General features: G+C 40.7%; 2 protein-coding genes across 2 annotated transcripts in view; both read left to right on the top strand.

The window, feature by feature from the left end:
- Positions 1 to 2106, top strand: part of FABP7 (fatty acid binding protein 7) — a 5547-nt gene extending 3441 nt beyond the window's left edge. Inside the window, exons 3-4 of the mRNA XM_042447061.1 lie at positions 207 to 308; positions 1847 to 2106. Of these exons, the coding sequence (XP_042302995.1) occupies positions 207 to 308; positions 1847 to 1897 (153 nt within the window). The 3' untranslated portion in view covers positions 1898 to 2106. The remainder of the gene's footprint in view (positions 1 to 206; positions 309 to 1846) is intronic.
- Positions 2107 to 15819: 13713 nt separating this feature from the next.
- Positions 15820 to 49557, top strand: SMPDL3A (sphingomyelin phosphodiesterase acid like 3A). Its single transcript, XM_042480145.1, has 8 exons — positions 15820 to 16070; positions 25955 to 26168; positions 27126 to 27270; positions 39228 to 39324; positions 41370 to 41548; positions 43506 to 43686; positions 44898 to 45022; positions 48153 to 49557. Exons 1-8 carry the CDS (start codon positions 15947 to 15949, stop codon positions 48450 to 48452), a joined length of 1365 nt encoding a protein of 454 aa, XP_042336079.1. The 5' UTR covers positions 15820 to 15946; the 3' UTR covers positions 48453 to 49557.
- Positions 49558 to 72089: the final 22532 nt, after the last annotated feature.

Here is a 72089-nt window from a genome sequence, read left to right as displayed (position 1 = left end):
ACAATTCTTTTATTTCAAATTAGTAGTCCAAACATTTCATATTCCAGAAACTGAAATATATTCTTAAGGATCTTTTTGATAATAGAGGGACTTTAGAAGCGTTTAACTATTGGCTGGATTGTGCTCAGAATCATTTGTGTAATCTTCATTGCCATGTCTTACAATCTGATGTGAAATCTCTGGTGTGTGTGCTTTTGTGCTCACAGTCTGTGGTGACCATGGATGGAGACAAATTAGTTCACGTGCAGAAATGGGATGGCAAAGAAACAAACTTTGTTAGAGAAATTAAAGATGGCAAAATGGTCATGGTAAGTAAACAAAAGCTTCTTTTTAACAGTTACAGATCCTCAAATCCTCAATTTATTATGACTCGAACATTTTGACTCATTTTTCCCGTCTGCACTGAGGATTTACAATTTCTAAAGAGCATTTTCCACAGCAATAAAATTCACACCCAATTGCTAATCACAGTCATTCTTTGAATCAACGGATTTAGCCAAGTAGTATCAAGTTCCCATTGATTCAGTCAGTCTGCTCAAATTGGAGTTTACAACTTGATTTAGACCAATAACTTTTAACTAGTGAATTACAGTACAAAATCTGGTGCATATCCATCTTAACTGGGAATTAAGCTTATTAAGAAGAATGCTTTAATGCAGTTTCCCTTCTAACAATCTCTAACTGGCCAAAAAAAAATCTTATTGTTAAAGAACAAAATTATCTCTTTCTCTTGTTTGGGCATCAAAATGGGATTTCGCAAAATATCCCTGAAGAAGCTTTTCATTCCTTAATTTTCCTTAAAACTTGTACTTTTTTCACTGTCTTCTATATCAGATCTGAAAGCAGCATTGAATTGTGTCATAATCTGGTATACTGATAATACAGTAGACTATGACAGGCGTTCCTCTCTTGGTTTACACCTTTTGTTAGCCTCTTATTTTAATACGGGCTGATTATTTATCAGTGTACAGTGTGGACCTTTATCATGGCACTTGACATTCATTCATGATTACAGGACACAGTTTGTCCACTTGTTCCAAAAAATGCATAATTTTACACTGTATATTTTACTTAACATTAAAATTCATTACTATTTTTTTAAAATCATATTGGTTGTGTGGGTGGGAAGGCAACAGAAGTAATAGGTAAGAATGAGGTTTGCCTTGTCCATGGATAACATACTAAAATTCCAACCTATTCCACAAGCAAGCTGTAAAAAATTCCAATTGCTTGATCAGAATTATTATGCAAAATGTGGGGAATTTTTTAAAATTTATATAAGGGAAAAGAGTAATGAAAAATCAACTTGCTGCTGTTACAAATTCATCTATTTTTTTTGTTCTGGGACAAACTTTGAAAACCCAATTTTGATGTTTTACAGTACAGTTTAAATTAAGGAAAAGGTATTTGTTGAGTGTTCATATTGGCCAGCAATAGTGATGACAACAAAACATCTCTACCAGTTTTCCAAGCATTTTGCAAGGCTTTTTTTAATCTGCAATTTTATAAGAGTACTGATAATAATGGTACATTTGTCTCCATTCTCCTTCTGGCTTTTTAGATTTATCAGGCTAGATATACAGATTCCAACTTGTTATATGACAACAAATACTAAAGACTGCAGAACAGGACATAGTAGATACTGGGTATATTTTCAACTGAAAGTGCTTGCTATGTTGGCAGTCATTCCCCAGTGGAGTGATACTGTGTAGGTTTTGTGACCAGTTTCATTTTCCCCCAACAAATTCTTAGTTCTGCAACAGTGTTAGACACTCATAAAGATGACAGAATCCTTCACATTCGATGGCACATTGCCTAATTGTTCCACTTTTTGATCCATTTGCAGACCCTCACTTTTGGTGATATTGTTTCTGTTCGCCAGTATGAAAAAGCATAGAAATTGTCGATCTCTTGAGATTTTTTTATACTTCTGGATGAAATGAAGAACTGTCTTCAGTTGACTACATATGAAATGAATGTTGCTGACATGAAAAGAAAACCAAGTGCTAATTTGTGTTTTGACTTTTGACTGATGCTACCAAATTTGCAAATTCTTGCTCTGTAAATTGTTGCAAGTAAAACTTTTCAATAAATACCTGAAATTCGTGCTTGTCTACCTTTACTTGTCCATAATATTATCAATATTATTTGTTATTTGTAATAGGCATTTTAATAAATGTAAACCAAACCAGAACTAAGGTATTCTGGCTTCATACCAATGGTGTAGTGGTTTAGTGAAAATTATTTCTCTAGAATATTCGTTATTCAATACTGAGTAACAGCTAGGAATAAATTACATGCTATGCATACTTCCCTACCTGGTATATCACCTTTTCTCCATTTCTGTTGCTCATGCCATCCCTTCTCTCACATATATATGTACATATTAAGCCTTCCAAACAAGTGTTCCACATCTGTCCTGTATTTCTCATTCTGACATGTGTATTTGTCTCCTTCCTTTAACATCTGGCTTAACTGGTTGATAGTAGATATAGTGGAGATGTGTATCACCTCTCCAGAGTCATCTTGCCTGGAGTTTCCAGTAAGCCATCAGATGGGCATATTGTTTATTGATTAGCCCTTAGGCCATATCAAAATAACATAAAGCAGATAAAACACACTATAAAATTCTATACAAGGTCTATAGAAATTTAAAAAGCTAAATATAATAATAATTTAAAAAGCTAAATATAATAAATCTAAAGTATGAATAAAATACCATACAGATACCATCTGAACGCCATACAAGTACAAAACCCATAAATGAAACAAAATTATAAAACTTCATTATAAAAATCTATATAAGAGATTCAAAGTACAAAAATGAGTAAAATGGGGGGGGGGGAATACAGCTTTAAAATGATAGTACATAAAACAGAAAGATTGAACATCACTTACACATCAAAATTCCTCATCACCTCTACAGTTGACCCCAATTGTCCCCACATATCTAGCTCTCAGCTGTATTGCTTTACATAGAAACTACGCTGTGGTAATAGATATTTTTGAATCTTGACCATTCATGAAGTAAGAAGTTCTAACATGGGTATCTCAGAACATTGATCGTTTGATATAGGGACCAAGATACTGGTCTATTTCCTGTTGGTACAAATCACACTTGAATAGAATATGAGCTAAATCTTCAGTCTCTCTGGCGGGTTACAGACCGCCCTCAAGTGGCCGTTCTCCCACCGCCACCATTCGCTGCAGAGGGAAGCCCCAGCGGCCAGACCACGAGGCTTCCCGGCGCAGCGAAAAAGGAGCGCCGAAATGGCGCTCCTTTTCAAAATGTGGAAGTGGCGCCGCGAGGGGCGAAGCGCGTCCTCGCGGCGTCACTTCCGCTGTGACATGTCTGGACACTATGTGTCCAAGACGTCAAAATGGCGGCACCCATGTGGATGGTGCGCTGCCATTTATGACGCGCTCCGCGCGTACTACGGAGAAGGGCCGTGAGGAAGATAAGACCCTTCCTAACCCTAATACGGCCCTTCCTAACCCTAGTACGCATGGAGCACGTACTTTATGATGGTCTGTAACCCGCCTCAGATGGGAAGTTCGCCATCAGATGGGAAAACATTTGAAGTTTGTGTCACATTGTTTGAGCCCTGCCTACATGGAGACAACTTACCCAGAATCATCCTGCCAGACAACAATGGGAGAAAAAATCTGAGTGGGCCAGCTCAGCATAGGTGTCCTTAACTGATGGAAATCCAACCAATCCCAGTCCTTAGAACAAAATGCCTTGTGTATCTTGGCTGATGGGACATTTCTCAGTACCAAACCAACAACTTCTCCCAGCAGGCTCCCAGCTAATGTTTCTTCTTGCACAGATGTCCCTCATCATATGAGGGAAAAGTACACATAAAGTCCTCACTCATAGTTGTTGGGGGGACTTAAGGAGCTATTTTTGACCCCTTACTAATTTTTGCAGGAATAAGGAGCTTGTCCTAGTCCTTACTTCCCCCGTCTGAGAGCCTGCACTTGGACCCATTCACTTAGAAAAAGAGTTTATTCAGTTTGTTCTTTTCAAACGTCAGAAAATGGCATCCTCTCTCACTGCATCCTCAGATACTGAATACTCATCAAGATCTTAATTAGACAAAACGCCTGACGATTACATAAAATTATTTTTCTTTAATCTTTACCAAACATTTATATGGCGAAGCTCATTTATATTTATAAAATGTGTTTATATTGATCATGGCTTATAGCTCATATTTTGATTTGTTGTCAACTGCTGTTCAACTGATGGTGACCACGTGAACAAGTTACCTCCCACTCAACCTATCACCAGCAGCCCTGCTCATGTCTTGCAGGCTCAGGGCCATGGCTTCTTGCATTGAATCTATCCATGTGGAATGCAGACTTCCTCTTTTCCTACTGCCTTTCACCTTCCCAAGCATTATTGTCTTTTCTAGGGAGTTATGAATTCTCATGATACACACTCAAAGTACAATAGTTTAGTCATCTTGCTTGCACAAGGTTAAAATAATCCACAGTTCTGGAAAAATGCAAGGACTTAATGCTCTGGAACCTGCTACTCCATGTGATTTTTTAAAAAAATACAGTATATATAAGGGAAGGGCACCCAGTGGATCCATTGTTATGGGGCAGTGAATCCATATTCGGCTTAACAGCTACAACTCCTACAGCTGCTTTGAGTAGAAGGGATGCTCTCCTAGTGCTTGATCCTATCCCAAGAAAGGCTTGGCAATGGGAGAATTCCCATACAACTTTGAGCAGCTGTAGGATGAGTGGCTCTAAAACTCAAAGTGGAAACACATCCATCAGGTACCTCTATACAAAGGCTGCTGTGAACAACAAGAAATAATGACACTCTTTGTGATGGTGACTACTGCAAAATATGTAGCTATGATCACAAAGTTGGCTGCTGGTTCTACACATGTACAAGCTGGTCCATACTAGCCTTCCTCCACTTGATCACCTATGAATTGTAAGGAGGTGGTGGTGGTGATCAACTGGTTATTTCTGAGGTGTACAGAACATCCATATCATGGATGCTGACAGGATCCCATAGTAGATATATTAGCTCAATTTGCTATGCTTACTGTGTTAGGAAGCAAAGTTACAGCACACATCATCTTGAGTCTGGAGCACAATCTTGGTTTGGAAAGTACATAGCTGTTAATCTCCCCACAGATTTATTATGGGGAAATTTTCTATAGCCTGAGACCTAATGATTAGTTCCCACTAAAGTAGTTACAACTAAAATAGTCAACTGTTGAATCAATGAGACTTCTTCTCTGGTTTGGAGTATTAAAAGAGAATTCAAGACTTTTTTGACAACATCAGATAAAATGTTATTTAAATGTATTAGGCTCTCTAACTTTTGCCATTAGTCTTATTTTTTTTGGTGGGGGGTGGGGGTAACTTAACAGATTTTAACTAAATCATCCCCCTATTAAAAACTTAAAATTGTAAAGGCATCTACTACAATCCTCCTCCTCCTGGAACCTATTTGTCTGGCATTTGACAATCTTCACCACTCAGCGTGGATGAAGACTGCAGGCACAGTGGCCACTTCTGAAAAGCCTTTAAAACTTCAGAAAAATAGGTCCAAAAGTTTCCATGCTGAGGAACCTATAGATTATCCTATTATTTCTTAGATTGTACACCATAGGCAGGTTTACCCTTTTATATTTATTGTTTTTATGTACAGTGCTGTGCAAATCTACAACGCTATATAAATAATAATAATAATAATAATAATAATAATAATAATAATAATAATAATTGGAGGAGGGGATTGACAAAGATTTGCTTCCTTCCTCCCACTTTTAAAAAATGTTCACTTAGTGTAAAAGTCCAAAAACAGTGGTGAGTTAAATTACCCCTCAAAATAAAAATAAGACTAGAGGCAAAAGTTAGAGAACTTGATAAATTTAAATTACATTTTGGGGGAGGTGGAGGGAAAAAAAGAGAAGTCTAACACATACATAAAATGAAACAGGGACACAGTGTGATACTACATTGTAACTCACAGATACACATGACAGTGAACTTCATTCTAGGGCCAGAATGGAGTGGGGCAGGGCGGGTGTGACTTGCATAGTCAACAAGCACTCCAGGCAGATGAACTGCTGGCAAAGGCCCAGCTGCTTTGTTCTGATGCCTTGATATAATACCCTCCCCAACCCAATTGAAGAGGCTTGGAAAAATTTCCTCTGCCCAGTGTTTTCCTCTTATGGTGACCTTGTGTGTGTAGTAGGGGTAGGAGGACACAGTATTTATTTATTTATTTGATATCCCTCGTTTCTACCAAAATGAGACTAAGGCAGCTTACAATAATTTTTTAAAAGCCCAGCTAAAACATTAAAATACTCTTAGAACCATCTAAGAGCCAGGCATTGAAGAAATAGGCTGCTCTAAAGACAGACAGCCTCTGGTTGGAGGTGCATGCCAGGTGGGTACCTCCTTTCTGGCTAGCAAATGCACTGGCACTGGGTGTTTAGGATCAGCCCCTGCCATGTGTTTCTACTGACATTATTGTTCTATTTGCACAGGGGTGAGGGTCTTTAATACCTTTCTGAACAAGCATTGAAACTGTGAAACCATTTGAAAAACAGTCTTTTCCCTGAATTGTTTGATGCTATAAGATCCTTGTCCAGGAGTGCAGGGTGTACAAGAAAAGGGTTAGCCAGAATGAACCAATGACATTTTACAAGCAGGTCTTCTAAGTCAATACAACCCCACCCACCCACAACTGAACCAGTCAGGACTGAGTCCAATCCACGTTCAGGCATAGTGCCCAGAGTGCTATAAATAGATAAATGCAGTCTCATTGTAAGATCCTATGATGAAGACTTTGTCACAGTCATCTCTCCCTGAAGAGGCATCAAGCTAGCTGTTTCTGTGCTGTTCATAGGCGCTTTTAGGCAAAAGTTTGACTGTGTGTAGACATTCTGAATCATTCATGGAATTTTACATAAAGCCCAAATATTGCTGCCTTACCTCCTGGTTGTGTTCTCTCACAACTGATATATAAAGGAATGGTGTTCCTGATACTGTAGGCAAAGTATAGCCATAATGACTAGCAGACTAGTGCCGCTTGGCAATGAATATGTAGAAGACATTAGCTGGAATTGATTATGGGACTTGCATTTACGTAAGTGGACTTCCGTCTGCAAGAAATAAACTCAAGCAGTTTCACAACATCTGTCTTCAGCAAGCGGCTGCTGTGACACTACTACATAGGGAAGCAAAAGAAGTGAACATTGTGCATTGGGACTGCTGTGTAATGGGTGCTATGACAGAGTCACTTGGTATACTTGGTTTCCTGACAGCCAATTTGGTTCAGACTGACTGTGAGGGAGGGGCTGCCAAGGAAGGAATAGATATAAAAAGGAAGAATGAGTGACTGTGCAGTCAGTCCAGGGGAGTTCTGTTTAGGAGAGTTCAGTGCAGTTGAGTTGAGTGCAGTAGAGAGTGTCAGGTGCTGGGGAAGACTAAGGTCTGGTACAGATGGGCCTTTTGTGACACCCTCGTCACGTGCTAAGGTTGCATGGGGACAGAGCCACTGGCGCATTCGTTATGCTGCCGCCATGGGGTAAAAAGAACCCGCTTTTTGCGGGTTCTTTTTCCTCGACAGGGAAGGTGCATGGTTTGGCGCCTGCGGCTTCCCTGTGGAGGAAAAGCAGGCGCTGGCAGGCCTCCCTTTTGACAGGTGAAGACATTTTTATTTTGGCAAGCTTTTGAATTTTAATTATGGCGCTGTGGTGGTTGTATGTAAAGTGGTGTGCTATGTGTATGCGTATGCATAATCTTTTAATGAAATTATGTTATAAATATAATTTAAATCAATTAAATATAAATTAAAATGGAGTGTGGTGTAGTGGTTTGAGTGTTCATAGAATCATAGAATCATAGAATCATAGAGTTGGAAGAGACCGCAAGGGCCATCCAGTCCAACCCCCTGCCATGCAGGAAATCCAGATCAAAGCATCGTCGACAGATGGCCATCCAGCCTCTGTTTGAAGACCTCCAAGGAGGGAGACTCCACTACACTCCGAGGAAGTGTGTTCCACTGTCGAACAGCCCTTAGTGTCAGGAAGTTCCTCCTAATGTTGAGGTGGAATCTCTTTTCCTGCAGCTTGCATCCATTGCTCCGGGTCCTAGTCTCTGGAGCAGCAGAAAACAAGTTTGCTCCCTCCTCAATATGACATCCCTTCAAGTATTTAAATAGGGCTATCATATCACCTCTTAACCTTCTCTTCTCCAGGCTAAACATCCCCAGCTCCCTGAGTCGTTCCTCATAGGGCAAGGTTTCCAGACCTTTCACCATTTTAGTCGCCCTCCTTTGGACACGCTCCAGTTTCTCAATGTCCTTTTTGAATTGTGGCGCCCAGAACTGGACACAATATTCCAGGTGGGGCCTGACCAGAGCAGAATATAATGGCACTATTACTTCCCTTGATCTAGATACGATACTTCTATTGATGCAGCCTAAAATCGCATTGGCCTTGTTAGCTGCCGCATCACACTGTTCACTCATGTTCAACTTGTGGTCTACTTGGACTCCTAGATCCCTTTCACATGTTGTCTCCTTAAGCCAGGTGTCTCCCATCCTATATCTGGGCATTTCATTTTTTCGCCCTAAGTGCAGTACCTTACATTTCTCCCTGTTGAAGTTCATTCTGTTAGCTCTGGCCCAGCTTTCTAGTCTATTCAGGTCATTTTGAATTTTGATCCTGTCCTCTGGAGTATTAGCTATTCCTCCTACTTTAGTGTCATCTGCAAATTTGATAAGTATTCCCCCAATTTTTTCCTCCAAGTCATTGATAAAGATGTTGAACAGTACTGGGCCAAGGACAGAGCCCTGTGGGACTCCACTGGTTACTTCTCTCCAGGATGAAAAGGTGCCATTGTTGAGCACCCTTTGGGTTCGTCCGGTCAACCAGTTACAAATCCACTTAACAGTTGCCTTGTCTAGCCCACATTTTACAAGCTTGTTTGCAAGAATGTCATGGGGAACTTTGTCAAAGGCCTTACTGAAATCAAGATATACTATATCCACAGCATTCCCTTCATCTACCAAGCTGGTAATTTTTTCAAAGAAAGAGATTAGATTTGTCTGGCATGACTTGTTTCTCTGAAACCCATGTTGACTTTTTGTGATCAGTTCCCTGCTCAACCATAAAAACCCACTGGATGACCTTGAGCAAGTCACACTCTCTCAGCCTCAGAGGATGGCAACAGCAACACCCACTCTGAAGAAACTTAGTCAGGACTAAGTTAGGCTTGCCATAAGTAAAAAAAATGACTTGGAGGCACACAACGACAACAAAAAATAAAAAAGATATTCCATCTAAATATTAGGAAGAACTTAGGGATCTTATTATCTGCTGTTCCAGAGACTAGGACAGAGAGCAATGGATTAAAACTAAAGGAAAAGAGAATTCACCTAAACATTAGTAAAATTTCTAGATGGTAATTGCTATTCGACAATGGAACACACAGTGGAATCTGCTACCTTAAAGTATGGTGGAGTCTCATTTGGAGGCTGGATGGTAATCTGTCAGGAATGCTTTGAGTATATATTCCTGCATGGCAGGGGGTCAGATTGGATGGCCCTTGTGGTCTCTTCCAGCTCTATGATTCTATGAAATATCTTTTAAGAGTTTTTAGTGTTTGAGTTATCTCATGTTTTTGGCAATACTGATAGTTAATTTCATTTTAGATGGTTCTAAGAGCCATGGCATTGTGGTACTCTCAAGTGGATTTTACTGCAGGAGTGGTTTGCCAACAGTGATAATGCCATGCACAGTACCAAACATACAACTCCTCATTAATACACCAGTGGGTATTTCTACTCTGCTGGTGTTGACTAGGATCTTGACCCAATTTCTACCTCTTGTTGTGGCTGAGTAGTCAAGGGACTGCCTTGTGGAAGTTACAGTATGGCATTGAGTCTTGGGGAGATTCCTCTATTTTGCTACTGAGATTACTGCTATAGTTTTATTTTTAGCTGGTCATGTATGGGAAAAGCAAGGGGAGCTGATTACATCTCTGTTGATGTAAAACTTCTCTCTTTCTCTCTCTCTCTCTCTCTCCTGCTTTCAACTACGTGCCCCAAGACACTGAAAATCCCTGCTGTCAGTTGTATGTCTAGCTCTCTTTCTTCAAATGTCCCAATCCCTCTCTTTGATTATCCCAGTGGATCTTTCCTTCCCAGTGGATCTTGAAGCTTTATCCAAGCAGTCTGTGTGTGACCTGTGCAACCCTCTGCATTGAGGTTAGCATTGCTATATAATATAGACTCCTCTTCCTGGCCTTTCTGCAGAGGCTTTTATGTCAGTGGAACGTGCTCTTGGGAAGCAAACCGGGCTCTCAGTACAGCATCCCACCGAGTTACATGGAGCGTTTCAGAGTTCACCAAGGCATCAGCTCAGAAGCAGAGATAGTCTAGTCTGGTCCAAGTCATCCACAGTTCAGTACACAGTCCAGACAGGAAATCAAAAGGGAAGTCCAGTAGAGTTTTCAGGAGTCTAAGCAGAGTTCAAGCAAGCAGGCAAACAGTTGCAGAACAGGCAAACAGTTGTCAGCAGCACTTATTCAGGGAGGTGCTGGCTCATTTATAAGCTGCCTGGGTCTCATAGATGCTCCCTAATTATGGCTGCTTCCTAGATAAGCGTTCTCCTGTGACTGCTGGGAACTCTGATCAGGAGATCAGTGCTTTCATTCTCTGACTCAAGAGTCTATTCCAGGGTCCTGGAGGCAGGGTATGATACCAAAATGCACTCACAAGATGCTGAACCTTTGTGGTCAGTGGTTCTCAACCTTTCATCTTCCAGATGTTTTGGGCTTCAGAGTTCTTGAGCATTGGCCACACTGGCTTTGACTTCTGAGAGATGATTCCAAACCATGTGGAGGATCAGCGCAGTGATTTCGGAGGGATAAAGTTGAAAAGTAGTGTTTCAGAGGGATAAGGTTTAGTGTTTTTGCACTTGGACAAATTCACTGCCACATTGATAAAGAAGTCAGCAGCTATCACTGCACTGTAATAAAAAGAATGGAGTTCACGCTGCAGTGTACCACGTGCACGAGCCCCATTATTTTCAACAGGGCTCGAGCATACATGCTTTTTGCCTTATGTGGGGGTGTGTGTGTGTGCATTCTGGAACAGATCCCACGCATAAGGGAAGGGCCTACTGTAGTTGGTTTGAACCCTGCCTAGAAGAAAAACTAGTGGCCAGCAGATTTGTTGTGGCTTGCCACTATATGTGCTGTGGCATCCTTTTGTGCACTGGGCACAATGCTGTGATGCAGGATAATGTACTTGGGGCAAATTACAGATGTCACAAGTTTATTGGCTTCCTCTGTGTGGGTGGTATGTAGGTTTTGTCAATCACAATCTGATTAAAGACTTTGGTGGTGTTTCCAGTGATACTGGCAGTGTATCTGCTGCTTTTAGGCATTTTGGATATACTGGGTCATTTCCTTCCCCTCTATGAAGCAGTACTTTGTGAATTATGATTCAGGAGTTCCTGTTTGAAATCTCTTATGCATTTCTTTTGTGGTTGAAGTCAAGACACTGACTTTCAGTTATAGTTCCACATCTACAATATGAGGTTAATAATTACAGACTTGACTTTGCAGGTTGTTGTAAAGACTACTGAGATAATGTACCTGAAGCACTTCCAACATTCTGAAATGATACATAAATGCTAAATATTCATCCATTGCAGTACACAGTGAAGAAGACTCCTAAAGTCCTGAATATTACATCTGGAGGGGGAAAATTCTGTATGGACACAGGATATAATTCAACATATACATTCAATCAATATAAATTTACTCAGCCTGCTCCTCTACCCCACTGTACATAATATTTAATGTTGGATTTTACAGCGGGAGATGGCATTGCTGGCAGTGCTGGAAAGTATTCATGGAGTTGACATTGGAGTGCCCATAATACTAGCATTTAATCTAGAAACAGCATACAACTGTGCTTCAGGAAACTCTGCCAGGACTAGTATAAATGTGGAATCATGATGTATGTGTGTGAATCTTTGCAAGACTGTAGCCTATTTGTGTAAGTGCATAATACTCTTCTACATAGCCTGCAATGTTTTGTGACGGCAGTATGGTAATACACATTGTGTCCGTAATCCATTAATACAGCTCACATCACTGCTGTCTGGTTTGTGGGCTCAAAGCAGATGACTGCCTTTCCCATGCCTCCTACTCAGAGATGTGAGAACAAGATTGTTGACTTCATCTCCATGGAAAAAGCTATCATTCGAATGGAGTTAATTTCCATGGCAACTGATTTATGGTGGTACCAAATGAAAGAAAAGACAGTTAGGGTTCCAGGTGGGAAGGAGAAAAGTAATGGCTTAAATGTGTACTGGGTTTCAATGATAAATATTTGAAATGCACTCATTTCTTCTGTTGTGTGATATTCATTGACATTCCAAACATATGTAAAATGAATTTTTCCTTTCCCTTTCCTACACACATACTTCATTTTATGCATAGCAACAAATGAAATAAAACTTTATTGACTTACTACCTCAGATGCAAGCAATACGAGTGAACATCAAGTACTAAAAAGATTGCTATTTCCAAAATCTTTCAGAATGTTTTAAGTGAGAACAAAGCACTGATTGTTTTTTTTTAAAGATGCAAAACAGTTTAAAACACAGATAAGGGAAGTTGCAACTATTTCATGGACATTTCAGCAAAGATACAAGGACATATATGAGGTGTAGTTAGGGTTGCCATAATTGTACACTTTTACCAGGGACAAAATGTAGGACAGAATCGAGACCAAACTGTAGGACAACTGCAGGACAAAACTCAGCCCAAAATGTAGGACATTTAAGGTCCACCATTTTTCTTCAATGCCTTTCATAACTTATGAAAGGCAATTACTGATTGAGGTGAACCTCCAAATATCACCCTCTGTATCACAGTTGTTGTTCCTCCATTCGCCAAACTGTCAGTCCTTCTTTTTATAAGCTACATACACCACTAGAAATTGAGGTAAAGGTTTTCCAAATATGCAGATGACCTACTAGAAAAATCTTAAATTTCTGACATGCAAGACTCAGCTTGTACCAACTGAAGTAAACTGAGGGTGAAAGGTGAAAGTGAGTAAACTATGAGGATCCATTCACACTACGGAAATAACCCAGTGTGAAACTGGGTTATTTCTGCGATGTTCACACTGGCCCCTAATGCACCCGGTTTGCGCGGGGGGGGGGAGTGAAAAGCCCACTTAACCTGGTGCATTTTGCACTGGGTACCTCTTTGGGGGGGGCTGGAGTGATCCGCACTTTCGTTAGTGTGAATGCACTACCAAATTGAACCGATCTCTGGGATTGTTCCCAGCCATGCGATGCTGCCATGCTGATGCTAAGCAGTACCATGTGAATGCCACATCGGGTTAAAATGCCTTGGAGAGATTTGTTTGCGGGAAATGTAGTGGGAACATCAATTTGGCATTGCATCACTGTGGAGATCTGCATCACCTTGGTACAAAAAAGTAAGTGTAAGTGCCCCCTGAGAGTAAAAGTGTAGGAGGAGAAAGAAACTGTGGCATTTTAAAAGCAGCTCAACAATGGGAAGACAGAGGATTAAACTTTGCCAAATCAAGACAATTATAGGGTATGAAATCATCATTTGTTTACTTTACCTCATCCCCAAACTTGCTTTAATCCTTGGTATATAGCTAAATGACAGTGGTTCGGTTCCATATCTCATAAATACAGTATATTTCTTTTTATGGACATTATGCATCTACATACATAATTCTTTTTTGTTTACTAAGCATGAAGATGATTACATTTTGAAGTATAGGGTATATACTTCAAAATGTGATCATCTCCAAGCTTAGTAAACAAAAAAGAATTATGTATGTAGATATTAATAGTATGTAATTATGGATGTAGATTGTATTAATTTTAACAATTTCTATACTTAATTAGTGAAATAATGTGAAAACAGCCTACTTTGAACAATTGTTTTAGAGCAAATAAATTCTGGACACTCAAAATTCCTCAAAGCTACAGACATAACACCAGTTTATCAGGAAAAGTAACTGACTCTTTTAGTGTAAAATCCCCAATACAAATTATGGTAGCCATTTCACCCAGAAATACTTATTGAAACAGTTATAAGATTCTAACCTCTTTGTATTGTTTCACCACCTGTATTCTTAAATACATCAGATGGCTAAAGTATTGGGCAGTAAAATCACACGGACGAGAGCCAAGGCTTAACTTGAGTCAAAGTCAGCCAAAATAGCTGTTAGGAATATTGTTGCTTAGACCATGAGAGGTAATGAAGACAATGGTTTCTAGTTTGAAGAGAGCCAGCATGGCCTTGTGTTTGAGCATTGGACTATGAATCTGGAGACCAGGGTTCAAATGCCCACTTAACCATGAAGCCCACTGGAGGATCTTGGGCAAATCACACTTTCTCAACCTCAGGGGAAGGCAACGGCAAGCCTCCTGTGATGAAATTTTGCCAAGAAAAATCTCATGATAGGTTGCCATAAGTAGGAAACGACTTGAAAGGACACAACAGCTGAGAATACATTTATTTCCCATGTGAACACTGATTAAACAGAGTATCACCCCAAATACCTGACTTGGGTAGTAGAAGGTTTATCCTCAATAGGTAAAAATAAAATAAAATAGACAAAAGATTAAGGTGCATTATAAATAACCTTATCATGGATCACCCCTTACCATTTATGCCATGGCCCATACCACACTTTCATCTTCACAGACTGATTAAGGAAGAATAGCCCAGCTTCCGCCTTTTTCATTTCTTAACAGTTCTTCTGCCTTTCTAGCTGCACATATCAATAAACACTTTTCCTGTATTTCTATTGATCTGAACAGCTTTTACAAGTCTCAGGATCTCTATCCACACCTCCATCCAACTGTCAGAAATCAGAAATTATTTTTCCTTCTTTCTTTGTCCTGTATGATTTTTTAAACACCTTTGCCTGATGAAGAAACCAGTGGAGCTTCGAAATCTTGCAACGTGTGTAATGTGTATTTTGGTTGGTATCACTGTTTGGTGGGTTTGGGATGATACTGTACTATGATATAGGGCCAACACGGCTACCCCTGGATATATATTCTGAATTAAGTCATTAATTAACTAATTAATGCAAGTTTGACATTGTCCAACCTTCCCTCCTTCTCTCCCCATGTAGGACTTACAGGCAAACCCTTACATTTTCCCGTGCCTTGTCCTCCTTTCTGGTTAGGACATCTGGTCATACTGATCCAGGTTGACACCACTTAACTGCCATGGCTCCATGCTATGGAATCCTGGGATGTGCAGTTTTGTGAGACATTTAGCCTTCTGTCAGAGAACTCTGGGACCACATTAAACCACAACTCCCAGGATTCCCTAGCATGCTGTAATGCAAGGGAATCCTGGGAAGTGTAGTTTTGTGAGATGTTTAGCCTTCCTTGTCAGAAAGATTTCTGGTGCCACACAACAAACTACAACTCCCAGGGTGCCCTAACAAGCACTGATCCAGGGCAGTCACCTCAGACTGGATTATTTCTGCAATGCGTTTTGGCCCTTAGATACGCGGAAGCTGTGGCACATTTTCACCAGTCCTGGTGTGTGAAACGTGGAAGAAGAAAGCTGTAATGCTGGGGAATCCTGGGAAGTGTAGTTCTGTGAGACATTTAGCCCTCTCTGTCTGGTGCCACAACAAACTGCAATTCCCAGGGTTCCCTAACAGCACTGAGCCAGGGCAGGTAAAGCGGTCTCAAAGTGGATCATCATTCCTGCAGTGTGTTTTGCTGCAACCAAGGTTTCCCTTTCACTCTGAGTGGGAGAGAGAGCTTTGTGGTTGTGGAAGGGAAGTGTGTGTGTGTACTTTCTCCTCCTCCTCCTCCTCCTCCTCCTTAATGCTGAGGGAAGGAAGGGAAGGAGGGTCACAAGAGAGAGAGCCATGGCGAGGCCTTCCCAGCCCACCCGCTTCGCCCTGGCGCTTGCGGGGCTCCTGCTTTGCCTCCTGGGGAGGAACCAGCACTACGGCGCCCACGCTAGGCCTCAGGCGGCGGCCTCGAGTGTGGGTGAGTCCGTCTTCCTCGCTCCCTCCCTCTGCCTCAGAGCCAAGAACAACACGCTGCAGAAACAATCCATTTTTGAGGGCCCTTTAACTGCCTTCAGGGCTCAGTGCTATGAGGGAATGCTGGGAGTTGTAGTTTGCTTTGGCCCCAGAGCTCTTTCTGAGAGGGAAGGCTACACGCCTCACAAAACTACACTTCCCAGCATCCCCTCGCATTACAGCGTTCTCCTTCCGCATTCTTCCACTATCTACACCAGGAGGACTGATGATGGAAATATGCCACAGCTTCCACGTTTCTAAGGCCCAAAACGCATTGCAGAAATACAGTAGTCCATTTTGAGATAACTGCCCTGGATCAGTGCTGTCAGGGGATGCTGGGAGTTGTAGTCTCTTGGGCCCCAGAGCTCGCTCTTTCTTTTTTTAAAAATAATTTTTAATACATTTTAAAAATAAATTTAATAAATTTTAATAAATACATAATAAATTTAATTATTATTATTATTATTATTAAAACAAACTCATATCAGACATGCAAACATGTACAAGGCACACACAAATATACATATTTCTATTAACATTAAGGGCAATAAACAAAATGAAGAAAACGTAGGTTTGCCATACATATTGTTATCACTCCAGTTACTTTAAAGAATGTTTCATTTTAACTTCTACCCAAGTATTAATGCAATTAACATAATAATAATAATATTTATTTTCAGCCTGCATCTCCCTGTGGATCGTGGCGGGTTACAGTAAAAAGTAGAAAAATAATAGACAATACAGTAAATCATAAAACCCCACAATCCCCCTGTGAGTGACGCACACTACTCCTTCACCTTATGGCAGTCCTATGGGGTTTTCTAATCCCACCCCACTGCCATCAATTCATGTAACGAACCCCTTTCTTATGTAGCAGGTTCACAGTATTATATAATATAGTCTCTCTCTGGCTTTGCTTCACGAACAAAGATTCAGGAAGGACTCATCCCGCGCTTTCTACAAGCGCGTTGGTGACTAAAAAGGCCAATTCGGGATAAACAGGTCCGGTTGCAGAAAGCACAGCAGAAAGTCTCCTTGGGTGATGTTTCCAGGTCGCGGTTCTTTCTGCGTTGTCGTTTCTCTTCGAGGCTCATTCAGCGTGAGCTTTCGAAGAAGGCTGCAGCATCATGGATAGTGCGTCTCCATGCCTCCCGATGCAAGGCCAGGGCGGACCATTGTTGGTGATCAATTTGGCCAAGCCTGAGATGTTGTTTCAGGGAGTCCTTGTATCTCTTCTTTGGGGTGCCCCTCTTACGCTGACCCATGGTGAGTTCACTGTAGAATACTATTTTGGGGAGGTGATGGTCCTTCATCCTAGAAACATGTCCTGCCCAGCACAGCTGAGTCCTCAATAGCATGGCCTCAATGCTTGTGATCCCTGCTTGCTCGAGGACAGCAACATTTGTCACATAGTCAGTCCAGTGTATATTTAGAATTGTGCGTAAACAGCGCTGATGAAAGCATTCAAGGAGTCATAGGTGTTGGCAATAGGTGACCCATGTTTCAGACCCATAGAGGAGAATAGACAGTACAATGGCTCTATACACACTGATTTTTGTGCTTTGCCTCAAGTGTTTGTTACTCCAGACTCTTTTGTGAAGCCTTCCGAATGCACTATATGCCTTTGCTAATCTGTGATCAATCTCTTTATCAATCTTGGCATCTGAGGAGATGATGCTTCCCAGATAGGTGAAGTGCTGGACGGACTTAAGCACAGATGTGCCTACAGTGATGTGGGGATGGTAGTGTTCTTCCTGTGGTGCAGGCTGGTAGAGAACTTCCGTTTTCTTCAGACTGACTTCCAGCCCAAAGAGCTCTGCAGCTGTTGCAAAACAAGATGTGAAGCGCTGCAGAGCTGCTCCCATATGGGCAACGAGGGCAGCATCGTCAGCAAAAAGCAGCTCACGGACTAGATAGTTTAGAGTCTTAGTGCGGGCCCTCAGGCAGCTTAAGTTAAACAGGCTACCATCAGTACGGTAGCGTATATAAATGCTGTCTTCTTCTTTGAGATCTGCCGTAGCCCTTTGGAGCATCATGCTGAAGAAGATTGTAAATAAAGTTGGAGCAAGAACACAACCTTGTTTTAAACCATTAGTTATTAGAAAGGGCTCCGAGAGAGCATTGCCATATCTGACTTGACCTTGCTGGCCTTCATGTAGCAGGATGATCATTTGGAGGAGTTTGGTAGAGGGGCATCCTAGTCGTTCCAGGATCTGCCACAGACCTTTTCTACTCACAGTGTCGAAGGCTTTGGTGAGGTCGACAAATGTTACATAGGCGGGTTACAGACGGGCAAAAAGGGGTGTATTCATGACGTCATGAAGGTAGAGCCTTCAGACGGGCCTTACCTGAATGCCGTCATGAACACGCCCCCCACACACCCCAAGCGGGAAGAAGCGGCATCAAAAAGGTGCTGCTTTTTTCCGCTTCTTTTTGATTTGCGGCGTATGTGCGCAGCTCCGTCTGTAAGCTGCTGCACCGGTACGCCAGAATTGCTACGCCGCAAATATAAGTTGCCCATTTAAAAGCTCTGTGTCAGCTGCGTCGCATAATGGGTCGGGGTCCGGGACATGCGTGGTTTGCAGTCAAGCTTTAATTGCAACGTCCGCTGCCATGCAGCTGTGGAAGCTGCGGCACAGCTGCGGCGCATTTTAAGTCTCGTAACCCTAACCCTAGAGCCACTTGTGCACATGCGTTGCTAGAATCGTGGGAAGTTGTAAGTTTTGCCGGCGGATGTTTTGGTTGTAGAAAGTGATAAGGGAAAGTTTGGACTTTAAAGTGACCCCCTACACACATTCCTGCGCCATTTTCACCTGGGAACGGGCACAGTTCGGCTGCTCCTGGCACAGCTGTGTGGCGGCTCCCCTTTGCCACCAGGCAGGATGGCTCAGCCATCCACCAGCACCCTGAAAAAAGGCAAGGGGACGTCTTGGTCTCATACTGAGACAGCTGACCTCATAGCTATATGGTCCCAGCCAAACATTTTGCAGAAACTGGAGCAGTCCTACCTGAATGCTGACACATATCGAGAAGTGGAAGAAGCCATGAGAGCTGCTGCACCGGTACACCAGAATTGCTACGCCGCTAATTTAAGTTGCCCATTTAAAAGCTCCGTGTCTGCTGCGTCGCATAATGAGTTGGGGTCTTGGAACATGCACAGTTTGCAGTCAGGCTTTAATTGCAGCGTCAGCTGCCATGCAGGTGTGGAAGCTGCAGCACAGCTGCAGTGCATTTTAAGACTCGTAACCCTAACCCCAACCCTAACCCTAACCCTAACCCTAGAGCAACATGTACGCATGCACTGCTTGGAAAGTTTGGACTTTAAAGTGAACCCCTACACACATTCCTGTGCCATTTTCACCTAACAATAAAAAACTCTAAAACTGTAAATATTTACATATGTACAAGGGAGGTGATGGGGGATGGCAGGGGGACAGCGGTGGCAGCGGAGACAGCTGTGGCTGCGCATTGCAGATTCAGCAGGAGCGCAGGGACCAAAGGAGAGGAGGCATCTATGATGCTGGTGACACTGGCAAAGTGCAAGCGGACAAGGATGCCAACACCAGCTGATCACCAGCTGGCAGGAGACCACCTTTGTTCTTGGGCAGAGCGGAGGGGAAAGTTTTAAAGGGGCTTGGGCACTTTAAATGTGCCCATAGGCTTTCTGCCGCCGCTGCTGAGCGCTGCAGCTGCGCAGCTGCGCATCCGCCAGCCGGCAAAGGAAAAAAAAGTCGCGGTTTGGGCCGCCTGTGAGGAAGCTGCCTCTCTTTTTGCAGCGTCCTCCAAGGCAGCGGTATGGAAGCTACGGGTCTGAAACGGACCCAGGTGAGGCGTCTTCACTGCCCCCCATGTGGAAGCTCCAACACCTGAAGCACGCCCCCGGGACGGGCCGTCTGGAGGCTCCGTATTCAGCTGAATACACCTCCAAGACGTCCTCCCCTGCCCATCTGTAACCCGCCATAGAGTCCTTTGTTCTGCTCTCTACATTTCTCTTGCAGTTCTCTGAGGGCAAATACCATGTCTGCAGTACTCCTATTAGCTCCTATTAGCTCTGAAGCTTCCATTCTGGACCGATGGGCTGAACACTTCCAAAGCCTCTTTAGTGCCAACCAAGTAGTCCAAGATTCAGCTATTCAACAGATGACACAACAACCGAAGAAGAAAGAATTGGACATAGCTCCCACTTTGGAAGAAACCGTTAAGGCCATACAGCACATGAAGAATGGCAAGGCTGCTGGGATTGATGGAATTCCACCTGAAGCTTGCAAACATGGAGGTCATGTACTCCATGCTAAACTCCACGAGCTCCTTGTGAGTTGCTGGGAAAAAGACAAACTGCCATCAGATCTCCGAGATGCAGTCATCATCACCCTGTACAAGAAAAAAGGAGCAAAATCGGATTGCTCGAACTACCGAGGTATAACACTGCTCTCCATTGCTGGAAAAATCCTCGCAAGGATACTGCTGAACAGATTAGTCCCTGCCAATGTGGCTTCAGAGATAATATAGTAGTGTGGATATAATATATATGGCTGACAAGCCTTTAGATAAAACAAAATATGAACTTTATTGAACAAAGGGTTTGAACAGATATGACTTGAACTGAATGGCATTAAACAGCTGTTAGTTCAGGCACATGTTACTTCGTTACATTTGTACTCTTTACTTTGTTACTAATATTCTTCTTTTCCCAGATACACTTTAACTACCACAGGTCCTCCCTGTCCCTCTGTAGGCAATTCTTTCTACTAACTCAGCCACCAAGGCTATAGTAACTTTTAAGAAATTATGTAACCCTTCTTTTAGAGTCTGGCTACACTGAGTCTCTCGTTTCTAGACTCCCAAACTAATACTGTCCCTCTCTGGACCAATCAGACCCTTTCTTGGTCTCTGACCAACACCCCCTCTAACAAACTACTGTCCCCTCAGGAACTATCGGAACACAGTCCTCTCTTGGATTCTACTGTTCCCCAACTGAACACCAGCTTCAACCTTTGACATTCTAAACCTGGGGTAGGCAACCTGTGGCCCGCGGGCCGAATGCAGCCCGGTGAGGCCTTGGGACTGGCCCCAGCCCGGTCCTGCCGCCGATTGCCGCCGGGGCCTTTGGCCTCTCTTGCGCAGGGGCAAGGGGGGCAATTGTCTATAGACGCCTCAGAAACATGCATTTATATTAACATTTTTTAAAAAATCAGCAATTTTTTTTGCGTGTCCTCCACTTTTTTTAAAAAAAGTGTCCACCATTTGAAAATGTTGTCCTACATTTGTCCCGGTTTATTTATTTATTTATTTTAAATTATTTAATTATTTATTTTTTGGCTTCGGCCCCCCAGTTGTCTGAGGGACAGCAACCCGGCCCCCAGCTCAAAAAGGTTGCCTACCCCTGTTCTAAACCCTAACTGACTCCCAACTGTCAACATTCCAACTGCCAAAACCAACGGACGCATGGAATGTTCAAAGGTCACAGCCTACATTCTATTGGCTGGACCTCAGCTGCCTTCTGATTGGTCAGCTGGGTGTTCTCTGCATCACACCCCACAACCCACCACCAACATAAAACATAAGATTTAGTCACAATTCAAAAACATTAAAGTTACAAGTTCAGGTTAAAATTAGTTAAAACATCTATTTTCGTCAACTCTTATTATTTCCCCAATATTTTTCTTATATACCATCTTCCTGCTAGATCTCATAACTTCCTATTAAATATCTTCTAATCAATTTCTATACCTTCATTCTTTCCCTTCTTACCTTCCTTCTACCCTCCTTTCTTCCTTCTTTACCATCTTATCCTTCCTTCTTTTCACTATACTATCCTTAATCTATCTTTCTTTTTTCCCCTCCTCCTCTTTCCTCCCAATCCTACTCTCTCTCTCTCTCTCCATCCTTCATTTCCAGATTTCTCATCCCTTGGCCCCAGAGCTCTTTCTGACAGGGAAGGCTAAATGCCTCACAAAAATACACTTCCCAGGATTCCCTAATAAGACTGAGCCAGGGCATTTCAAGCAGCCCCCTCGAAACTGGAAAATTGTTCCTGCAGTGTGATTTGGGACCCTTGACATCTTTCCTGGGGTCCCCAGGCTTTTTGGTCTGCCAAGGGTTTGGGACTTCAGTTCCCAGAATCCCTGAACCTCAGACAAAATTGCTGGGGAGTATGGGAGATGAAGTCCACAACATACCTGCAGGACCAAAGTTTGGAAAGCACTGTCTCTGTAGTTTGTTGTGGCACCAGAGCTCTCTCTGGAGTGTTATCATACAGGACAAATCCCATGCAGAAACTAAATTTAAACTGAAAACAACCCTTGGCACCTTCCTTTCTGTGAACTTGCTACCTTTCCTGTGAATCCGTCTCTGGGCAGTCTATTGTGCAATCCGAATCGATGGATCGATTCAGCATCGGATTGTGGTTTACACTACACTTGCCCTGATTGTATTTTCTGGCATCAAAATAACCAACTTGTGGTTCACATTCACAAATGAATTGATTCAAAATGATTTGGCTCCAGCCGGCCGAAGGGCAAATTTGAATCGATTCCAGTCTGCTTCTGGTTCACACTTGCGTTGAATCGATTTGGTGAAAAAGACATGGAAAAAAATCAGTGTCAAAAGACCTGGTTAAATGGGTATGGCCCCCTTCACGTAATTGCTTCAGCAAATCGATTTAAGTGGGAACCAGGTTCGTCTGAACTCCAAAATGACAGGGATGGTTATCATATTTGGGTTCATTGGTTATAACTGGTTAATTGTTCCTGGAAAGCTACCACAAACTGGTAGCTGATGGGCAGGCACTAATCCATGAACCCCCACTTTTAATGTACCACCATTTGCTTTAGACCAAGTTCCAACATGGTTGATCTGCTGACAGAACTGTTAAATTTGTGGTAGCAAAGTGTTATTTCTATTTCCATCCTAAAGAGGAGTATTTAGTATTCTTTCTCAGTACACGGATTTTGAATAGATGGCTTTCATGTCTCTTTAAGCAATTCTATGGTTGTATTATTTTGTATTCTTTAGTAGCTCTAACTATCAGGTCCACTGCACCTATACAATTACAGTGGTTCCCAAATTTTGGTCCTCCAAATGTTTTGGACTCAGCTCCCAGAATTCCTGATTGTTGGCCAAATTGGCTAAGGCTTCTGGGAGGTGAAGTCCAAAACACCTGGAGGTCCAAAATCTGGGAATCGCTGAACATGTCTGTGTCTCTTCAAGTCACTTGTTGACATAGGGCTACCCTAGCTGCATCTGCACTGCAGAAATAATCCAATTTGACACCAGTTAAACTGCCATGGCTCAATACTATGGAATTCTGGGAGCTGTAGTTTGTTGTGGCACTGGAGCTCTCTGACAGAGAAGGCTAAATGTCTCACAAAACTACCGTTCATAGAATTCCATAGCATTGAGCCATGGCAGTTAAAGTGGTGCCAATCTGGATTATTTCTTCAGCATGGATGCAGCCCCCATGGATTCCATAGGGTTTTCATAGGTAAGGAATATTCAGAGGTGGTTTTGTCAGAAATACAGCAAATAACTACTGAGAGCAAAATAAAGCAGGTAGAGATACCTTTGAATTACCTGTGCTGTTGAAGGTATGCAGGATTTGGCTCTTTCCCTCAGTATTATGTTATATTATGATCCCTTCCTTCATGTCATTCATTTGCTAAAGAGTTTTATTATGTCCCGCTCTTTCTTTCCTTTTCCATCAGAGCCTATAACCATTTTATCCACCTACCTTCCAATATGTAATGATCACAAGGTGGAATGTGTGTTCACCATATACACTAGAGAGTTAATTTTGCCTTGGCTCCCAAAATGCACAAGATGAACTCTTGGAGCCTCATCGTCTACTCTTTCCTGTTGCAGCCTCCTGTGCCTCCCCAAAAGTAATTTTTGCTTAGGGTCTAGAACAGCCCCATTGAATCAGTGAGAACTTGGACAGCACTTCTGGAAGTTTCATTGATTCAGCGAACCTCATCACTGAAATTGACAAATGCACTTAGGTCTCAGAGTCAGTATGGCAGGGTGGGAATTTGGCAGAAATGAGCAGCTCTAGATGAATGGAGGTGCTTTTGCTAATCCAACTATCTTTGGGAACAAGCTTGTTTAATTCAATGCAGAAATTAATTCTTCTGTAAACAAAGGGAGTCCTCTGTTTCCTCTGATTGTTGTGTTGCTCAAATCCATACAGCTGAGAAAATATTGGTAAATATACAGGCACATGAATATGTGTGTGGTAACCAGGCTTTAAAAAATGTATTGATTGCACCTAAAAAAGAATGATAACACTCAAAATGTGCTAGATATTAGTTCTGGCTTTGATCAATGCTCAAGTTTTTTTTATTTTCTATAATGGTTTCTGAAGAAGAAAAATTGTTATTAGCAGCACATCTTTTAAATGTTCTTTGAGATAAATTTAGATCTTAGATCTGGTTTATATTGCTTGTTTTGGCATACACTATTTGAGCAAGTCGCAACACTAATATGTTTCAGAACTAATGAACCAAGAGGTGCACTGAGATTTTTTGAGGGAAGAAAGGAAAGGTATATTATACACTGAATGAAACAGTAAAGAATACTGTAGTTTGATTCTACAATAGTAGTTAAAAGTTCCCCGCTTTTCTCGTTAAGAACTCAGAGGTGGGCTTTATTGTTATAATAATATCTATGCACATGAATATAACGTATATAAGTGTGTGATATATCTGTAATTTATTTAAAGGAGAAACTCCCCATTCCAGCCGCCTACACATATTTATTTGCTATATTATATACACTGTTGTTTCTAAACCCTCATTTTAGGATTTCAGTTTTTGTACTCAAATCTGCCTACTCTCTGCCTAAAACTTGAAATTTTATTATCTGTCTTGAACTGCTGCCACACTGCAGAATTATGGTAATGCAGTTTGACATTGTGTTAACTGTCATGGCTCCATGCACTAAATTGTTCCAGGTTTTTAGAATTGTTTTTCACAAAAATGGCAAGAACCAGCCACATCTTTTATTACTGAGTAGAGGAAATACAAAATGATTGCTGTCACCATCTGGGATTTGAAGAACAGCTAGTAGTTTCACACAGTCAAATGGGCTTTGGGCTTCTGTTCCTCATGTAGCAGCATCCCTGTCCTTTTCACATTGCAAGTATGATTGAAGATAAGTAGTTTATAAAATGTTTTGTGACCGGGTTTTCACAGACGTAGGGGGAAATAAAAACCTCTTTGGGCATATCCTACCTTTAGGATGCTTCCAAGTTAGCTCTTAAAAATCCTACTCAGTATTTAGTTCACTCAGTAGTTGTAATGGGTGTTGTTAGGAATTTAAGAGGTATATAACTGTTTTCCAGCTGTAGAGGAAAAATAATAAACCTGGAGTTGCTTTCAGAGTTATAAACTAGTTCATGTATTTCGGAAGTTTTGGTAAATCCAGATATCTGTTAGCAACAGAAATGTGAACTACAACATTTTGGAGTTAATAACATTGTGGCGTAGTGGTTTGAGTGCTGGATTATGACTCTGGAGACCAGGGTTTAATTCTCTGCTCAACCACAAAGCCCAGTGGGTGACCATGGGCACATCACATGCTCTCAGCTTCAGAGGAAGTCAGTGGCAAATCTCCTCTGAATAAATCTTGCCAAGAAAACTCCATAATAGGTGGTTCGCCTTAGAGAGGCTATAAGTCAGAAACAACTTGAAGACACACACCAGAAGCAACAACTACAAATATTGTAGCCTTTTAACTTGCTGCAGGCATGTTGATCTAACGAATACTGTATATTCAAGGTGATGACTGACGCTTTCCTCCTATTTAAATAGGAAACATCTACATTTAACTTCCATTATAATTTTCCAAAAACAGGCCAGTTCTGGCATATCACTGATTTACACTTGGACCCCTCCTACCACATCACAACTAATCGCACTGGGGTTTGTGCCTCTTCCAAAGGAATGAACACCTCCAACCCTGGCCTGTTTGGAGATTTTATGTGTGATTCTCCATATCGACTTATTTTATCAGCTTTGCAATACATAAAAGATTCTGGTCAACAGGCATCTTTCATGATATGGACAGGGTAAGTAAGATACCAGTGTTTCTGATGTAAAATCATTTTAAGGTTTGCAGCAAATATGTGTGGATTAATATCTTCTTCTTTTTAAATGTAGGGTTGACTTTAAGGATGAAATATATATTCTGTTTAGCTTTGTTCTCTGAAGCCCTGTGGAAGGCATCGTCCTACTTTTCCCATTGCAGGAATTTTAATTCTTTAGGTGATACAGAATTCACAAAAAGAGAATGATTTCTTCTTCACAAAATTACAAGTTATTGAGGTTCTTTTATGGAAAACTATTAAGCATGTGAAAGCCAGCATGGCGTAGTGGTTTGAGTGTTGGACTATGACTCTGGAGACCACGGTTCATATCTATGCTGAGCCATGAAGCCCACTGGCTGACCTGTCATAGGATTTTCTTGGCAAGACTTATCCAGAAGAGGGTTCCCATTGCCTTCTTCCAAGGTGAAGACAGTGAGACTTGCCTAAAGTATATTTCCAAGGCTGAGTGGGATTCAAACCTAGGTCACCAGAAATCCAACGTAACATTCAAACCACTATACCATGCCGGATCCTATCAAGGGCTTACTCCTCATCCTTCTAATACATGTTGTACTGCAATCCCTTCTCTCTCTCCAGATCCCACAGGGTAACAAATGAAAGGATTAGTAAATTTCCTTCCCATAGATGAGTTGGTGCAGACTGTGGGAAGTAGGGACTCAAAATTGCCTGTACTCAAGCCCAAATTTCTAAGGGTCTGCTGTTTTTTTAAAATTGTCTAATTGGTAATAAAACAATCTTTATGACCTATGAAAACCTTGCATGCTTTCCTTATTAATTTCAAACTGTCTGAGTATGCTAATTGTAATATTAATTGTTCTTGCCATACTGAACTACCATTACAAAGAGAATAGAACAGAAAAATTATATTCTAAAACCATAAACTGGGTTGTTGTTTTTTGCATTTCTTTTTCCTTAAAGAGACAGTCCTCCTCATGTTCCAGTGAAAGAACTCTCCACAAAAATTGTCATTGATATTATTGGTAACTTGACTTCTACCATAAGAAGTTTTTTCCCAGATCTCCAAGTTTTTCCTGCATTGGGAAATCATGACTATTGGCCACAGGTAAGACAGGTTTCTCAAGGGAGTTAATAGTTTGGTACCCTCATGGTCTGCTTGTTTCCTCACACTAACTTAAATAGAGATTATTCACAGGTAAATATGCATAAGACTGTAGCTTGAATCTTTTTAGGTTCAGTATAATGGCTATGATTCAGTAATTCTTAAACTGCCTGCATTTCTTTTAAGAAATGTTCAAGTCCTAAATTATAATAAATGAAGTACAACTATATTGTTATATTTTTCTTGAACAAAATGTCAGTGTTGAAATAGTTTTGACCAACCACCTGGTTATGTCTCAGACAATATCAACTCCAAGATGCCCTTGAGTTTCAAGATACCTTCAGCTGGTTCCTTTAATCTGGCAGGGGAAGGTGGCACAAATGGCACAGTGCTGTTAAGGAAGTCAAGGGGAAAATCAAGAGTGGGGCCATTGACCCATTTGTAGTCTTGGACCCCACAGCAAAAACCCAAATTGGGTTCCCTCTGAAGTTGGTAATGTGATTAGTTTAATCACACATGACAACACTGTGTGAGTATGGTCAGAGGCTAGAACATTAGTACAAAAGGCTTACCAATGTTAACATTAGATGGTGAATTTTTTAATATTGATATTTGATTATAATGATGATCATAATGATCATCATGATTATATCCCACCTTTCCTCTAGTCTAGAAATCAAGATGATTTACAAAAATTAAAAGAGATACAAATTTTTACATTGTACAAAAGTTAAAAAAAAGTATAATTATACTACCAATAAAACGTAAAGCAGTCAACAACAAACCATTAAAAAGAACAGACTGGCAGCCAGTGGACCTGTTGCAACAAGGGAATTGTGTGCCCCTTGGAGCCAGCCCTGGTTAAGAATCTAAACAAAATGTCAGTGTTCAAATGGTTTTGGCCACTTAGATAGAACCCAAGAAGATTGTCATAGGAAACAACATATAATACTTTTGTTGCCATTTGGGCACGAATGACACTTCTTTTTGTTGACTCATTTACAAGTACTCTTAGAGAAATTAAGTGTGTTTGCCAACCTGGCACTTTCTAGGTTGTAATACTTTTGAAATATGCCTCCATTATGCTCTCATTACTATCCTCACAAGCTCCTTATTACAGGTGCAACAGGATTAACTGCATTTCTTTGATTCATTACTTACTACCTCCGGACATTGTTTTCTAATAGGAAAGTTGCATGTATTTCTCAGTATGTGTACATGTGTGCCTGGTATGTACTCATTCCACCAGTTTTCCATGCACCCTCCATGTTTATAATCTTACTAATAGATTTTCTTTTAAAAAAAGAAATCCTTTTAAAGCTATCAAGTAATGATCAGTGGTAAATATTTTACTTGTGAGGTTTTCGTATACAGAATTAATGTTCTGTGTTTATAGTTATGTTTTAAATAGAAGTTTTATGTTGCTGGAGCTTGCAGATTCCAGCATTACTGTGTTGGATACTATCCTCCTTCAGCCTGTTTTGAGTGAAATAATAATATTTAAAAAAGACTAATAGCATGCTTGTCTTCTTAGGAATAAGTCCCACTGAGTTCAATGATACTTATTGTACTTCAAGATATGTAGGAGTAAGGACTGTAGCATAAAACTCCTGATTAATGATAGTCCTGTTGCATCAAAAAGCAGACAACTATAAATGGAAACAGAATATGCCTCCTGAGGAAATACAAAGAATGGAGTATGAACTAGCTCCAACCAATGGCACTACCTTTCTGCAGTGGTGAAATTGCATGCTTCTGGGAGGCAAGAGGCCATACTGATTGGCAGCAGTGCTGCTGATAGTTTCTCCCATGTCAGACAGGCTTTTGCTGAGGGGTCAGACTAAATGTGACAAACATTTCTAGGCACATTTCTAGGCAGCAGCGCAATTTTGGGGGTGACACTGGAGAAGATTCTCTCAGAGACAATTACAGTAGCACCATAGCTAACACTTGTTAGTACTGTGCAGAAGGAGGCACAGTAAACTTCTTTTGAATGTCTTTTACCACAAAACCCCTATGATGAGACAATCCAAAATGAAACAAGAGATAGTGCTAGAAGATGAAATTCACAAGTCGAATGGCATTCAATGAGCTATTGCGGTAGAGTACAGGACAACTATGAGTATCACTGTGGATAATCATGTAATGTTGTTGTTTTTTAGATTGTACGTTGCTTGGCAGGTTTTTATTCTCTTTTTACCCTTACCCTTACCATGGAAACTTTACAGCACTCTATAAATAAATAAATAAATAAATAAAACACAGCAGGACTTAAGTCAAAAGGATGTTCAGCTGTTGACATGCTCAGAGGCAAAAGGAAAGTTTGAAGCTGCACAACACATATTATAGGAACATTGAATGTGAGAAACATGAATCGGGAAGGGAGACATTGTAAAACAAAAAATGGAATGTATAAACAATAATACTAAGGAAACCTCACAGACCTGGAACAACTACTGAAAAAGATCAAGGAAGAAAGTTCAAAGGCAGGCTTACTGCTGAACATAAAACAAACATAATGAGCACAAGGAATCTACACAAATTCAACCTAGACAATGAGGAAATAGAAATAGTAAAAGAATTCTCATACTTGGGATCAAACATTGACAGGAACAGGGACTGCAGCTAGGAAATCAGAAGAAGATTAAGAATGGGGAAGGCAGCTGTGAAAGAACTAGACAAAATCCGAAAATGCAAAGGTATACAAAAGCACAAAAGTTAGACTCATACAAGCCATTGTATTCCCCATTACCATGTATGGATGTGAGAGCTAGACAATTAAGAAACAAGATAGGAAGAAAATCAATTCATTTGAGATGTGGTGATGGAGAAGAGTGCTAAGGGTTCCATGGACAGACAAAAAGACAAACAAATGGGTCCTAGAGCAGATCAAGAAATCTGCCTGGAAGCCAAAATGATAAAACTTAGGCTGTCATATTTTGGACATATCAAGAGAAGAAAGGACTTATTAAAATAAACAATAATGCTAGGAAAGGTAGACTCATTAAAATAAACAATAATTCTGGGAAAGGTGAAGTAGAAAGATAATGCTAGATGGATGGACTCTATTAAGGAGGTCATGGGTATGAATTTGGAGGAATTAAGCAGAGCAGTGGATGACAGGGAGTCTTGGAGATGTCTCATCCACAAAGTCACCATGAGCTAAGATCGACTTGTTAGCAACAACAACAAATAAAACTTAAAATACAAATTCAACTTGCAATACATTGAGCAAGCTAAAGTGGACAAGAATGGGACATTTTGAGTCAGATAATTACACAGTGTTTTACTCAGGAAATGAAAATCTAAGAAGAAATGGGGTGACATTAATAGAGATTTAAAAGAAGCAGTCAAAGGCTATAATGCAAAGTATGACTGAATCATATCAGTAAGACTTCAGGAAAAGCCTGTCAATAAAGCTACAATCCAGGTTTATGCTCCAACTACAGAAGCAAAAGAAGAAGAAATTGAAAGATTGTATTCTGGAGTACAGAAGGAAATTGATTACCCAGCAATACTCATTATTAATCATAAGAAATTGGAATGCAAAAATATGAAATACAGCAGAAACAAAGATTGTAAGAAAATTTGGCCTGGGATGAAGAAATGAAGCAGGGGAAAAACTGATTGGCTTTTGTGAGGACATTTTGTTCATCTTAAAGCCTAACTGGCCAGAAAAAGTCTGGGCTGAAGCCAGGGACACTGTCAGGGAGGAATGCAAAATGTCACTATCTATTGCAAAAAAAGAAAAAAGAAAAAAAGAAAGAAAAGAAAAAGAAAGAAAAGAAGAAGTGTGAATGGGTGACAGATGATACTCTATGGAAGGGGTCGGCAACCTACGGCCCGCGGACCGGATGCGGCCCGGCGAGGCCTTGGGACCGGCCCCAGCCCGGTCCTGCCGCCTATTGCTGCCCCCGGCTGCATATCCCAGCTGCAACCGTGATTTTCCCGGTTTTGGCGGCACCAGGCCCCTCCCGTCCTGGGTGCCACCAAAAACCGGGACAAACTCGGTTGCAGCCGGGTTGGCTGCGGCCCGCGGGGCCTCCCTGCCCTCCTCCTCCACTGCGCATGGCCACGTGGAGGAGGCGGAGGAAGAGGAGGGCAGCGAGGCCTGGGACGGAGGAGGTGAGGTGGAGGTGGTGCCTCCTGTGCATGGCTGCACCACCCTCCCCCCTCCACGCGGCCTCCTCCCTCCTTCCTGGCCTCTGAGGAGGCCTTGGCCTCCACAGAGGCCGGGAAGGAGTGAGGAGACTGCCCACGATCGCCGCGATTGCGGGAGGCCCTATGGGCTCCTTCCTGGCCTCTAAGGAAGCCTCGGCCCCCTTAGAGGCCGGGAAGGAGAAGGAGGCCGCTCGCGATCGCCGCAATTGCGTGCGCCCTGCGGGCTCCTTCTGAGCCTCTGAGAAGGTCTCGGCCCCCTTAGAGGCCCAGAAGGAGTGGGGGTGGGGTTCTTCCATGTAAAAAAATTGATGTACAGCGCTGTGTAAACTTACAGCGCTTTATTTTTTTTAAATTTTTTTTATATATATATATTTTTTTTACCTTACAATTTTAATATTTTTTATTACATCCCAAATCACCTTACCCTTTCCCTTCCCTCCCTCCCACCCTTAAACAGTTATTATTATTATTATTTGCTTGACTTGTATCTCGAGCAATATTATAATTGTATTCTTACTACTGAAGGTCGTTACCGACTTTTGGTTAATATTGGTTTGTGATTTGTTACAGGTATGTTATATCATACCTCTTACATCTCTTACTACAATACTTGGAGTTGTTGTTTATAGTTGGAACATATAATAGATCATACTTAGTATACAAGAAAGGTCGCATATATAAATAAAATTTTGTTGTTATTTAAAGCCTACAGCTGTTTTTTCATATATTCTTTCTGAGAGATCCAAAGGGCTACTAATACAAGATCTTATATCCAAATTTTGTTACAAAATTCTTTAAGCCGGGTCCAATCATCCTCAGAGTCGTCTATCCATTTCCCTCTTAAATACATTGTAAGTTTATCCAATTCTAACATTTCCAGACTTTTCATAAGCCACTCATCTAAGGAAGGAACTTCTTTATCTTTCCATTTCTGCGCGTAAACCATCCTTGCTCCTGTTACTAAATAAAGGATAAATTTTAAGTGTTTCCTGTCCTCTTTACTTTCCACCATATTCAAAAGAAATAATTCAGGTTCAAATTTTATTTGTCTTTTAAGCACTTTTGAAATTATCATATGTATTTTCCTCCAAAATATTTTTGCTTTGGGACATAGCCACCACATATGATAAAATGTTCCTTGATTAGCCATACATTTCCAGCATCTTCCTTCCTTTCCTTTGTTGATTCTTGCCAGTTTACATGGGGTTAAATACCAGCGATGCACCATCTTGTATAAATTCTCCTTTATGTCCATAGACAGAGTTATTTTAAGATCTCTTCCCCATACTCTTTCCCATGCATTTAAATTTATAGTGTGACCTATGTTTCTTGCCCATTTTATTGTGCATTCCTTAATAGTTTCTTGTTCCATCTCTCTAAAAAGAAATAGTTTATATAATTTAGAAATCATACCTTTCTCTGGTTTAAAAATAATTTCATCCAATTCATTATTTTTGATCATAAACCCATATTGTTTTCCATCCACCAAGAACTTTTCCTTTAACTGCAAATAAGGGAACCATGGGCAATTAATACCTTCCTCAGCCAACTCCATGCTAGATTTCAATACAGGTCTGTTGTTCTGCCATTTAATTAACTCTTTATATTTTAGAGGAGTGGTGGATTCTAAGGGAAGAGTTATGTTCTAAGCCTCCTGGGGTGACAACCAAGTAGGCACTTGATTATAGAATGTTTGTTTTACTTTCTTCCAAACGTTTATTAATGATTTCCTGATGGCATGGTCTTCAAACTGACGGTTCACCTCGACTCTCTTATACCATAGATATCCATGCCATCCATATAGTTTATTAAATCCTTCTAGGTTTAACAGTGGTTTTTCTGATATTCTAATCCAGGGAATTAGCCATATCATAGTACACGCATAGTAATATAACCTCAAGTCTGGAATCCCGAGTCCACCTCTTTCCTTGGCTTCTTTCATAATTTTCCATTTAATTCTAGGTTTTTTCCCTTGCCAAATATATTTCGAAATTTCTTTCTCCCAAATTTTGAAAACTCTTTCGTTTTGAATTATTGGAAGATTTTGAAACAAGAACAGGAGTTTTGGTAATACAGCCATTTTTATAGTTTCTATTCGACCCATTAATGATAACTGTAATCTTCCCCATCTTGAGAGATCTTCCTTTATCTCCTTCCATAAATTAGAGTAATTTAGATCAAAAAGTTCCGAATTCTTTTTTGAAAGGAAAACGCCTAAATATTTCACTTTTTTAGATATTTGACATCCTGTTATACTTTCCAGTTTTACTGTATCGGCTTCTTTCAAATTTAGAGTCAAAATGTTTGATTTTATTCTGTTTAATTTTAGGCCCGCAAATTTACCAAATTCTTGGATAACTGAAAAAGCTGTCTGTATGGTTCCCAGCGGTTCTTCTACTATCAGCGCCAAATCGTCTGCATATCCTCTGATTTTATATTCCATTTTTTTCCATTTGAGTCCCTTTATTTCTTCATTATTTCTAATGTTGTTCAGTAAAATTTCAATTATGGTTATAAATAACAATGGTGAGAGGGGACACCCTTGTCTAGTACCTTTTGAAATTTTGCACAAATTCGTTAATTCTCCATTTATGATAATTTGAGCGGTTTGCGACTTATATATTTCTTTGATCCATGTTAAGAAATTTGATCCTACCTCCATCTTTTCTAATACCATTATCATGAAGTTCCAGTTAATCGAATTGAACGCTTTCTCCATGTCTAAAAACAGAATTGCTGCTTTTGAGCTAGGGTTTTTATCATAATACTCGATTACATCAATCATTGTACGAATATTTTGGTTTAGATGTCTATCTGGCAAGAATCCACATTGATCTTTGTTAATTATTGTTTTTAATATTCCTTTTAGTCTATTTGCCAAAATAAAAACAAATATTTTGTAATCTTGATTTAATAACGAAATGGGTCTGTAATTTTGGGGTTCCGAATGATCTTTATTAGGCTTAGGAATAAGAGATATGTAAGCATGTTTCCACGTATTAGGTACTCCATTCTGCTTGATGGTGTTGAAGGTATTATATAGTAACGGAGTTAGTTCTTCTTGTAATTTCTTATAATACACCACAGAGAATCCGTCTGGACCTGGCGTTTTCCCCAATTTTGTTGCCTTTATTGATTCTATAATTTCCAACATTGTAATGTTTGCATTCAATTTCTCTTTATGGTGACTTGAGATTTTACTTAAATTAGACTTTTGAATATAAAGTTCACATTCTTTTAATAACTCCATACTTAATTTCTCTCCTTGATATAAGTTCTGGAAGTAGCTTTGGAAGATCTCTTTGATTCTTTTAATGTTGTGTGTAAGTTTTTCCCCATCTTTCATTTCCACAATCAGTCTCTTGTCCCTTTCTTTCCTCAATTTGTATGCTAATACTTTGCCTACTTTGTTTCCAGATTCGAAATATCTTTGTTTAGTAGCTCTGAGTTTTTTCCCTATTTCTTGCAAAGTGAGTTCTCTTAGTTGATTTTGTAGGATCCTAATTTGCTTCGCAGTTTTAACACTGCTATGGTTTGTGCTCAATTCTTCCTCTTTTTCTTTAATTTGTCTGCTTAAAGATTCTATTCTCTGATTTCTTTTTTTATTTTGCTCGATGCTTTTTTGAATGAAGAACCCTCTCATAACTGCCTTTGAAGCTTCCCATACTTGTATGATATCAGTCCCTCTATCCATATTTTCTTCTTTAAAGAAATTCAGTTGATCTTTTGCTTGTTTAAGTATTACATCATTGTTTAACAGGTATTCATTAAGTTTCCAGGTTCTTGTTTTTTTCTCCTTTCTCAATTTTAGGACTACCGGGTTATGGTCTGAGATTTTCTTTGGCAGGATTTCTGCTTCAGTTATATCTTTGAATAATGAAGAGGAGATTAGAAAAAAATCAATTCTAGAAACCGATTTGTGACGATCAGAGTAATATGTAAATCCTTTAGAATGAGGATTGGATGTTCTCCAAGGGTCAATTAATGAAAGTGTTTCCAAAGAATAAAAAAAGGACTGCGGGAGTTTACCTTGATCTTTAGATATTTTCTTCTGTGATGATCCTCTATCAATTAAGGGATCAATCACTGCATTCCAATCCCCCATTATTACTAAATTGTCATAATTCATTTGATATACAGTGGTACCCCGGGATACGAATGCGCCGCCTTACGAAATTTCCGGGTTACGAAAAAAATCCATTTAAAAAAACTGTTCCGGGTTACGAAGGTTATTTCGGGTTACGAAAAATTTTTTGGTGCTTTTCGGCGCTATTTCGCACGAAATCGCGGCTTTTCCCCATTAGCGCCTATGGCTTTTTCGCCTTACGAAGATTTTCGGGTTACGAAAGCGGCGGCGGAACGAATTAATTTCGTAACCCGGGGTACCCCTGTACTTTTTCAAAAAAGGTTTTAAAGAATTTCGCTTTATTTCCTTGTGGGCCATACACATTAATTACCAACAGTTTCTTCCCTTCTAAATTAACTTCAACCATTATATATCTACCATTTTCATCTTTAAGCACTTCTTTAGCTACAATGTGCGATTTAACATATATAGCCACCCCACTTTTTTTCTTGTTCCTAGCCGCAGTGAATAATTGCCCTAATTTTGCATTCTTTAGATATTTTACATCTTTTCCCCTAATATCTGTTTCTTGTATTCCTGCGATATCACATTTTTCTTTTTCCAAAAGGTGAAAGATCTGCTTCCTTTTATATGGGGAGTTCATTCCTCTCACGTTCCAAGATATAAATCTTGTCATGTTTAATTATCAGACACACAGTCCAATTCTTTGTGGTATCTTATCCAATATGAGTTAATTGGGAGAAGTATCCCTCTTTTGGGTCCCAAAATTTATTGATTCCTACTTCCTCTAGACCTTCTAGCAGTTCTTCTTCTTCTATATTTAAACCTCCCGTCGCTCCCAACCGTATCTCTTCTTCTATTTCTTTCTTTTCTGACTCTTTCTCTTCTGCACCTACTCCAGGGTCTTTAACTTCCTCCATATGATTCTTCTTTTTCCCCGTTTTCTTTTGCTTTTTCTCCTTCTCCATGTCCTTCCCATCCTCTTCTTTAGAGTTTCCCGATTTTTGAATAATCTCTAACAGTTTCTTTGCTTTATCTATTGAATTAATTTTGTAGGTTTTGTCTTTCCAATATACTGTTACTCCTTCTACTGTTTCCCATCTGAATCTAATGTTGTTTTCTTGCAATAGTCTAGTGAGAAAGTGATAATCTCTTCTCCGTCTCAACACGGTAGCAGGCACATCCTTGAAAATCTTTATAACTTGATCATTAACCTTTAAGACCCTACCAAAACTAGCTTCAATTATCCTGTCACGCATTCTTTCCCGTGTGAGATATACCACAGTGTCCCTGGGAAGCTGTTTTTTCCTAGCTATTGCCGAGTTCAAACGGAAGATCTTATCAGTCTCTAGATCCATTACTTCCAGTGGTATGTCAGTAATTTCTGTTAGTAGTTGGATTACAATTTCGTATATGTCCTCTTCAGGGTCCTCCAGAATGCCTCGAATTTTAAGACATTTTTTTCTGTTATTCGCCTCCTTCCGTAAATTCTCTTCTTCCTCTTGTTTTTGACGGGTTTCTATATTAAGTGTTCTTTTTTCTATGTTTTCAGTCTTATTTTCAAGTTGCGATATCTTTATATGTGCTTTCTTCAAATCTTCAGTTAGATTGTGTATAATGCCTTTCAAATCATCTATTTCTCTCTTGAAGTCTTTGCGTATGTCTTCTCTAGATTGAATTAGTTCCATTTTGAAATTTTTTTCCATTCTTTCAATGGCCTCCAATACTTTCTGGTTAGAGTCAAGCAGTTTGAGCTCTGTGGAGGGTCTTCTAGGGAGATTTTGGCTAGCAGCCAACATTCTTTGAGATGCCGTTCTAGTAATTATCGACATGGTATCTACTATAAAATTTCACAGCATGTATCTTTAAACCAAAAAAGATATAATTTTTACTTTCTCTTCAATATTTCTAAATGAGCTTCCCCTTATTATACAGTTCTAACTTACTTAATACAACATCAATGTAGGAACACTCTAAATGTTCAAGCGAGGAGGGGAGATTATATCCAAAAATTTAAAAGGATCTCTTCACAAATTCCCCACCCGTTTTAAATAAACCAGTAATATTTTCTGTCTTAATATAGTACTGTAATACTTTCCTTAGTATAGGTAATCAAACCAAACAGTACCCCCAACAAGATATTCTATAAATTGTTAATCATTTCTTCTTACTGCCCCTTACAACCAACACAACCACAAAAATTATTCCTTAATTAATATATGTATAGATCACAATATCATACATCATTAGACTAGTAAAGTTCCATCATGTAGATTTAATGTCCTTGTGCTGATCACGGTGTCTCCTCCCCAGTCCTCTATCCGTCGCACTCTTTCTTTAAATTCAAAGTCTTCCCCCTTGCAATTTCTGTATTTATATGAAACTCTCCAGAGTAAAGATATAAAGGAAGAGAGACAAACTTAGAACCCAGCGAATTAAGTCTCTACAATCTAGAAGCAGAAGTCAATCCAGAAATAACTGTTAAGCTAATTTTCTATTAATTGATGTATCCAGACGTCTCCTCCCCCGTCCTCTGTCCGTCGAACTCTTTCTCTATGTTTAGTGAAGCTTAGCAACTAAAAAATCCCATGAAGATGATTCTTCCACAAAACATATCAAGAGGACAAGTTCAAAATGCACCTGTGTTAATCACGACGGCTCCTCCCCGTCCTCATTCCGTCGCAGTCTTTCTCTAATGTTTAATATTCTTTACAGCGCTTTATAAATAAAGGTTAATAATAATAATAATAATTTTAAAAAAAAGTGTCCTACATTTGAAAATGTTGTCCTACATTTCCCCCCGTTTGGACGTCCTGACTTATGGCAACCTTACCCCCGCCGCAGCTTCCGCGCTGCTCTGGGCGCCATTTTGAGTTCGACCCCCCCAGTTGTCTGAGGGACAGCAACCCAGCCCCCGGCTCAAAAGGTTGCCTACCCCTGCTCTATGGGGTCATTCCCACTACCAAAAGCTCCGAATCCTGATCCAGTTTATATGCCCCTAGTTCCCACTGGAAATCTATTCTGATCCTCATTGGATTGATCCCAGTGGGAAAAACGCAGAGCAAACACAAAAAAACCTAGGTTAATTTGATAGCCGGTTTTTAGAGGCTCTTTTAAGAAGAATCGATTCTGATGCGATTCCTAATAGTGGGAGTGCCACATAAGAATCAATTCTTTCTGAAAAAGGATCCATGGGTGACTGCGGGGAGGGAAACCCCGGGGATCCCACTCAGGCCTCTGCCACCCTTGGATCAGGTGAGCCAAGGGTGGCAGCCGGGAGGGAGGAGGAGGAGAAAGGAAGCAGCAGCAGGAGGAGGATGATCAAGGGCTTGGGGCCTGGCATGAGGAGGAGGAGGAGGGGGGAGACTTTTTTTTTAAAATGAATCGCAAAATTGGTAGAATGGTGTAGCAACTACCTGACTTTGCAAGTAGCTGCTCTGCCAATCTTTCAATTTTGTAAGTGTTAACTTAAGAAAGTTCCTGTTGCTTTAGTGGGTCTACTTTAGTTGGAACTACCAATTAAAGTTACAACTTGGATTAGTGGATTGGGAAAATGGAAATGACTAAGTTCGCAAAGCACAATTTTAAATTTGATCAGTTATACTGTAGATCACATTGCATCTGTTAAGTTATATCTTTGTACATTGTATTTAGCCACATTACATCAGTTGTATTTGAAGGCATAGATCTAATGTGGTGTCTGTATTTAAAGGATCAGTTGCCTGTGTCTGCCAGTGAAATTTACAGTGCTGTAGCAAATTTCTGGAAACCTTGGCTTACTGATGAAGCTGTCAGTACCCTCAGAAAAGGTAAGAGTGATCATTTAATAGATTTTCTAACATTAACTAAAATTAGCTATATTAAATACATATTGTATTGGCATGGTAAACACAAGCTTGAAATCTGGATCCTTCTCCTGAGGCAAAAAGGTTTCAGAATTCTATTGGCTGTTGAACTGCCAGAAGGCTGCTCATTCTGTTTGGGGACAAAGTACAACATTTTTTTGGCAACACCCATGATGTTGAATTTTTTATATGTGTTAGATTACAGCCATGACCTTTCCCCAAAAGTGTTTACAGTTTATGTTAATAGATTTTCTAACATTAATTAGAATTAGCTATATTAAATACATATTGTATTGGCATGGAAATTATTTCAGGAACTGGTTGTACTAAAACACAATATAGACTTCCTTTTTTAAAGCAATCAAAAATATTTATTTTTATACTTTGACTATTTACTTCTTCACTGTTACTTCTGGACAATAATATTCCAAAAGTGCTCTACAGATAATCAGTATTATAATTAAAATAGTGTTTGACTTTACATTTTAGAGATAACTTTGAACCATAGTCTGATTATACAAAAGCCAGGCAAATAAATTTCCTAACTGTGGTAAACCTTTACGAGCTTGCAGAGTAAATTGAAGCATGTATCTGCAAACTAAAATGGAAGGACAGAAAACAGACTAGTAAATCTTGTAGCTCACATAATTTTGCCTAGTAGAAGAAAAGAAAAAAATCAGAAATTTGCAGATTGCCTGAATTTGGAAGATGAATTAGTTATCCTTTATTAAATGCCCTTTAGTGCTCATTTAACCTTCCCTTGAAATTGTACTCATTATATATAATTCTTAAAGAGTACTGCTATCCAGCATGAATAGCACATGTCACTTGAGACTTTATTATCCTACCTTTCTTCCATTATTGGACCCACAGTGAATTAAAGCACAAGTAAAATAAAATTCAGCTATTAAGTGTTTTAGAACACTTAAAAAGAAATTAAACTACCATATTAAAACCAAACACAGATTTAAAATCTGTTGAATATCATATCAGGAAAGGGAAAAGAAATTCAACTCCCATCTGCAATGCCCATTCATGACCAAAAACCTGTCAGAACAAAAATCTCTGCTCTCTTTCTGTTAGGAGAGCAGAGAATGGGCCAGCTTAGGCCTGTTACAGACTGCCAAAATAAAGCTGCTTCGAGTCTCTTTGGAGGTATGCTATTTAAATGATGCATGGGTCCTACGTGTCCAGAGGTCGCGCCAAAGCCACACTCCATTCCTAAGCACTGGAGGGCAGCTTTGGTGCAGCTTCCGGATTCTTAGGATGCATGTATCATTTAAACAGCATAACTCCAAAGAGACCCGAAGCAGCTTTATTTTGCAATCTGTGGCAGGGTACATCCGCCACTTTGCCGTCGCCGCTGGTAGGTCCGCGGGGGATCCGGAGCCTTCAGACGGCCCGACTCCCACACGGACCGAAAAAGAAGCTCCAAAATGGAGCTTCTTTTTCCGTCGCGTTTGCGATGTAGCGAGGCCCAGGGGCGCACTCGCTACGTCACAAGGGACGCGACGTGTACGGATGCTCAGCGTCCGATACGCAAAGATGGTGCCGGCCATGTAGAAGGCCGGCGCCATCTTGTACAGACAGAGTCCGTACTAGGCCCAGGGGCGTCTATAAGAGACGCCCCTTTTTTAAATGGGACCTCCTCCGGACGTCCCAAATGCCAGTATAGAAAGCCCCTGTAACAGTTTCCTATAAAGGAATGTCTCATATCCTGGAAGCAGGCTATGTATCCTCATCAATCTCTTATATCCTCATCAAATGTGTCTATGAGGGTAGTGGAGCTGAAGGAAAGCCATCTATAAGATTTCAGAACTCAGGCATGCTCACATATGGAGATAAGGTCTTTCAGATTTTAGGTCTGTACCCCAATCTGTACAGAAAAGATAATTTTGAAAAAGTGTGAGTCTCTTCATTTTTACTCTGAAGTAGTCCTAATGATTTCAGTTGCCTTCTTTTGACTAATCTAAGAACTCAAGGCATGAATTTTGTCTTTTCCCCCACAGGTGGCTTTTATACACAGATATTTCAACCCAACACAACTACTGAGCCTCTTAGGATAATAAGTTTAAACACAGTTTTATACTATTCTCCCAACAATGTGACTCGGAATATGACAGATCCTGCAAACCAGTTTGAATGGCTGGAACATGTACTAGAGACAGCGCAACAGAATAAGGAAAAGGTAGGCATTATTCAGATGAAACAGTAATGATATAATAATAATAATAATAATAATAATAATAATAATAATAATAATTTATGTTTCCCTGCCTCTCCCAGTGGATCGAAGCGGGGTTACAGACTAAAAAAGCACAAAAAAGATATGAAAACAACTATTTGGGTAAACAAAGCTAATTGTGGGATATCTGAACAAAAAAGTTGTTTTCCTGCACTTTCCACTGCTGTGCAACAGAACCATGCAAAATATCTATCTGATGATCCAGCTGCCTGCTTCTGGGGTAACAGAGATATCTCTAGATGATCATCCATACATAAAATTAATTTTTGGCAGTCTTTTGGGCCATCAACAGATTCAAAGTGCAAACTTAAAGTCCCAGGAATAGATGTGGTGATGTCAGATGGGAAGTTGGAGTAGCTTTTGTCAAGCAATGAAAAAGCTGAAGTAATAGCCATCTGGTTGGCACTATAGGCCCTAAAATACTCTCACAACTTTGGAAATCACTGCTTTATAGTTACTGCACCTGGTGGGATATACATGCTTCAAACTTGAACTGGTCTTCTGGTTTGCCACAACAGATAGTGGTCCCAATTCAACATCACCTCAGTCTAACATAATGATCTGGAGCTTATGCTATACTGGCCCATATGCCATCCCCTCCTGATTTACTTTAAAGCCTTGAAGCTGATTCACACAAGGATTCCATGATTCAACATGAGCAGGCAGGAACAGAAGACGTTTGGCTATCTCCCCCAGTAGCCAGACAATGATTACATCTGCCTGAGATTTGTGGGGTCCTCCTGAGGTCCCAGTGTTTTTATAATCATTGTTCATCTGGCTTGGAGGAGGGGATTGCTAGATGTTTCTCTGATCCTGCCTACCTCCATTGAAGGACTGAATGCTTATATGAGGCAGCTCTGCAGCTTTGAAGTAATTTAGGAGGGGGGCTTTCAGCGCTGTACAGAGAATACTAACCTCTGCAGCACTTGGAAAAAAGACATCCACATGCATAAGGGATACACATGTGGATCCCAAATTGTGGACACAGTGCTGAAAATCTGGCAGATCAGACATCTTTGACTTCTAGTTGTCAGTACAGTAGTCATCAGCCAAAGACTTTTGATTCAGCTTCTAAAAACATCAACTGTGTTCAGAACTGATGGGCTGTTAAAGACAAATCTTACCACAAATCTTGGAGAAAGAATTTCGAATACCAACACAGCAGATATCTTGCAATAGTTTTTTGAGCTATTAATAGGTAATTAATTAGAAAGTAGGTCTCTTCTGAATAGTATTGGACAAAATCAGCATATTTAGTTCTAATCTATTTTCTTCAAAGAAATAAACTGAAGCATCAAACGCCTGTTTAAATTCTGAATAGAAAGAAAAAGTTGAAAAAGTATTTGTATTTAGAAAGCAGACATGACTTTATAAGCAGTTGTTTTAAATCAGTATCAACAGTTACTAGCATACTGTTAATGACATATGCTGGCATAATACTGGCATACATCTTCCTTTAGCTGTTCAAAGGGGGGGGGGGGGAGATTCACTACTTTCTTTCTGCAACAACCAAACCCATCAAAACTCATCTGTCCCATGCTGGGACCACCCTCCGTGGCCACTGTGACTAGTGGAAAGCAGTGGGTGGCAGGAAAGATCTGGCTGTGTGCCAAAAGCAGCATGAACAATAATGAAGGCATTGTCTGGAACCTTCTGGGGAGAACTGTGTTATCAGTACAGCTAAAGGCATATAGCTAGACACTCCTCCCCCCTTCTAACAACCATTAAATGTCTGTGTGGAGAGGCCACTGAAGGTGCAAGGTGAGTCCTGTAGGAGATGTGCAGGGTTATTTCCACCTGGGAGTAACATCTCTCCATTCAGAGCTTTGGCCACTCAGTAACCTAATGTTTTTAACTGAGTAAAAATGCCTTTTATGATGCTTATATCCTGATCCCCTAGGTGTACGTTATTGGACATGTGCCAGTAGGCTATCTGCCATATATTCGAAATACTACTTACATAAGGAAACACTATAATGAGAGGCTGATAGAAATTTTTCGGAAGCACAGCAATGTTATTGCTGGACAGTTTTTTGGACACACTCACAGAGACAGCATCATGATTCTTCTGGATGAAAAGGGTAACATTTGTGAGGAATTACTTTCTTAAATGATCTCATGGGTTAAATATCAGAAACGTTTGGTGCTGTGAGGATAGTTGGATTCTGATGCCATGTAGGATTTTATTGTTGCGTAAAAGTCAATATTGGGGTTCAGAATGTTATAAACAAATACATGATACACTTCATTTATTCTTATACTGTAGTGATCACTTATTACCTCATAGGGATAAATTAAATCTTTAACACATTTGAACCACCCTTTTCCATACATTGGATAAAGTATAGTAAGGAAATCGCTAATCATTTTCTAGCTCCTTGTTGCATGTTTAATATTGTGTTCTTAAAATATTTTAATATAAACACATTAAATGAGTGTAACCACAAACAATAATTAAAGCAGAAACCTAGTATAATTATGTTTTGAATGGCTTAGTTAAAGAATACCAGTCACATAATACTGATCAGCCATTCTGTGCAAACAAACAGGTGGTTAAAAGTGTAAGGGTAGCTAATAATAGTAAATGAATGCTTACCAGATTCTTTAAAATGCCCACTGTATAATATATTTGGTATTTTTCCAATTAACTATTCAGTTGACAACTCTACTGAATGATACTTCCAAGAAGCTTGTGCTTTATATTTTCACGGAGCCTCGAAAAGCTGTGTATAAGTTTTGCACTTGAACAATGAAAATAGTGTTGACTTCCCTGCACACATCTGAAGTCTTTCCTTCTTATATTTTCAGTGACAACAGACAATTACACTGGCCTGTTCCTATTGTATAATGTGTCAAGGGCAATGTTCTCATACTAGCCCAACATACTCGGCTTTCCTGTGTGCTTCCTGCATCATTATTGTGCCTCTGTTCTGGACACCCTGCTGCTTCAAAGTTAATTAAGTCTGGGGCAGAGACTGAGGGTCAAGGTGGGGGAAGAAACATATTTATAATTACATTTTGCACAATGTTGGGATAAGATAGCATTCAGCTTTCCAGTTTGTACATTGTTCTTCTCAGTTTTTGCTTTAAAAGAAAACTGTAAATTATTTAAATCTAAAATCTTCCATCTAAGTATTTCTAATTCATTCTAGAGCCACCCCAAGGGTGCAGCTCTCCACAGCAAACCTAAATACCACCTTCACAAATTCAAGATCTTCACTACATTCATCTTCTTAATCCAAAATTGTATGGTTTTCTCCCCCCCCCCCCTTTTTTTTTTTTAATTGTTCAGGAAAACCTGTAAATTCCTTGTTTGTAGCACCTGCTGTGACACCAGTGAAAGATTTTTGGGAAGCAGATACCAACAACCCTGGAGTGAGACTGTATCAATATGATCCTCCTTCCTATAATCTACTCGTAAGTCCAAATTGCACATAATCATATTGTGTGAATTTCAGCAGCTAACACCACTTTTTGTGGTGTATGCAGAAGCAGGAAAAACCCAAATATATAGCCTTTCCTGAATATATGTAATCATTTCCCAAGTCACTGTAATTCCTCCTTGTTCTGTAATTTACACAGAGTGAACTGAATCTATCTGATGAATAGAAATAAGATGTTAAGAGGGGAGGGGGAGAAATTGCCACCGTTTAATCTGTATATGTTTCCAATTTTCATATCATTTTTAGTATTTAAATTTAAATTAGGTGCTTTCCATAATGGTAGAATTCAAAGATATAGCTGTGTTAGTCTGTAGAATCAGATAGATCTTATAGCACCTTTGAGATTCACTGAAAGAAAGACTTTGGCAGCATGAGTTTTTGTAGACTAAAGTCTCCTTCCTCAGATGCATCTGGTTTTCCCATTGTCCTTTATGCCTCTGTTTGTCAAGCAGTGTTTCTGTGGTAAAAGAAGAAAAGACAGTGTTGGGCAATTATGTGAGAAGAGGTGTTCGAGATGGTTTCTGTTCCTGTTCATACATTGACATGTGTTTAACACAGTTGGACAAAAGAATTCATAAGCTAGACTGAAAACAATAAACTTCAAATCAGCCTGAAGGATGTGCTTGTTGGCAACTTTTTAGAAGGTGATAAAGGGGGCACACAGTATTTAGCCATAGTGTTAATGAAGTCTACCCCTTAACACTCATTATTTTTTTAAAAAAGAAGAGAATGCAGAGCAGGATGTGCCCAGCCAATCTGAGGAAAATAAGAAGTCACATGAGAGGAGAACCCCTCTAAGGCATGTAGACCCTGCCCATACTGTTCTCAGCTTTAAAAGTACAATAGCACTGAGTCTTATTGAAAACACGAAGAGAACAGAAATTAGCTAGGAACATAAACAGTATATGGCTTAATCCTACCTGGAATTTAGCATTTTTTCACAAGCTGTTGCTTTTGAATCATCTGCAAAGGTAATTCCATGAACACTATATTGTAATAAACCATGTGAAATATTACTCACACATGAGTGACTGAGTCCAAAATTCTGTTTTGAGAGAAGTGGCTGAAGCCAGCTCCCCAGTAAAGTGGGTCCTTGGTATCCGCTGTGGTTTGGCTCCAGGAACCTCCATGGATACCAAAATCCATAGATGGTCAAGTCTCTTTATATACAGTGGGGTAGTAAAATTTTGTCCTTCATATAAAATGACAAAAACAGGGTTTGCTTTTTGGATTTTTTTTTAAAAAAATGTTTTCAAGTTGTGAATGGCTGGATTAGTAGGCTGAGAAGAAATACTAAGAAAAAAAAAGAGGGCAAGGGATGCTGAAGGAACCTGGCGTCAGAGTCAACAGTCACCATCCTGAGGACCTGAACAAGCTTCTTTTGGTGGAGTCAGTTCAGGAACAGGAGCCTTTTGCAGTGTGCATTGAGTCCAGGCATTCATCCCTCCAAGTCAAATCTCCAGAGCATGAGCCGGTGTGAGAAGACTGTTCACTGTCAGTTCAGTTGAATTCTCTGCAAGGGTGCGGCAGAGACCATCACCTATGGATTGCACGAGGGGCTATCTTCTCTGACAGAGGAGGATCTTCTTCCTCTTGTGTCACCTTTTTGATATCATTGCTCAGTGTCCAGATTGGAATCTGGCAGCTCCCAAGACTGGGGTGATTTCCATCAAGATCCCATAGTCCTTGTTCACAATCTCATCATGCCACTGGTACCATTATGAATCTGAGTGCCATCAGACCTGACATTTCCTTTCTGCCAAAAGCAGAACATTTCCTTTCTGCCAAAAACAGAATTTTGGACTCAGTCACTCATGTGTGAGTAATATTTCACATGGTTTATTACAATTTACTGTTCATGGAATTACCTTTGCAGATGACTCAAAAGCAACAGCTTGTGAAAACAGCTTTTCACACGAATCAGGATATTGTATTACCTGCATTGGTGCAGAACCTTACCTTGGACCTGAAAAGCACCCTCCATTGTCTTGATGCTCAGGAGACACTAGTGTTTAATGTAGATAGGGTTCCAACCTTCCACAGGTTCCAGAGACCTTTTTTGTGATACTACCCCTCGAAGAAAGGTCTGCCAGTCTCTTCCCAGGACTTCTTGAAGTTTTTGTTCCTACAATTCATTTAGCCTCTGAATTTGTGAAGCAAGACCCTCTGGCTTGCATGTGCAGCCATGGCCATGTCTTCTACCTTTCTGAGGGATATTTTTTGGGGGAATGTTTGCAGAGTGGATATGTGGTCACAACCTTTAACCAGGACTGAAGTCTGGTCATTTGAAAGCCATGCTATTTTCTTGTCTTGCAAGACACTCCCACCTCCTGTGGTGAGTAGTTTGTTAACCTGCCATTTGTGTGAGTCACAGAGTCCATGAAGGAGGAGGACAGGTAGCAAACCTGTAACTGTAGCTCTTTGAGTAGTCATTTGTGAACAGACACAAACCCACCCATCCTCCCCTCATCATGTCTTGCCTCTCCTTCGCCCCCTGGCTACTGCTTAAGCACCCATAGAACTGAGTTTAGGTGGAGGCATGCTAGTCAGGTGTGCAGGGAGTGCGCAGGGATACCATAACAATGTTTACATAACAGCTCTAGAAGGTTCTCAATGATACACTGCATAGATGTAGATAGCTCCATCTGGGAAATAAGTGAATTCACAGATGATCACGCAGAGAACTACAGTTACAGGTAAGCAATCTATTCTTCTAGTCTTAGGAAAAAGGCTGACAGCACTGAACTATTTGAAACTTGTTTTCCTTTTTCAAAGGTTGATTCTCATGAAGCTGTTCTGTGCCCAGAACTGCATTTACATCCACACAGCCCTGGACACATTGGTGTGAATTATCTTTATATTGCTTGTCTTATGTTCATGAGTATAGAGGGTTCCCCCCCCCCCCTTTTATCCTTCCATTTACCCCCAGTTTTACAGTATGACAAAACTGAGCTGATTAATGAATCCACATCTTGTGGTGGGACATGACCCTTCTCTTCACTTGTGAATAATAGGCAGTAATGGTCTCTTAATCAATACATCGCTCTAGAAATTTAATGAAGCAGAGATTCAGTTGTACACTCTTTGTTTCTTTTTAATTCTAGGATATTTGGCAGTTCTATTTGAACCTCACAGAAGCCAACATGAAAAACGAATCAGTATGGAAGCTTGAATATGTCATGACCAAAGCTTATGGAATGGAGAACTTAATGCCAGAAAGCCTTTATGAAATGACAAATAAACTGAGTGTACCACACAGCAAATTATTCCAAAAATATTACACCTATTATTTTGTGAGTTACGATGATCCGCGTTTGTTTTGTGAAAAACATTGTAGGATTAGTCAACTATGTGCAATCAAATATCTAGACTTTTCTTCCTATACAGATTGCATTGAACATTAAAGGCAGATCGCAACATGGAAAACAGGCAATATTTACTCTAAGGAGTGGTGTGCTCTAAACCCATTTCAGATATAGCCAGTAAACTTGGATTTATTAGGCTGAGACCAAGTGTTGTGTCTTCATGCTTTCCATTGCTACTCTTTTCCCCTTCTTGTGCCAGCTTTGGTGATTTTTTGTGCTATATGTAGACCACTGCCCTCTTGTTACATTCAGACTGATCCTGTTTAGCATAATAAGATGACATGACAGTTTCCCATTTTAGATGTATGACATAACTCTTGATTTCAACAGAAAGATCTTAGAAGCCTGAACTCTCTGTGCAAAAGGAGTAACATGCAGGCACAGCATTAATTTTTTATGTGATACATAATAATTTATTAAGTCCAATGAGTAAGACCTAAACAAAAGTCCCAAATAATATTTTGGTCATTCCTTATGTTGTGATGTCAAATTAATGAGCTAAAAATAAGCAAATGAAACACTGTAAGAAGAAACAGATCACTGTATGTATTGCTGGTGATGCTGGAAAATGAAAACAGATGCTTGTTGTTTCTTTCCAAGGGAACTTATTTTTTGTTGTTGCTAAACATCAGTAACTGTAATTCAGGCAGTTAGAAAAATTGCTGTGTGTTCTTATAGTGTGGTTCAAGTGATCACTGAAACATTTGTGTTTTCACACATGTGTACACACATACACTGCATTCAGATGAGTGAAGGCGCCAGATCCACAAACTTCAGAGACTGAGCTGTGTTTTTCTTGTCTTAAAATTTTGGTCAAGAATACCTATGAGTACTTGTTGTCATGAAATAATTATTTACCTCTCTCTCCCCCTACCTCCAAACATATTTATTTTGATAAATGACCTTTACATGACTTAAATTTCTTCTAGTATGTTGTGTGATGCTTCATATTTTCATCTGTATATAATGTTATATTACAAATTCTCTTAGGCCCTGTTGCTGATTAGTTGCACACTCTCAACAAACTACTTTTAGAGTTTTAATCCTAAATTGCTTTTCTTTTCATGGAATTTGTTGATCATTTCCATCTCAGGAACTTGCACAATCTTTTGTAAAGTTACAAATAAATCCTGTTCATGTTAAATACATCTGCTTCATTCATATATTTTACTGCTCCTTAATATGACAGTTCCATAATCTAAAGGCGACTTTAGGGCAAATTACTGGGTATTTATAAAAGAAGCTACACATAGATTTGTGGAGGAAATTCAAAAAAACAACATTTGAACCAACAACAGAGATTGAAATAAAGGTAGTGTGCCAGTGTGATCTATCTCTTCCTTTTGTTCTTTACCAATTATTTATTTTTATTTTTATTATTACTTCTCAAAACATTGTTCTATCAGAAAATCTTTTGTATACCAACTGTAGTACTGCAAGATATGCTGCCCTGTGTTTTGGAGTACACTTTCATGGGGCTATGTCCAATCATGTCCTTTTTGTAGGGGAAAAGAGACCACTGGCAAATCATATTCCTCCTCTCATGCATCTCCCTGTGTTTTCCCAAATATGCTCTGGAGACTATGGGGCAGTCCAAATAAAATCTGGGATTTAGAACTAGCTGCAGGATGAGAAGGGGAAATGAAACTCTTGTTTTAGTAGAAATCTGTTGTACAACATTAAATGCAACCCATATGATCACAGAATAAGATGGAGTCTTGTAGGCTGTCCAGATCTGCTCACTGTATGAACTCCAGAGCTAGTGTTCCCAAATGGTTATCCAACTTTCCCTTGAAGAGTAGAGGAGAGTCCAAATCCAACTCTAGTGAAGTGCTTCCATTGTTGAACAGTCACTACTGAGACATTTCTTCTAATATACAATGAAATCCACTTTCTTGTAAATTAAGACAATTAGGTCTAGGGTTGCCAGGTGGAATAAGGGGCAAGGCAAGACCTGTTGGAACTCTCTCTTCAACTCAATCATTAAAGAGATAGAGCCTTGTTTCATCTTGTAACCCTAATTTCATAGGATTATGACTCAGAATAAAGCAGATTCCTAAATATTCATACATCCTAAGTACCCATAGCTATGTGGGAACACATGCTTGCAGACCACTGTCATACAGCAACAATTGGTTCCAAGCTGAACAGTAAATCAGCTTGGAATAATGGTACCAAGCTGAACAGTTATTAATGCTGAGGAAGTGTGGCTACTTACAGTGCCAGGGTAATTATACCACTTGCATAGTTGTAATATGGATATAGATTTAATTTGCCACCAGGACTTGTAGGACTATGCTTTCACTAAATCCTTCAAATAGTCATATAAGAATGCAGTGAATCAGAACATTCTTTAAGCAGACTGTTGCATTCCTTCTGTGTTGTTAAGATTCAAATCACTTCATACACCCAGAATGCTTTCATTTACTGGAAACTAAAGTAAAATTCTTATGAAGGTACACTTTGTAATATTTACATTTTTACTCAAACAAAATTAATTCCATTTCTGGTAATAAGTTAAGAAAGCAAAGAGAAGAAATTAAAATTCCTACTATTGTAGTCAAGAGAATGAAACTTCTGTCAAACTGAAATAGTAATGCAAATCTAGCAATCTGAAATAAAAAAGGCAGGATTTTCTTGATATTAAATTATGTTTGTAGATGCTAAAGATAATGTGTCCCATGGTGGTAGAATTCAAAGACATAGCTGTATTAGTCTAGGAAATCAGTATGCAAAGGTGAAGCCGAAAGCTTTCATGGCTGGCATCCATAGTTTTTTGTGGGGGGTTTTGAGCTATGTGGCCGTGTTCTAGAAGAATGTATTCCTGACGTTTTGCCTACATAAGTGGCTTCATCACAGAATGCTGGCATGGAAGTGAGTGGGGTATATATACTGTGTGACTCTGGGTTGAAAGGAAGTGATCTACATGTTAATCTGTGTGTTGGTCTGTTGTTGAATGGCAAGGCCTCAGGGTGTCTAATTAGTGACCCATTGTCTGCTGGGAAAACCCCTCACCCCGGGTGGTTTTCAATGGCATTTGGGTGTTTTTCAGGACTGGTAGCCAGACTTTGTTTACTTTAAGGGTTTCTTCTTTCCTGTTGAAGTTGTCCAGGTGTTTGTGGATTTTAATGGCTTCCCTGTGCATTCTGATCTGATAGGTGCTGGCATGGTTTAGAATTTCAGTGTTTTTGAATAGCATTTTGTGTTCAGGTTGGTTTATAACATGTTCTGCTACTGCTGACTTTTCTGGATAACCCAGTCTGCAGTGTGTCTCATGTTCCTTGATTCGCATTAGAACACTGCGTTTGATGGTCCCTATGAAGACTTGTCCACAGCTGCATGGTATGCGGTAAACTCCTGTGGCCGTGAGAGGGTCTCTTCTGTCCTTTGCTGAGCAAAGCATTTGCTGGATTTTCTTAGTCAGTCTGTAGATCATTTGGAGGTTGTGTTTCCTAATCATTTTCTCTATTCTGTCTGTGAGTCCTTTGATATATGGTAAAAATACCTTCTCTTTGGCTGGTTGTTTTTTTCCATCCCTGTGGTTTTTTCTGGATCTGACAGATCTTCTGATGTCCGAGCTGGAATAACCATTAGCCTGTAGAGCTCAGTTTAGGTGCTTCCATTCATTTCCCAAATTCATGTGGTTATCTACTAACCTTGGTTTTAGGCAACATCCTTGCCTTGTCCCCCAATGACCATAGTTTAAAACTGAACTTTCTACCTCTTCTCTACACCCACAACATTTTGAATTCCTGTGGACATTCTCACACATAGGCTGCCATATAGGTTTCTCTCTGGGCTTTCTATTCCACCAAATGCATCTGAGGAAGTAGGCTGAAGTTTATGAAAGATCTGCTGGCAACTTCTATAGGATTTTTAAAAATTTATATTCCACCCAATCACTGGGAATCCGGGTGGTTCACAACAGAGGGGATAATAGATGTTTCCCTGCCCTCAGGCTTACAATCAAAAAAGACACCACACAAAAGGAGAGGGAATGGTGGAGGGGAGGGGATGAGGTCCAGCATTCTTTGTGGGCTGGGACCAAGGCGATGGACTGGAGGGAGGGCTCTTTTTCTTAATCGAGGCTGGGCCAATGGCGTTGGGCCTGTCCTTTCATCTCCTCCCAGGCCAGAAGATGACAGTTAGTAGAAGGAGGGAGGAAGGGCTCTTCCTCTTCAGGGCCCATTGGGCCGTCCTTTTTCATCCCTCCCAGGTAGGGTTGCCATAGGTCCGGACCTCCAAACTGGGACAAATGTAGGACAACATTTTCAATGTAGGACACAATTTTTTTGTGTCCTACATTTGAATAGGAGCCCCGGACCTGGGCCCCCCCTCGCTGCTGTGGCGACGAGGGCGGGGCTAAGGCGGGGAGGGAATACTCCTCCAGGGAGGCTTTCCCACGCCTGGGCCCCCCCTGCTGCTGTGGCGACGGGGGCGGGGCTAAGGCAGGGAGGGAATACTCCTCCCAGGGAGGGCTTTTCCTCCCAGCCTTCGCCCCGCCCTCGCTGCTGTGGCCGACGGGGGCGGGGCTAAGCAGGAGGGGAATACTCCCAGGGAGGCTTTTCCTCCCGGCCTTTGCCCCGCCCTCACTGCTGTGGCGATGGGGGGCAGGGCTAAGGCAGGGAGGGATACTCCCCTCAGCCCATGGCGGGTGAAATCCCGGGGGCGGGGCCAAACCGGGGCGGGACCGTGCAGCCCCACCCAAAAAAGGGAAAGTCCCGCCCACCATCGGGATATGGCAACCCTACTCCCAGGCCAGAAGATGTGACAGTTGGAAGGAGGGAGGGGAGGGCTTTCCTCTTCAGGCCCAATGGCATTGGCCTGTCCTTTTGCTCCCTCCCGGCCGGAAGATGACAGTTGCAAGGAGGAAGGGAGGGCTCTTCCTTTCAGGCCCGATGGCATTGGGCCTGTCCTTTCGCTCCCCCCAGGCCGGAAAGTGACAGTTGTAAGGGGAGGGGAGGGCTCTTCCTCTTCAGGTTAACCTGGTGGAGCTGGGCCAGCATCATTCACTCCCTCCCTGGCCGAAGGATGACAGTTATGTGAGGGAGGAGCCCTCTATTAGGTTGCCCTGATGTAGCTGGGCCAGGCTATTCACTCCCCCCAGGCCAAAGGATGACAGTTATGGAGGGGAGCCTTATCTTCAGGCTAGCCCTGATGGAGCTGTGCCAGCCTATTCATTCTCTCCCAAGATGACAGTTGGAAGGAGGGGGGGCAGGCTCTTCCTCTTCAGCCCGATTCATTTCCAGTTGCCTCAAAGTGTTGTAGATCCCTTTGCATAAAGATATTCAGTTCGACTTATTTATGAAGTCACTTTTTTTAAAACATTTGTATGCCCAATGTAAGTTATAACATGATCCAAAGCAGTTGCCAAATATTGGAAAATGACAATATGAGTAAAGGTGTACGAGATACAGTTGGTGAACATTTGAAAACCAGAGAAGCCTATGAGTAAAGAGCTACGTGTTGTGAAAAGTTGGGATGATTCTTTTTTCTTTTTTCATTTTAGTTTTTCACATAAAGTCTTTACATAGTGCTGAAACTTCTAGAATTGAGTGTCACCATAGAAAAAATTACATTGAAATTCTTCATTCCCTGCTGTACCAATGGATTAATACACATTGATTTTGGAAAAATTAAGCTTTCTCTGGTAATACATGAACATCAGTATCCTAGGACAGTCTTTACAAAGAGACAACAAATAGAGAAATCAACAACTGGCACTACTTTTATTAGGAACAGCTAAAAGGCCACAATTGTGTACAACTTTCTCAGTTCTCAAAAGCCCTTCCTCGGGCTAGGTGGTATAACTATTAGAGGGCAGGAGGACAAGGAAGGGAGCTCAGATGTTATAGCCACAAGGTCTTCAATTCAACTCAATCCTCAGGTGGAGACTGCAGATTGTAGGTGGCACTAGCAAGCATAGAAACATAAGAGTTGGAAGAGACCACAAGAGCCGTGCAATCCATCCCCTTACCTTGCAGAAATACACAATCAAAGCACTCATAATGGATGGCCATCCAGACTCTGTTTAAAAACCTGCAAATGGGAATACGTCACACTCTGAGGGAGTGTGTTCGACTGTTGAACAGCTCTTACTATCAGAAAGTTCTTCCTAATGTTTAGGTGAAATTTTTTTCCCTGTAGTTTGTGACCATTGCTCTGTGTCCTAGGGATTATTGACATTGTGAAAATAATCCAGGATGAATCTGGGTTGACTCACCATTGTTCACACGTGTCATGAATGCACATGATTGGGGGGGGGGGGGCCAAAAAAAAAACCCAACACAATTAATCTGGGATAATCAATCTTGAGTTTTTCCCCAAGTTTTTAAGAAATTCTGCATCATTTGTAGTGTGAATAACCAATGTGAACAGACCCTAATAGAGCCAAGATAAAACACTGCATGCCTTGAACGTGTTCCAAATGCATTTGTATTGTCAACTCCATCTTTATTTGAATGTTTGCATGTATGAGCAACTAAACTTGCAGAGATGCACATTGGTGTGGTTCCATAGTGTGAAAAACAAACCCAGAATGTGTGAGTGGGATGATTTGCACAGTAGTGCTAAAAAAAATCAACAATGTCTGAATGACCCCTAGTCTCCAGAGCAGCAGAAAACAAGCTTGCTTCATTTTCAATATGACATCCCTTCAGATATTTAAACAGGGCTGTCATATCACCTCTTAACCTTTACTTCTTCAGGCTAAACACACCCAGATTCCTAGGTTGCTCCTCATAGGGTACGGTTTCCAGGCCTTTTACCATTTTGGCCACCCTCCTGTGGACATGCTCCAGCTTGTCAACATCCTTTTTGAATTGTGGGGCCCAGAATTGGACACAATATTCCAGGTGAGGCCTGACCAAAGCAGAATAGAGTGGCACTATTACTTTCCCCAGTCTAGACATTATTTATGTTGCGGCAGCCTAGAATCACATTGGCTTTTTAGCTGCTACATCCAGGTTATGCAGGTGATCAGACTTGGAGGGAGATGGACTGGAATGAACAAAGGCACTCTGGCATGATCCACACACTGCTTCACCAAACTAGAGGGCTTATTTCCTTCACTGGAAAAAAGTTCTTCATATATAAAGGGATATACACGTCTCTTTTATTTAAGTCCTTGAAGATGCCTTTATGCATAAAGTACTACTCTGCTCTGGATGGACACAGGTTGACAGATTGACAGATACAATAAATTGTACTGAACATAGTGCAACAATGAATTAAATGAAATTTGAAAGTAGACTTTTCTTGGCTTAGAAAATCAGTGGTGCAACATTTTCAGCTACACTTAGATATATGTTCCAAATTCTAAATTAAATGTGGGCAGTGGGGTCAGCCTTCCATATCCAGATTAAGCATTTATGGCAGAGTGGGAGTCCCATAGCCTTTATGTCATCAAATTCAAAATCTACAATCTTTCCTCAAAGTAATAGTAATATGCTACTTGCATATGTGCAAATGTTTAGGCACAATTTTTAGCTGAAAAATGGTAAAAGAATCTAAAATTGCATTGGCAGAAACTGATGTGATTAATGGCTGTTCTATTGCTGAACAAAAACTGCTCAGGATTGTCACTAGATAGTTGCTATGGTTTCTTGAGGCCTCTTGGCTGCAATTTGCTAGCTTAGCAGAGGTGGAGCATATCACACAATAGAATAGAAGAGTGTTCCACTGACTGCTCACACTTGTTCCAAACCTGTTTCTCTTTATATGTCATTGAAGATGCATTTTCATATTTCTTAAAAAAAACCACAAAAACATTTGTTAACAACAAATGTACAAATATATCACATAAGGAGCAAAGTGGATTTTTAATAGACACGAATCAAATCATTTTAAAAATGGTAGGCATGCTTGAATGTCTTCTAATATTCCAGAAATGTTTTAAACTATGTTTCTCTGGTTCACAGTACTTTTTATAGTATCTTTATAACTTCTGATTCCTTTCCAAGTTCTTACAGAGCATAAGAATTAGATGCAGTTAAATAACTTGCATTCTGCCCTGTAACTGATACGTTGTCAGGTTTCAAGTGCCAAATCCAAGTGCTGAAAGCCAGTTGAAACTCACCAGTGTTAAAATGTATGGTTTTGGATAAACCAAAGCAAATTGCTTGACTCTTTTTTGTTATTCATATTAAGAAATCATAATTTTTGCTCTTAAGAAAATGAAGGTGGCTTTACTAGAAAGGAGAGAGGAAAAAGCCACAACAAACAAAATATATTGAAAATTTTAAAGCATTTTGTAGAAGAAAGTGCAGTTGTGTCTACAACAATGTTTGTGGGTGGGGGGAGGATACTATTTTAGCAAATTAGACAATTGGGGAAATTTGTTACAATTCCTTCTTATTAGTGATGTACGAAGTCATTGGTTACATAGCTGCAACTATTTATTAGTTACAGCTTCACCATCTTTGTGGTGATATTCATATATACCTGAGAAAATGTAAACTTGTTAGGATGAATATCTTCACCAACCTATAAGGACTTTAAAAATTGTTCCCATGAAACAATCTCAGTGGGAACTGGTTAAAGAGCTGTTGAACAGTGGAACACATTCCCTCGGAGTGTGGTGGAGTCTCCTTTGAATATCTGAAGGGATGTCATATTGAGGATGGAGCAAGCTTGTTTTTTGCTGCTCCAGAGAATAGGACCTGGAGCAATGGATTCAAACTACAGGAAAAGAGAGTCCACCTCAACTTCAGGAAGAAGTTCCTGGCAGGAAGAGCTGTTTGACAGTAGAACACACTCCCTTGGAGAATGATGGAGTCTCCTCCTTTGGAGGTTTTTAAACAGAGGCTGGATGGCCATCTCTTGGGTTGCTTTGATAGTGAGTTCCTGCATGTCAGGGAGTTGGACTGGATGGCCCTTGTGGTCTCTTCCTAATCTATGATTCTATGATTCTATAAAAGTAATTAGGTGAAGTTTTTGCACTTATATCCTGCTCTCAAAGACTGACATGGCTTTCCCATTGTAACACTGTCCAGGTCTACATCCACTTGGCTGTAGTAATGCTACAGTGGTAGGTTGAATAGAAGGTTGAATGGGATGTGCTGGGAGTTCTTGGGAGTTTTTGTCGATTGGTAAGGGATCTAGCACTCAACTGTTTAAAAGCAACTGTTTAAAAGCAAAAAGGGTCTGCACAAGCATGCCCCTGCCTAAAACAGGCTACTGAAGGCTTGCATGAAAATTAAAAATGGATTTTCATGTGCAAGAACTATAAACTCTGTTCTGGGACAGAAACAAATTCCTGAGCTGAGCAGGTACTTAGAGGGAATTTGTTTCGTAATTCTTAAGTGCAGGTTTCCACCTGTGTTTTCAACTTGAGCCCAGTTGATGGACCTTGGAGTTCTAGTAAACAGTAAAATAGATCCCACAAGTTTGGGGTCTTGCCTGTATTGCTCAAAAGATCATTCACTAGGCTCCCTGCATTTGATTTATTTGTGCTTCTTTAGGCCATGCTTTTTAATGTAATTAATGCCTAGAATGATCTGTCATTTCCAAAGGCACGTTGACCTCATTTTGGACCTTATAGCAGAATGGAGAAAAAAGAAATGTAAATTTTAGTGCTTTCTTTCCCCCCCTCAAAACACAAAATTTGGGAAGAGGGAAGTGGAGCTGTTTCAAATGTTAGAATACCTCCCCTCCTCTCACTTTTAACAAGGAAATATTCATGCTTTTCTTCTCTGGTACAGCTATAGGAGACTGAGCCGTGGGTCATTAGGTCATACAGTGTACAATATTCCTTGTAAAATATATTTTGGCACATCATTTCAAGGCTTTTTTCCCACCCTGGGAGAAATCATGGCTCAAACAATATAGGGCTTTGTTCAGCAGGAGCTTAGTAACAACTGGATTGTGCAGAATAGCTTTTCAGACTGTTTTTTTTTTTTTAATTGAATCCCCCATCCATCCATCCATTCTCGCAGTGTTTGGCACTGCCCTTAATGAGCCTGCCTGAACTGTAGTAACCTCTCTGGCAATTTGTAAGGAAGAGAAATTAGATGGATCACTCTCTTCTGTGTGCCAGAGATGAGGTAATCGGCTTTCATCGCAGGATTTTCTTTTATAGGTAGCAAATATCATCTGGAAAATTCGGCACTTTATGTGGCCATAAGGAGCACTTCACCATTTGAGAGGGCCACATTTAGGATGTGGTGTGACTCCAGCTCTTCGTCCACATGCACAATGGATTTCACCTCCAGATACTGTGCACTTTTCTATATATGGCCTCCCCTTCTTGACCCCTTCCAAATGCAGCCTTAGCAGAATGATTGATTGTCTTTTCTAAAATAATCCTCAGTCAATGAGCCACAAGGCAACATTAAATACCAAGCTCAAAGGCACCCTTCTGGCCTTTAAACAATGGTCTGCAGGCACAAAAAACTTCTTGTGTTTCCTCTGGTGCGACAGGGTACAACACTATAAGCCCAGAAGACACGCTAAGAGAAAGTAATTATAATCTGCAGATAAAAAACTTCCACAATCATATCTCATTGCTCCCTGTTGTTGTTTAGCTGTTATCAACAAAAACACAAAAGCAGCAGAGCTCAATTATTGTTTTCTTTGGGAAATTGTTGCATCTGCTTTATACTATAGGAACAACTTGGTAAGCTTAAGAATCACATTGAGCTATTCTCTGTGCATATTTTCTGTTTGCTACATTAGTTCTATTCTTCTCATTCTTTGCAGTGCTGAAATGACAGAGAATGCACTCTTTGGTTAAAGCTTAGTTTAAAAGGACTGATAAGCTTGTGGACTGAATTGTAATTTTGGATATAAAAGAAAAGAACTTCTTTCTCCTGTTTGAATGTTCATCTCATACCGACAATGTGTTTGCATACTCAGAGGTGTTGCAAAGAGTATAGCAAAGATCAGAGATTGGAAAATTATTTTAAAATGTAATCCACTGCAGTTACAGCTCCAAGGGTCCCAAAGGTAGTAGTTACCATATAGTTTTTGAATGTCCTAGTTTTTCAAAGTAACTATAAAATAGTTACTTGAGCTCATTATAAAAATTGGAATATTTTAAGCCTCTGGTCTGTTGTACAAAATATGCTTCCCTGCATCTACCTGTATCTCACTATCCACAGCAGAGCATGAGGTACAGTATTGAGGCCAACATCTGAGCCATATAAACTATGAAAGTAACTAAAAGTTAAATAAAACTATAATAGGAATGAAGTGATCCTCAGCTAAGTTACAGTGTCAGTGTAATATATTTGTACCTTAGTGAATAGGGAAACAATCAAATTATGTACAACTAGTTATTTTAGCTAATTACATTTAGGTTCTAGAGGTCATGTATTTGTAAGACCAAAATGATCTGTGTATTGAGATGTATGGTGTTTATTCCAAGAGAACCCCCTCCCATCAGAGTATTAGGTACAAGGGACAGGTTTCATGCTATGATATTTCCAAGTGTAGCACTTCTCATTGGTGTCAATGGTAGCTGTTCAAGTCTGTAAGGGAAAATCCAGGCTATACTAAAAGGTTTACTTATTTTAAATATAGATAGCTCACTTCTTGATGTTGACAGTGCTTTACATTTTGTAGCATGTTTAAAACAAGCTTTAGAAAAAAACAAATCGCAATATTAAAATGTAAAGCATCATAATCATCATTATCATCATCATCATCAATAACAATAACAAAAACAGATCAAATATATAATAATTTCCAACAGTTTTTTAAACAGCAGAGCAATAAAGAAATACAGTGAAGGAATGTTAGGGTGAACTGAAGGTCTAGAAAAATGGCAGTATTTTTTTTTTTTTTGGCCTGACATCTGCAGTCTGTCAAAGGTATACAGACAGGGAGTTGAACAAGTAAGATGACACATTCAGGCCTCATACATGTCCCCATTCTCACTGGCCATATAAAGTGACGTATTTCGCTGCAATTCTGATTCGGTTCTTTTTTACATATTCGAATCTGGTCCCTCGTTCCCATTAAGAAAGGGTGCAAACGGACTTGTGGTTTTTTCTCGTTCCTATTGAAATTTTCTCCGTTGTAATTTGAAGCGGACTTTTTTGCTCTCTGTTCCCATTTCCCTTCCGGAACCTCTTTTTTAAAAAAGCAGCTGTCAAACAAGCGCCTAGGCGCTTGACGTCACAGTGACATCAAGCACCTAGGCACGTGATTGACAGCTGTTTTTTAAAAAAGAGGTTCTGGAAGGGCAATGGGAACAGAGAGCAAAAAAGTCAGCTTCAAATTACAACGGATAATGTCCTGTTTTTTTTTAAAGCAGTCAATCAATTGCTTAGGCGTTTTTCCCCTCTGGGAAAGGGAGAAGGAGCCTTCACCCCCCCCCCCAAGTCCCTTTGCCTCCCAAGCTGTTCTGTGTCTTCCCAGAGCCTCTCTGAGAAAAGGAGAAGGAGCCTCCATCCCCTCCAAGTCCCTTTGCCTCCCAAGCTGTCCTGTTTCTTCCCAGAGCCTCTCTGAGAAAAGGAGAGCCTCCAGCCCCCCAAGGCCTCATTTGCCTCCCAAGCTGTCCTTGTGTCTACCCCAGAGCCCTCTGGGGAAAGGGAGAAGGACCTCCATCCCCCCAAGTCCCTTTGCTTTGCCTCCCAAGCTGTCTGTGGCGCCCAAAGAGCCCTCTGGAAAGCGGAGAAGGAGCCTCCATCCCCCCAAGTCCCCTTTGCCTCCCAAGCTGTCTTGTGTCTTCCCAGAGCCCTCTGGGAAAGGAGAAGGGAGCCTCCATCCCCCAAGTCCCTTTGCCTCCCAAGCTGTCTTGCGTCTTCCCAGAGCCCCTCTGGGAAAGGGAGAAGGAGCCTCCATCCCCCTCCCCCAAGTCCTTTGCCTCCCAAGCTGTCCTGTGTCTTCCCCAGAGCCCCTCGGGGAAAGGGAGAAGGAGCCTCCATCCCCCCAAGTCCCTTGCCCTCCCAAGCTGTCTTGTGTCTTCCCAAGCCCCTCTGGGAAAGGAGAAGGAGCCTCCACCCCCCAAGTCCCTTTGCCTCCCAAGCTGTCCTGTGTCTTCCCAGAGCCTCTCTGGGAAAGGGAGAAGGAAGACCTCCATCACCCCCAAGTCCCTTGCCTCCCAAGCTGTCCGGTGTCTCCCAGAGCCTCTCGGGAAAGGGAGAAGGAGCATCCATCCCCCAAGTCCCTTTGCCTCCAAGCTGTTTGTGTCTTCCCAGAGCCCCTCTGGGAAAGGGAGAAGGAGCCTCCATCCCCCCAAGTCCCTTTGCCTCCCATAGCTGTCCTGTGTGTCTTCCAGAGCACCCCGCTGGGAAAGGGAGAAGGAGCCTCCATCCCCCCAAGTCCCTTTGCCTCCCCCATTGCTCCCTGGGCTGTCTGGGGGGCGATTGCGCAGGCATGTAAAAAAAGGAAAAAATTGTTAAAAATGGTGTTGAATGGCTCCCCTCACACGTCGAGATATGAATGTGGAGCAGGGGGAGGTTGCAGGGGGGCATAATGTGTTTACCGTATTTGGAGGTCAATGTAGCAATTTGCTATGTTTGGACACCTGACAAAGCGCCTAGGCGATCGAAAGCTTAATTTTTTTTTTAAAAAAATAAACTTGTCTACACATGCAATTCTTTTACCCTGCTTCCCACTCCACCTGGGGAAAGGCTATGCGAATGGGGGGGGGGGGAATGGTGCTGGTAATGCAGGAAAGAGAAAAAAGTGGGTGACACCCCCAGGCCAGCCCCTTGAGCACTGCTCCTCCCATCCCCAAGTTCCTGAATTGGACACCCTTGTCATACCCATTCATTTGTCCCAGATCGGACACCGAAGGTGCAAGAAAAACCTCCAGAAAGGTGCAGTCAAATTAACCTGGGTTCGACCCCCCCGATTTGAGTTTTCCCTGGAAACATCGATTACATGGGGATCAGATCCAAATTCCAGTGGGAATGACATTGGTGTAATGAGGATCAAATGTGCACTCAAATCGGAACGATGCTCCCAGAATCCAAGTCTTGATCCGCTTTATAAGCCAGTGAGAATGGGGCCACTGTCATTGCCCTCTCCCTCTGTATGGAGCCATTCTGAACAAGACTGCTGACATGGGAATGGTGGTCCCAAGGCATGGGACCTCAGTTTTGTGAGGAAAGGAAAATAGGTTTGCCCCAACAGTAATGCTAACTGGAACTCATTTACGCTTCCCCATCAAGCATGAAAAGCATTTCTCCACAGTTTCACCTTGTTATCCATGTATTTTTCCAGAAGTTCTATTTCTTACACTAACACTGAAATTTTTTAAAAAAAGATATTTGCAGAGCTAGTGTAAGACAATGGTTCGGAATCAGTTATAAAGCAGTCTGTATGATTGGGAGCCTGTGTCTCAATAAATCAAGGGAGGGAGGGAGGGAAGGAAGAAAGGAGGGTGGATGGATGGATGGATAGACTGACTGCATGGCTATTGTGACTTTATATTTATTGCCACTGGATCTGGGTGGTACCTTTTTGGGGGGGAAAGTGCTTCTGCTCACAGAACGACTTTTTTATACCTCACATTACACAATTCCATTTTTTTTTGGGGGGGGGACCTCCTATGGTCAAACAGAGCCCCAAATTTGGCAACATTGCTCCCCACAGCCCTCAGAAAAAAATGGCTTTTAAAACATTTGTAAAGGAAGTCCTGGGGCAACACTGGGACCATGAAAACCACATGTGCTCCTGTGTTAGAGGATTGCACAAGAAAAGCAAACTCAGTCCAGCTATGTATGCTTACTTCATGCACTTGCATGGAACTGTGCCCATCATAGGGTGTATCTACATTCCGGAATTAAAGCAGTTTTGCATCACTTTAACTGCCATGATTCTATCCAGTAGGATCCTGAGATTTATAGTTTGGTGAGGCACCAGAGCTCTCTGACAGACAACAAATCCGAAGATTCCAAAGGATGGTGCCATGATAGTCAAAGTGGTGTCAAACTGCATTAATTCCACAGTGTGGATACATCCATTGCCAACATTGTATGAACTCTTGTGCAAATCTCACGCAAGCACATTTGTGGAACTTGTGGCACTATCCGTTTCCTCCACTCTTCTGTTCAAACCTCTTGGGATCCATCTGATAGTGCTAGGCTTTTTGAATGAACGTGTGTGTTCTTTAGAATGCTGCCACAGCCAGTCCCTAAAACATATCACTAAGTATGTCTCCAGTGAAAGAAACAAATCATGGCCTGCTATTGCTATATGACACACCCAGTTGCTACTCATTAGTAAAAGAGTTGGAAACTGCCACTCTGCTGTGAATGCCAAGTTTCTCTTGTTTTTCACGCTTAGCTGGCCCTTTGTTTGGCCCTGAATGCTTTTCCTTGAGCTGTCTTTTGTAAGGACAGCTTCAGCTTCAGTATGACTGCCTTGTAAGCCGACTACTGGACCATGTGTGGACAAAACATGACCAGTTTGCCTGCAGCCAGTCATCGTGGGCCTTGGCCATTACATCACCATCAGACGATGGGGAAGCCTGAAAATGCCAAATGGTCTTCAGCTTGTGGAAAGGTTTGTTTTGTTTTTCTGAATGGCTAAGAAGAAAGGGGGAGGTTGGAAAATGGGCTCAGTCCTCAGACTTCAGGGTGAGAGAAATAATTGAATTTTGTTGCCATGGAAATAAAGAAAACAAAGCCTGAAATACCATGTTCTGTGCCATTCTTCCCTAACTGCATGGTGCCCTCTAGAGTGATGGATTACAATTGCTATCATCCTCAGCACCCGCCATCAGCCACAGTGGCTGGGCATCCTGAGAGTTACACTTGAACATGTGCAGATCTCAAGTGCTGAAAGGATCAAGGAACATAGTTACCAGCAATGAGTTACTTGATCTTGATAACAAGGACAGGAGGAGATACACTTCCGAAGTACAGTGGACCTTTGGTATCTACTGGGGTTTGGTATCCAGGACCCTGCTGTGGATAACAAAATACATGGATGCTCAAGTCCCATTGTAGACAATGGGGTAGTGAAATGGTTTCCTTATATAAAATGGCAAAATCAAGGCTGGCTTTATGGATTTTAAAGAAAATATTTTCAAGCCATAAATGTTGGAATCCATGGATGCAGAATCCCTGGATACAAAAGCCGACTGTAATGTCCAGAGTGAGGATATGACACTGAATGGTATAATAAAAATTTGCACAAGCCACAAGTCTAGATGAGCCCAATAATACTATGGCCCGTTCCAGATGGGTGTAAAGTACGTCCCTAGGACATACTAGGGTTAGGAAAGGGCATGCTTTGTACGTACTGGGTATGTACAAAATGGCTGCGCCTGTTTCACACGGGTGCCACCATTTTGACGTAGCGGATGCATAGTGTCCACACGTTGCGCAGCAAATGCATAGCATCCGCACGTCGCGCTGCGGAAGTGACACTGTGGTGCACCATTGGGCACTTGCGGTGCCACTTCCGGGGTGCAGAAAGAAGCACCATTTTCAGTCTTCTTTTTATCCGCGAGGGAGCTGCACAGTACGGAAGCTGCGGCTCCCTCACGGAGCAACTGGCGGCGCCGGCAGACCGCCGCTTTCAGGTGGTCTGTAACGCGCCTATATTAGTGTAATGAGCAAAGATCGCTAGTTAAAAAGAAGGGGGGACAAAAAAGGAAGAGTCTTGTGACATTTTTAAGAGAAATAGATTTATTACTTTTTAAACTGAATCTTTAGGTATTTTTAGAGGCATTTTGGCAATAATTTTAGAAATTTGGGACTTGCTCTTATCAATCTAAGTTTTTTTTTAAAGTAACAAAACTAACAAAAAATAACAAGCAGTGCAAAGAGGTGTTTTATAAATGCTGCACCAAAAGCAACCAATTGCTTTTCAAACACAAGAATATGAATGAATCCCTTTGAGCAAGTATCTTTTTGAGCTCTGACAGCTTGGAAAGTTACACTTTAAAAGGCCACCTAAAGTAGACAGTTACAGTCATAATGTAATGAGGTTAAACCTTAGTTACTGGGGAAAGGGGTGAACTGCAAGGAACTAATTACAACCTAATCATATGTAATGCATTATTTCCAACTTCTTTCAGGAGAGCAACCAGCTGGGAAGGCTGGTCTACACTCACACAGGTAGACTCCATTCTAAGTATGCGTGTGATCAATGCACAGTGAAGAAAACTGAGAGGAAGAAAACTCATTTCAAATGTGGTGCTAAAGAAGAGTTCTGTGGATACCGTGGACTGGTAAAAAGAAAAAGAAAAAAGAGAGAGAGAGAGCAAATCAGAGTTAGAGCAAATCAAACTGCATTCTCAGTAGATGTGATGATGACTCAAATGTGGGCACTGTACTTTGGGCATACAGTAAGCCCTTGTTATCTGCTGGGGTTTGGGTCCAGGACCTCCTAGGGATATCAAAATCCATGGGCGCTCAAGTCCCAATAAATTCAATGGCATAGTAGAATGGTGTCCCTGATATAAAAGGGTAAAATCAAGATTTGCTTTTGGGAATTTATATTTTTAAAAATGTTTTCAAGCCAGAGGACAAAATGTATCTTGAGATAAGGTGACTCAGTGGAAAAGATGATAATGCTTGATAAAGTGAAAGGCAGCAGGAAAAGAGGAAGACCACACTATGGATGGGTAGACTCAACGAGGGAAGCCATCACCCTCAGTTTACAAGACCTGAGCAGGGCAGTTGAAGATTAGGCCCTTCGCTCATTCATTGGGTTGCCATAAGTGGGTAGCAAATTATACTGAAAGACTCCAGAGAGTCTTTGGCAGAGAAAAGGGAAGTTCTGGAAAAGAATAAACAAGGAACTGACAGACTCACAGGAGAATTGATTAGAAGAAAATCTGATAAGATAAATAAGGGATATCAGTTTCATTACTCTTTTAATTAAATTCTTGGTAGCAATACCTTCAGTAATTAATGGATAACAGAATCTGAGCAGAAGGATCATTTTTTAAATCTGAGCACTGGTGGCAGCCATATATACAAGTCATATTAATTTCAATTTGACTGAAAAGTCCTCCTTTCCTTGCGAAACTATATAAAATGACAACAACAAACCATGAGTCCCACTTTGGGAGAGAAGATGGGATGCTAATGAATGGATGATTGATGCTAACTGAAGCTGATGCAAATTTCAGATTCTTAGCTTGATTGAATTAGGCCAATATTCACTAAGGATAATATTTTGAATTTTCTGTAGAGTAAATCCCAACTGGACATAATGAGTCAACATGCATAGGATAGCACTGCATGCTAGGACCAGGTCTCATCTCTAGTTCCAAGCCTTTCCTTTTAAAAAAGATCTTCTGAAATTAGGAATTATGCAACTCTTTAGTGCCCTCCACTGGTCCATTTCTTAAATGCTACATGAATCAGGAACATCATATCCATTGGAAAATAAGTGCCTGTTCCTCTCCCGCCACAAAAGTAAGTGTTAGGTATACAAGAAAGTAGCTTATCTCGCATCCAAACTGAGGTTATCTTTAAAATGGAAGACGTGGTGGTGGTAGGGAACTCCCAGTATTAATGTGAATATTTATCCAGGGCTGCACCAGTTCCTGCAACATTTTTCCACCAGATTTTTGCTTTTAGAGATTAATTTAAATTATCAATAGCCCCTCAGTACCCTGCAAGACAACCATAATTGCATTTAGTTGTTTTCATAGCATCATACTTTCACGGTATTTTGAACACACTTGAAAAGGTAGTTTTCTGTGTTGAAGACCCTAGAAGTTGACCCACACAGACTAAAGATATGCTTGGTTAGTTCAGGGGAGGGTCATTCCAGATATTATTGAACCGCATCTCCTATAATTTCTTGTCACTGGCTGTGCAGTTTAGCAACATTGGGAAAGCCATGGTTAAACCATTTAACAGATTAATAATAATAACAATTATTATTATTATTATTATTATTATTATTATTATTATTTGTATCCTGCCTCTCCCTCTATTGGATCGAAGCAGGTAACAACAAACAAAAACAATAAAATAAAACATGACTATCAATAGATAAAAGCATAACAGGACATATTAGATCCTAGTTCCCCAATCTTTCTCCCACCCTAAAATACCATTAAAAACAATTCCCAATAAAATGGTTAATAAAATAAGTCAAGATCAAAGTCCGGTGGGTACCGCTAAACAAATGGAGATGAAAATTCTGAGATCATTTGGGAAGGCCGACCAGAAGAGATCCGTTTTTATTGCTTCCTTAAAGGCCTCCAACGATGTTATATGGCGGATCTCATCTGGAAGGTCATTCCAGATTTTTGGAGCAGCAACAGAGAACATCCTCCAGGAAGTCATCTTCAGTCTAGTTCTCTCTAACTGCAGTAGGTTCTTCCCAGAGGACCTGAGAGTGAGGGAAGGATTGCATGGGAGGAGGTGTTCCCTCAGGTAAGCTGGGCCCAAGCCATGCAGGGCTTTATATATAATAACCAACACCTTATACTGTGCCCAGAAGCTAATGAGCAGCCAGTGTAGGGATTTTAAGATAGGTATAATAGAATCAAATCTGGAGCTCCCTGTCACCAATCTGGCTGCCATATTTTGGACCAACTGCAGCTTCCGAACGTGGCGTAAGGGTTGCCCCATGTAGAGCGCATTGCAGAAATTGAGACGAGAGGTTACCAGTGAATGTACAACCGTTTCTAGGTTTCCCTGTTCCAGGTAGGGGTGCAACTGGTGTATCAGCCGAAGCTGAGCAGGCACTCCTGGCTGTCGCATCAATCTGAGAAGAGAGTTGAAGCGACGAACCCAGGTGCACCCCCAAACTGCGGACGCAGTCTTTCAGGGGAAGTGTAACCCCATCTAGAACTGGCGAACTTATCTCCATACCCGGATTGGGGTTACCTATCATGAGTACCTGCATTTTATTTGGATTCAATTTAAGTCTATTTTCCCTCATCAAATCCATTCAGATGTGATAGCCAGCATCCAAAATGTTACTGCTATAACAAGGAGTGTGATATAATTGAGAGCTCATATTGCCTACTTTTTTTGGTTAATATTAAACAATTAAGCATGCTTGCACCAGTCCCTCCCCCCTGCATGTGCACCTTATCATAATGTATGAACAACTGGTGAGCTAGAAAGGTGAACTATCTGATGGCCCTACTGGGATTTTAGGCAAATGCCAAAATAAGGCTACAATGTCTGTGAAAGGGAAACCTGTTAAAGTCATCCATCACATTCTTCTCCCCTGCTTCCTGTAAATCTTCTCAAAATAAAAATTTACAGGTATGCCTATGCATAATATTACTACTATCTGAAGTGAACTGTAGCTTGTGATTCTGAGAAATGGGAACAATTTCCAAAGAGCAAATTCTCCTTTATGTCAGTGTGTTTCAGTCAGAAAAACAGCAGAATATGAGGGTCAAAGATTTTTTCAGCCTTTATATAATCCAATTGTTCCCCTTGCCCAGAGGCATAAAATAAAGCTAAATTCTGCAGCAGCTGTAAACTCTGATCCCAAGCTGAATATGGAGGCACTTAAAAAACAAAACAAAACAAAACAAAAAAACTGTGATGTGACTTTACAGTAGAACTATTTTTCTAAAAAAAACCCAAACAAACCCAAAAATCTTAATACACTGAACTTGAACATCTTTAGCTTGGAAAGGAAACAACCAAGGAATACGAGGTTCTGTAGGCTATGTTCAGAGGGAGACAATGGCAAACCCCTTCTGAGTATTCCTTGCCTAAGAAAAACCTAAGAAATTCATTAGGTTATCATACGTCAATGAGAAAACTGAAGATACACACTAAATCCTGAAATTTGGATGTGTACACATTCAGCTCTGACCTTTGATGTGTTGTTTCCAAGGCTTCAGAATGACACAGAATGGTGGCACAGAAGAATGAAGTTGCTGCTTTAGGCTGCATTCACACAGCAAAACTAATCCAGTTTGACACCGCTTTGACTGCCATACCTCAATGCTATGGAATTTTGAGAACTTTTTTTTGTAGCACCAGAGCTCTCTTGACACAGAAGGCTAAATCTTTCACAAAACTACAGTTTCCAGAACTCCATAGCATTGAGCCATGGCAGTTAAAGTGATGTCAAACTAGTTACTAGATTAGTTCTCAGTGTGGATGCAGCACATGTCAAGTAGTCAGCGTCTGTCCAAGGAGCTATTTCCCTTTCATTCCAGTAATATAGGTTTGTATCCCTTTCCTCCTAATATTCAAATGGAGGACAGGCTTGCACTTGCACATCCTAATACTGTAGTTTATTCCTCAGACAAACATGTCTGTGTTGATATAAAGGGTAGTTCTCACCCCACGGGAGGAATCTTTTCTAATTAAGCTTCAAAATAGAGGAAATTGTTTTTTATTCCTTCTGGCCACATGCTCTCAGAAATTAAAGGGCTGACCTGGTCTGTAAGTGTGCATTCAGACTGACATTTATTTGCTCAGAATATCTGGTGGGTGGCAACTTTTTGTAAGAACTTATACCAATCATGTACTGGTTAACTCTCCCTTATCTGAAATACTTGGGACCAGAAATGTTTGGGATTTCATGTTTTTTTTTGGGGGGGGGGATTACGGAATATTTGCATATATGTAATGAGATATCTTGGTAATGTGTTCCCAGTCTAAACATGAAATTTATTTATATTTTGTATACACCTTATACTTAGCCTGAATTCCATACATATTTTAAATAATTTTGTACATGAAACAAAATTTGTGTATACTGAACCATCAGAAAGCAAAGGCATCCCTATCTCAGCCACCCATGTGGACAATTTTGGCTATTGGAATATTGTGGATTTTGGGATTCTAGATAAGGGATACCCAACCTGTATTCTAATAATCCAATAAGGTTATGGCTTTTTGTGGGAAAGCAAACTACACTGACTTCAATGTATAAAAGTGACTTGAGTGGGGACCCTTAACTTCTTATCATGTAGCTGCAAGTTTGGTCTCTCTCTGTTTCAGCCACCCTCAGCCTTTCAGTGACTGAACTACAGTGATGATCCAAAGAACAGTTGCAATGCTGTAAATTCCATTAAAATTGACCTGGCTGATTTTGACATAAATGTGTTGATGGCTGGTGTGGGAAGCTGACAGCTTAAGCATTCTTAATAAGGATTATCATATATAGACTTCACTGAGACAAGTTCAAGTAGCTGATTCTATGAACCACAGGGATGCAGCCCAGTCTGGTGATGTTAAGCTGAAGTAGTATGATTAAAGCCAATTTAGTCCTCCCAATGTCACCAGGACTTTTACTGAATTTTTAAGCTGCTGGTGCCAGCTTGTCAAGTGAACTGTTTTCATGCCAAAGCATTTTTTAACTCTTAAATTATTTCCCTCACACCTTTAGCCTCATGGGACAATTTAAAGGGATGTATGCATCTCTTTTGAGGATCCCCACACAATAGGCAGCTACATTTCTTCTACTGTGAATGTTGTGCTGGGCAGGAGAGTGAATGGAGAGAATCATTCCTGTGTGATGCCTGCCCGCTTTAAATGGCACCTCCAGCTACCTACCAAGCATCTGTTTCATAGTTTGGAGTGTGCGTGTGTGTATGATTTCAAAAGAGCAGATGGTAAGCAGTGCTATCCTCTGCAACACACCTGCTTTCCCAGCAGCCTGTCAAACTGCATTTGGGTGGGCACTGGGAAAGTCACTTAAACTGAGATGGCACATGAAGAGATGCCATCGTTATTTCAATTGCACCCCTCCCTTCACCTCTCCCCAGGCTGACAGTTACTAGGAAAGAGCCAATGCTATTCTAAGTATGTAACACCTCTCTTTCCTGAACTTGGTCACATGCTAAAATTTGGGTGGTAGGTTCTCATGACTGTGTGCCGTAATGTGCCTCTGTCACAATCTGAGGGAGGGGAATGTGGCACAATTATTTCATAAGCAGGTGTGTGCTGCACATTTGGATGTGAAATTGGAGAGTAGTATTGCTGGCTGTTGGCTCAGTGGGGGCTGGTGGACAGTGGGAAAATGAACATGCTGTTTTTTGGCCTGAAATTTAAAGGAGATATTCAAGTTTCTAAGCCTGCTTTGGGGATACAGTTCAGGATACTCTGGGTAGCTCTTTTAAAGTTCAAACGAAAACCTGGGAAGAATTAGTGTTCCACTGAAACAGAAGCCACCAGCCACCACTGCTCTGGCCATGCCCACAACTGGCGTGTGACCTCTAATCCAATACCTTCTTGGGGCCAGTTTTCCCACTCCTATCTTGAGCCAAGTCTAAGAAACGAGGAACAACCTTTCCAATCACTTAGGTTTAATGAAAATGCATGGCTTATTTTCCTCAGGAATTTTGAATGCAGATATGTGTAAAATGGCAGATATTTATGGGGTGCAGAGCCTGATATATCAAATAGCATATAGAAATTGAAAAGGACAAATATAGCTCACCAATCCAGCCCCACAAAATATATGTGGTCCCATTAATTTCCAGATCAGATTGACAAGTAAAAATGCTTACAATTGCAACTGAAATGGAAAGGAAAATAACACAGCCCCATTTATTGTACATCAGGTTGGTAAACACAAACATATCTTTCCATTCACTGAGCTCTGAAAAAATTTCAGTCACATCCCAGAGGTGAGAATGTTTTGAAAGATACCCATAAAAAAGAGATAAAATGCTCAGTTACGTCTTTTTTATTCTCTCAAACCAACATAACAAATGTCACACAAGCTGCTCAAAGCATCTGACCACAGGCAGCGAAGGGGACACATTGATTTAGCCTGTATTTAAGCAAGTAAATGTGAACGCACACATTGCTCCACACAGGTAACCCA

The sequence above is a fragment of the Sceloporus undulatus genome, chromosome 1 (assembly GCF_019175285.1).
Source record: "Sceloporus undulatus isolate JIND9_A2432 ecotype Alabama chromosome 1, SceUnd_v1.1, whole genome shotgun sequence".
In the NCBI taxonomy this organism is placed as follows: domain Eukaryota; kingdom Metazoa; phylum Chordata; class Lepidosauria; order Squamata; family Phrynosomatidae; genus Sceloporus; species Sceloporus undulatus.
This window is presented reverse-complemented; position numbering and strand designations above follow the sequence as displayed.

Bases quoted from the DNA above. Each gene is read 5' to 3' on its own strand.
- SMPDL3A (XM_042480145.1), top strand. From the start codon at position 15,947: ATGGCGAGGCCTTCCCAGCCCACCCGCTTCGCCCTGGCGCTTGCGGGG. The intron at 16,071-25,954 runs GTGAGTCCGTCT...TTCCAAAAACAG, and splicing joins GGCGGCGGCCTCGAGTGTGG to GCCAGTTCTGGCATATCACT. The intron at 39,325-41,369 runs GTAAGAGTGATC...TTTCCCCCACAG, and splicing joins TGTCAGTACCCTCAGAAAAG to GTGGCTTTTATACACAGATA.